Source organism: Myodes glareolus, chromosome 5 (assembly GCF_982192425.1).
Source record: "Myodes glareolus chromosome 5, mMyoGla1.1, whole genome shotgun sequence".
Lineage (NCBI taxonomy): Eukaryota > Metazoa > Chordata > Mammalia > Rodentia > Cricetidae > Myodes > Myodes glareolus.
The window spans coordinates 106601477-106673565 of NC_142030.1; the positions used below are offsets into that span (position 1 = coordinate 106601477).

The window sequence follows — 72089 nt, forward strand, 5'->3', positions numbered from 1 at the left end:
GAACTAGAGTAGAGGACAGTCCACTTTCCCCAGTAATCTTGAGGAGGAGAGTCTCATGAATATTGCAAATTTCAGGAACTTCCTGAGACTTGTGAGATGTTTATTTCCTGAGTCTTAAGTAGCCTTCTTTGGGAGTGAAAGGTTTACATTCAGAGGCAACTGGTGTACCATGGTGGGATGGTGGTCAGACTCTAGAAGGCTCCTATATACTAACTAGTCTTTCTTCCTTTTGGGGCACTGTGACATTACGCTTCTTCACATATTGCAGTTAGATTGTGCTCACTTCTAGGCAAAGAAACAAGGTTGGGCACAATATGTATGCCATTCTGGCTGAGGCAGTGACAAGCTCACATGTGGTTTTCATAGTCTCCCTTGCTATAGTGAGTTTGGAAGACTCACTTAAGTCCCTGGAGGTTGCCCAGACCCACAGAGGATCTACATGAAAGGGACTTCTGCTTGTGAAACCACTGAGGTTTGTTGATTACTTGTTATTATGCATGTGCTAATCATACCCTGTGATAAAAGGTCGCAGAAGGTGGGTATGACAGGTAGGGATCTGCCAGAGTCAGTCTCCAGAGAACATTCCAAGGTCAGTAAAAGATGGTGACCCACAAAAGAAAGGGGTTCAGTTTTCAATGGGATACAAAGAAGAAAGGGCCTGGGTTGTCAGATGATAAAGTGTTTGCAAGCATGAGGATCTGTTCAATCCCTAGAATCTGTGTAAAACTTCTAGACATGGTGGCATGCCTGCACTTGTGATCCCAGCAATGAGGAAGTGGAGACAGGCTGCAGATCCCTGGAACTTGCTAGCCAGACAGCTAGCCTACTTGGCTAGCTCCAGGCCAGTGATATACATGCATAGTTTCTTCTCAGGTGTTGGTATGGTATCACAAACAGAAAATTTTCAGGGGCTTCAGACCAAAACTATAACTTTGTCTATAAATCAGGGACTATCACTTCCCCTGGCAGTCTTACAGGCAGGAGGTCCTCTGGGAACAGAGTCCCAGGCATCCTGGAGCTGTGTGTGAACTTGTCAGCAGCCCTTGTGCTTACCAGTTTCCACTGTCACCTTGTCAGGATCTAGAGTTACCAGGGAGAAGGCTCTGGGCATGACTGGGAAGGACTTTCTAGGTTTGGTTTACTGAGGTGGGAAGAGCCACCCCGAGGGAGCGGCACTGTTCCGCTGAACAGGAGAGAGAAAGCTGAGCAGCGGCAACCCTCTCTGCATCCTGACTGAAGAACCTGCTGCCTCACCCTCTTGCTGTGGGGAGGTCCCTCAACAATGAACTGTGTTTTTAAATGGTGAGCCAAGTAAACTCTTCCTTCCTTAACTTGCTCTTTTCAGGCATTTTGTCAAAGCAATGAAAAAACTAACGCATCTCCTTGAAAGGGAAGGAAACCCAGTTGACTGAAGGCTATGGTGGTGAAGGCAGGGAGATATCCTGTAGATGCTAAGTCTCCAGTGAGGACCATGGCACCCTCTGCCTTTTCTTCAGCCAGGTTTTCCTTTAGGCACCTTGGTTGCTGGCCTGCTGTAGTCCTGACTGTTCTCAGCGTGTTTCAGCCCCTTTCCACTAGTGAGCCAAGGTGAGCTGATTCGAGGCTCTTGAGCTGCCACAAGAAGTTAGAAACTGGAGAAACTGCTCGTGGGGCTCTCTAGGCGAAGCCCGAGGCTGGCAGCTTAATGGGGCCAAAGTAAGGGCTGGGCAGCAAGGTTGTGTGGCCTTAGCTGCAAGGGCCTGTGAAATATTTGCTGATGGGTGGAGCTGCAGCTGGAGCCTTGCTTAAAATAGCACACTGGACATGAGCAATTACAGCAGGACTTCTCCAGAGTCTGCACATTTTGAGGGAGGGGACAACAGTAGACATTTTGCAAAGGGGGAATTGGGCACATAGGGCTTGAAACACTTGGGCTTGGAAGCCAGAAAAGGGACAGAAAGGGGACACTGGATAAGAGAGGAGTGACTGTCCACCATAGACTGGGAACAATATCAAGAGGAGTGGCCAGACAAGGGCTCTGCAGACGTAATGCTTTTCGGATAAGACGGCTATCCCAGGGGTCACAGAGGGGGCAATGCACAGTCAGGCTGTCCCCCTTGGGGACGGCTACCCCAGGACGGGCCATCTGCTTTTCAAAGAGAACTGATGCTTAGGGAGTCAGAGCAGTCTCACGGAAGCTCAAACATGCAAGGAGAGAGAGATGCTCTCCCTGTTTTATTTGTTACCCTAGAGTTTGGGAAGTCCATGTTGAACATCTAGAAGATTCCATGTCTGCTGAGAGCTCACTTCCCGATTCTGCTTGGAATCCTGTCTCTGTTTGGTGGGCATGGGCACTCCACTAGCAGAATGTCATGCTAGATTTCCGCTGTTGCTCAGGGTCAATACTCTGCAGCAGCCCTTTCTGCCTCACAGGCACACGGGCGTGAGGCACTGAATGTCTCATAACAGACTCCCAAGTGCCAGGAGTCCTCAGCCTAGAGGTGCGTTTGTGTCAAAGCAGGTGTTGGTGGCCAACTCCTGCACCCACTCCTCTGCCTCCTGCCTGGGAATGTGAGGGTCTGACTGGGCTTATGCTGGGAAGCCATTCTCATCCTCAAAAAGTTATAAGAAGAAACCCCAACTTTTGCTACAGGCCTGCCTGATTCTTCCCAGAGCCCCTTCTGTGTGTCTGCTTCTGGTGCTGGGGTTTGAACTCTCTTCAACACCTGCGATGCTGGTGTCTGACTGTCTGCCCATGGGATTAAAAACTCTTCTAGTAGGCTCCATACTTAACCCAAAATGTGTCTTAGTGTCCTTGAACCTGCATTAGATAGAGACTTTTTCACCATGTCATGAACTAATCAACCCTCGTGTGTGTTGTGTGTGTGTGTTGTGTGTGTGTGTGTGTGTGTGTTGTGTGCGCGTGCGCCTGAGGACAACCTCAGCTGTTGCCCCTCACACATATCCAGGTTGTTGAGACAAGATCTCTCACTGACCTGGAGCAGTTCAACTGGGCTGGTGACTAGCCAGCCCCAGGAATCTTCTTGTCTCTGTTTCCCCAGCACTGGGATTTCAAGTTCATGGCATAGTACCTGGTTCTTACCATGTGGGCTTTGAGGCATCAAACTCAGGCCTGCATGCTCACACTCAGGCCTGCATGCTCACTCTCAGGCCTGCATGCTCACACTCAGGCCTGTATGCTTGCATCACAAGCCCTTTATCAGTGGAGCCCTCACCACAGCCTGACATTCATTGTCCCAAGCTTGCATTCATTCAGTGTCCTGAGCTTGCATTCATTCATTGTTCAGTGCGATCCTGATGCCTTCATGAGTAGAAGAGGGTGAGGCTCCGGTGTGTGAGGAGGTTTGGCTGAGTGCAGGCCCCTGGGGGGTGGCACCTTCCATGTTCACGTGTGTTTCCATGTTATTAACGCTGTCATTCATGATACGGCCCTCCTGCGGTCAGGCTGGGTGTGGGCACTGTGGTAGATCCTAGTTCTCTTGACCCAAAGCAGACCCCTCGGGTGGTCCATTTGTCGTTTTCTGCCAGTGGAGACAGAAGTCAAGTGCAGAGCGTCCGAGTGTAAGGCTGCTCGGATGAGTGGCACCAAATATTTCCCATCCTAGTCACGTGACCCGAATCACAAAACAGAATGAAAGCAGGCAAAGACCCTCTGAGTACAAAGCCGGGACCTCTCTTCTCAGATATCCAGGTTTTTGTCAGTTCCCAAGTGACTGGAGGATGGAAAAATGCCCCCAAGGCACTGCATTTTAATTCTAATTTTTAATGTGTGGGTGGAAAGCCCAACTGGTATTACTTTCCATCCTGATGAGGTGCCAGAGGGGCTGAGTATTTTTTTTTTCCTTTTTAAGCGGTAAAATTGTAGATTTATTTTTCTTCCTTTAGGGGACCCCTGCATCCCTGAGCCCGTTCCCACACATGACACAGCGGTACACAGATGCTTGCACACACTTCAGCGTGTTTGCTGAAAGCTGTTTAAGAAAATAAATTGACGATCATCATCTTTTTCATAAAAAGGTTGTTGAAATGGCTTAGCAGGTAAAGGTGCTTGTTGCAAGCCCAAAGATCAGACTTTAATTCTTGGGATCCACATGGTGTGGGGAGAGAACTGACCCTGGCAAGTCTGCAGGTTGTATGCCCGCACACAGGTGTATTAATGCTGTGGCTTGCCAGACCTACCCTCCAAACTGGAAAACACACCTTTGTCCATCCGCTGTGTTACACTGTTAGGACCCAGGACAATGAGGCGTGATGCAAGTCCTTGAGAGGCTGATATTTGATAATTATAAAGCATGTAATTAGCCCCTCCAAACCTTTCGCCTTTGGTATGAAATTGGGTAACTCCCTTGCTCCTCTTTCATAAGTCCAAGGAGAGGGTATTCTTCCAAGGACAGTGAAGGAAACACACAGTGAGCAAAAAGGGAGATACGATTTATATAAGTCTTTAAGCAGGTGATGAAATCACAGGCTCAAGGACAGGCAAGAGGGATTGGCAAAGAATTGAAGGAATTGTCTCCAGAAAGGGAAAAATACAGGGTGGTTTCTCTAGCATTTGGTGGAGAAAATAGCCTGTTGCATGCTGAATGGGTGGTAAACACACTTCCCTTGCCAGAGTAGAAGTCTCATTGGGTCTGCTTCTCAGTTAAGGAAGTATAACTGGGCCCTGTTAAGGAGACAGAAACAGAATCTTTAATTTGCTGCATTTAGAGAGCCTGAATGCTGAGAAGCAGAGGGTTAACACACTAAAAACCATTTACTTCCCATGACTGAAGAGGTCATAGACCTTAAGAGTCATGATTCTCAACCTTCCTGATGCTGCAACCCTTTAATACAGCTCCTCATACTGTGGTGACCCCACCAGAAAATTATTTTTGTTGCTACTTCATAAATTTAATTTTGTTACTGTTATGAATAATAATGTAAACATCTGATAAGCAGGATACCTGATATGTGACCCCCGTGAGAGGGTCATTTTTAATCCCCTAAAGGGTCCGGACATGCAGGTTGAGAACCATTGCCAAGGGGCTAACCTGTTACTAGTATTCTGCTGAATTGATACAGTATCCAACCAACTGCCTTCTACCTATCTATCTTTATAGCCATAGGTTAGTGTGACTCCTACTTTCTCCCTCTTGTCAAAGAAGCTTCTTTTTTCAGAGGGTGGAGGTTGATACAGAACCTTCCACTGGTCAAAGGGATGGGTGAGTGCTAAGCTCTGAATGGATGTTCCTGTCACACTCCTTCCCCAGGAGCTCAGGGAAAATGGCTGAAGAGTGGCTGAAGCATGTAAGAGCAGAGAGCCAGAAGGACCACTGAAGTTAACATCTACTAGACATGACGGGGATCTCCACCCTTAGCTGAGAGCTAGCGGCAGTTGATGGCAGCTGGGAAGACATCGTTTTCATTAGGAGTGTGGTCCCTTGCGGGTTGCCTGCTTTCCAACAGACAGGCCTCCATCCATGTACAAATGGCATCACTGGCTGCTCTCAATGCCTTATAAACAGAAGAGGGGGTGCAATTGGGAGGGGGAGGTGGCGGCATCTTGGAGAAATTGGAAGTGGGGGCATGAGGGTGTGGATATAAGCAAAATACATGTATTTTGTATGAAATTCTCCAGAAAGAAATGAAATAAGATATAAGTGCTTTCATAGTGTGCAGTATGGACATCCCTTGCCCATTCCTTCAGCTTTTATGAGAAGCACCGCTCCAGGCTTAGCCAGCACTCTCAGGAGGGCTGTGGCTGTGAAGACAGTAGGCAAGAGTTAGGAAGTATTTATTATGAAGTTACTGACGACTGGAAAAACAGATGGCTGGAGCAACAAGGAAACAGAGTCCACATCAGTTTTGGCCCATTAGACCTAGAGGCTGAAATTGTGGCTCAGTTCTTGTCCTCTGGAGGGACAGTCTTTTTTTGAGCCTCATTTTTTTTTTTTTTTTTAAAATATGGACGACACAGGAGAAACCGTAGTTTCTTGGCAGAGTTGAAGATGAGAAAGAACACAGCCTGGTGTGGCTTTCAGCACAGCTCGTGGACTGAAAGGCAGAGGCAATTGTGGTGACGGCCGAGCTGTGCCTGTCAGCGTTGATCCGCTGCAGGGGATGAGTGGTACCCAGACTGAGCTGACAGTGGTGACTTCAAAGGGGGATTCATTTCCTTCTCAGGAGCAAGGAGATGAGATCAGATCAGGTCCATTTCCCGTGGAAAAGCTTCCTGTGAGCGGCTGGGCTCGGGAAGCTTTCTTTTCATTGCAGAATATAAATACGCTCCCTGAAGGAAAGAGAGTAGGCGGATGAAATAAAATAGCTTAAAGGTGCATAAAAGAAAGATAAAATACAAAACCAGATTAAAGAGGGACACCGTTTCACATCGAGTGAACCTGTGCACATCTCAGTCACCGTTTTCCTGGTCACCTTTTGACGTTTATTGGGTCTAGGATCTCCGAGAGCCAGAGGCCAGTTTTAAGGGAGGTGGAGCCTTGAGCTCCTTCCTGCTGGCTTGCCGTGGTGCCACAGGGCACAGGCTTTTCAGAAGTGAGTAAAATGGCAGAGACTAGAGCCCCTTAGCCTCCTCCACAGCTGTTCTGTCCCTTGGACCTCCCTTTCTCCATTTGCTTTGAGTAGCCATTGCAAAAAGTTAACTCCAGGAGAGACCAACCAACCAATCTACCCCACCCCTCCAGCAGTAATGAAGACCAAACGCTGATGGCAGTTAATTCCAGCTGTTAATAAAGGTGATGGTGGGACTTGCTCTAGCTGGACCTACTCAGCGTAAAAATAAAAAGGATTTGGAGATAATTCATGGTAGTCAAATAGATAGGGCAGGAGGATTTACAGGTGATGGTGGTACACTCTAGCTGGGTCAGCACCAGAGACTTCTGGGATAGGGGATCAAGCTCAGAATTTTATTTTCTTTTTTCCCAATGCTAACTTAATTGCTTTTAAGGATACTTTAGACTCCTTTACATGTCCTTGTGTGTGCTTCTATGTGTGTATGTACATGTGTGTACCTGCTTGTGTGTGCGCACATGTGTATGTGTGTGTGTGTGTCTGCCAGTGTGAAGGTTAGAGGAAGACTTTGGCCATCAGGACCCTGTCACTCTCAGCCTTTTGCTCTCGAGAAGGAGGTCTCTCACTGAAGCTGGAACTGGCTAGTTTTCGGCCAGATGAGACGGCCAGCAAGCCCCAGGGATCCTCCTCTCTCTGCCCCAGCAGTTCTGATGTCACGGGTGGGCGGACTCACATGGTGTGCCCAGACTTCTGTGGGTTCTGGGTGTTTGATCTCAGGCCTTCATGCTTATCCAAAAGCTGTCTCCTCACAGCGCCGCCATCCCATCCTGACCCCATATAAACTCCTGCATCTTGTAATCTACTTACAGCAGACCGATTTCTGGTAAAATGGACTTCTGAGCAAAACAAGCCCCTTTTCTGGAAGTCCCCACCCTCGGGGAAGACAAAAGAGTGGGGATAGCAGGGAGAGGAGAAACACAAGCCCCATAATTGGCAGGATGGAGCTGCTGCTGCTCAGGGAGGTCGGTTCTTTTCTACAGAGTGGATTTTTGTCTTTTTGTCTTATAATTTAGACGGTGACTGCTTTCTTTAATTACTGTGTCCCCTCTGGGTTCTTTTCACTCAGGAGCGTAGGCACTGAGCCGGCTGCTGTGGGAAGGACCAGAGGAAACTGGATACCTCTCCCTCACACTCGCACCGACTTCCCAGTGTTTCTGGCAATTTAGGGAGTCTCTTCAAGGTTGCTAGATAGTAATAGGGGTGCTGGTGGTCATCTAGGGGATCACTGAGCTTATTCCCTGGCATGAACAGAGAACTGAATGTCTGGGAAAGACAGAAGACCGAGACTCAGAGAAAAGGAAAGTGACAGCTTTCCCCTTCCAGATGAGAAGGCCTAAGGCTGGCTGTCTGCAAACGGAACCCTAGACTGGGTATTTTGGGGGCCCCGTGTCCTCCCTTTACCCCATTTGTCTTGCTTACATACCCGCCTTGTGCTTACCTGCCGTTTCTCTTCCCTGCAGTGTCTCCTAAGAACAGGAAGCGGCCATCCCAGGGAGCTCGGGTTTGCTTTTCTTGTTTATCTACGTCCCTCTAACTCCCCTTCCTCCTAGGAATCTCGGTTTCAATGGTAAAATAATTTAAGAAATGACTCACATGGGAGCTCGAGGATAATTTTATTAGGATCTAAAAGAGAAAGGTCCCAGGGAACGTGAACAGGAAATCTTAACAGCTTTCCAGAGGAGAGAAGGACAAAAGAGCCTGTGGTTTGAGCCAGTGTGGAGGTCAGACAGTGGAGCAGTCAGTGGTGGGAGGGGCTTCAGGGGACCAGAAAAGCAGAGCGTGCTTAGAAAGGGCGAGGCAGAAGAGGAGAAAAGGAAGTTCCTGAGTTATTTGAGAAAAGTAGGCAGAATCACAAAGCTGCATGGCTGTGACCCTATGAGCTCCCGTGCTGGGACCGAAATTCTGGGAAGGAAACATAGCCTCTCATTAGAAGGCTAATCATTCCATCTCTCTCTTGTTCAAGGTAAGCCTGCCTTCAAGGCCTGGTCTGTTGGTCAGGTGACCTGCACAACCACACTGGGATGTCAGGTCTCCACCCAGACCAGAGCACTGTTCTCTGGACCAGGAAAGATGGTAACCGGCCTTTACTGCTACTCTGGCCTCAGGGCATTATTAACTGTTAACACTCCTCAACTTTCCTGTTTGTTTTCTGCCTCCTACTCTGTGACACGTGGGTTTCCATGGATCACTGCTGAACCAAACTAATCTAATCTTCCAGGAGAGATGTAAACGCTACTTCCTGTGAAGGCTTTGGATTCAGGGAGCAGTTGTAGAAAGCACCCTGTATCCTGGGCAAATGAGTTTTATTTTCAGAGAGGAGACTGATGAAAATTAGGACCAGAGGCTAGGGGGATGGCTCAATCCACAAGTGCTTACCATTGAGCCGGAGGTCCCGAGTTCCACCCCCAGCCCTCATGTAAATAAATTGTGTGTGCTAAAATTATTTTGTATCCAATGCTGGTGAGGCTGAGGTAGAAGGGTCCGGAGGGGGCTTTGGCGTGCTATTTTGGCCAAATTGGTTAAGTTCCAGGTTCAGTGAGAGAACTCATGTCAAAAATCAAGGTGGATGGTAACTGAAAAACACCTGATCACTGACCTCTACGTAACCACACACACATGCAACCACACACACACACACACACACACACACACACACACACTACACATACACACATACTACACACACACACACTACACATACACACACACTACACACACACACACACACACACACACTACACATGTACACACAAACACATCCACATCCACTCACATACACATTCGCACATTCTCACACAGGCAAGATTAATAATACTGAGATTGTGCTATTTTCCAAATTCTGTACTCTTTGCAAACGCCTGTATTTTATCATATTGAAGCGTTTTCGCACTCTTTCCTCAGTTAGCTTTGAAAAAAGCTCAGTGTGATTTAAATAAGTAGGCTACAATTTTCGTACAGAAGGATTTTGAGCCAGGACTGGTGGCACAAGCTTGTAATCCTAGGTACCTCAGAGGCTGAGGCAGAAGAATCACAGACTCGAGACCGGGTTGGGTTACCAGAGTGAGTTTAGACACAACTTGAGAAAATGGTGGTACCATATCTCAAGATAAAAAATAATAAGAATGGGGTACCACAGAGATGAAACCCAACCTCACAGCAGCTACAGACACCTGCTGGCCTTAAATGGACCAGGGCGCACTGTGCTTATCTTGGGCTAACCCTCCTGGTGATATAAAGGCCGTCCAAGCTCTGCCACCACCCTTGTGAGGGCAGGGTGTGGGAAGAGACACGGCAAAATGTGTCTTTTGATCTTACCATGGTTGTCGTGAGCGAAGAAAAGGCTACTATTCTCTATCTTTGTCAAGAGGAGATTGAGACCCAGAGAGGGAAAGGCTCGTTCACACAGTGTCTGCAGTTCCTCCTCCTCTTCCTTCCACATCAGAAAGCCCTGCTTGTGATGGCCTTGCCCACCTGGAAGCCTCCGCAGTCTGTGGCATCAAACACGAAGGTTAGTGGTTGGATGGAGAAGCACATCACCTTGCTCTTGTGCCCTCATGGTGGGATCCTGAGCTGGCGTGGTGCTGAGGCCAGGCCTGCTTTCTGCCTGGAAACAACTGACGGCAATGATGTTCTGGAAGAGGTGGGGCTTTCAGTTATGATTGAAAGACAGGAGGTAACTAACTAGCCACCTTTCTCTCTGCCTTTTGGGTTATAATGCATCACGGCAGAAGAGGTGAGGTGACATAACATCCAGTTAGGAGACAGAGATGAATGCTGTGCTCAGCTGATTTTTCCCTTTTTATTCAGCCCAAGACCTCTGTGTACGGGATGGTGCTGCACACAGGGAGAACAGGTTTCTCATCTTCATTATCCTAATCTAGAAACTCCCGCACAGACATTCCCAGAATCTTGTCTCCATGGTAATTTAGACCTTTCCGAGTTGGCAGTTGTGTTAATCACTATCGCTTTCCTCCCTGATGCTCCTGACTGAATCTCCATGGCGGCACCTGCTCCCCCCCTTCCACTTTCTTTAGACCCCATTTCTCCTTCCTTCAATCTCCCAGGGCCCCTTCATGTCCAGGAGGGTTAATTCCATTCACAGTGACACAGACCGCACACTGACGTTTCCCTGAGCGCCCAGGTTCCCCAATCGGTGGGGAACACATTTCCCTGGGACGCAGGGAGAATGGGGCTTGTTTTGGTCTTTTCCACCGGAAAATTGCCAGATAATTATTTTGTTGCAAAGATTTAATTTAAGTAGAAGCAAAGACCTTGAAACAAATTGCAAATTAGAACTAAGAGAGCAGAATTAGGAATAGGAACCAGACTTTCTGGTCTTTTACATCTTACTGAGCAGTAAGAGGGAGACCAGAGCCAAGTCAGGCAGATTCATGGGACCTGTATCACTTCTCTGCAGCTCTGATAAGACACCACGACCAAGGCAACACATAGGTGAAATAGTTTATTTTGGCTTATGGTTCCAGAGGGTTTGGGTCCATACTGACGGGGACAGCATGTCAGCAGGGAGTCAGGCACAGTGGCTCTAGCTGGGAGCTGATAGCTGAGAACTCGCAATCCAATCACATAACAAGAAGCAGAGAGACCGAAACGGAAACGGCACACATTTTTCAATCCCCAAAGCCTGCCTCTAATGACATACGTCTCTAGTAAACCACACCTCCTAATCTACCCAAACAGTGCCACCAACCTGAGACCAGTGTTCAGCTGTGGGAGCCATTCGAACCTGAATGGAGCAGCATCCCTTTCGCTCTCTAGTGGTTGATATTTTCTAATACAACATTTCAGGTGTGGTTCATTGGAAAGCCATTGCACTTATGGTCAACAGTGTAGAGTTTACTTCTCCAGTTGCTATGATAAAACACATGCTAAGAAGCAACTTAAGGGGGAATATTTCAACTCCAAGTTTGGGGGTACATTATGACGTCATGGCAGAAGCAGCAGAGGACAGCTGGTCACATTGTGCCTGTAGTTGTAACGAAGACAGCAGTCATGCTTAACTGGCTTTCTCCATTTATGTAATCTGGACCCCAGCCATGAGGGTGGGGCTGGCTGAGATGCAGATAATTTCTCATGGACATACTGATGACTTTGTCTCTTAGGAGACTTTGTATCCTCTCAAGTTGACAATCAATATTAATCGATACAATACATGTCCTGGGATGGATTGTACTGGGTATATGGGTAGTTTTAGAGAGGGTGAACGTAAGATCTCCAGTTGTATTTTCTCATCCTTTCCAGCTGATGGAGGGGCTACTTCTTGAGTGTGGAAGGAAATCTGAATATGTAGCAGTTTGATTTAAAGCTCATGCTGACACCCGCTTATCCTCAGAGCCCTCCTCCCACAAGGCATTTGAAGGGGACACTGGGAAGTCCTTGGACATAGCAAGCTCGTTCTCAAGGCCCTTTGATCACACTTTTGCTGCTATGTGAAGCAACTCTACCTACATAGAGCTGATACTCACATGGAGGAACCTGCAAGGTTATACTCTGCCTGTGTTTCTCTGTCTCTGTCTCCTGTCGGTGTTGTATGCCCACATGGTGTTTGTGCCCATGCATGCCCAGGCAGAAGCCACAGGAGATGGAGTTGTTCACTGAACTTGAGGCATGACACTTCAGCTAAGCTGGCTCTCAGGAGCCGCCTCTCTTCGTCCTCTAATTCTGGTGTAATATACACAAGATCATGCCTGGCTTTTACCCAAAGGCTGGGGTTTTGAATTCAGGTCCTCCTGCTTGGCAGCAGTGTTGTCACACAATGAGCCATCTCCCCAGCCCCCACCTTTCTTTTGTGGGTTTGTGAGATCTGTAAGAACAGGGAGAGTGCATGAGTTGCTTCCCTCATTGCTGCAACAGCAACCTATAAAAGGCAACCTCGGGAGGAAGCGTTTGTTTTGACCCACAGTTTGAGGATATGGTTCATCAGGGTTCATCAGGGTGGGGATGTCCGGGGAGCCACAGTCAGGAAGCAGGGAGTGATGCTGAGTGCTGGGGCTCAGCTCTCTTGCTCCTTTTTATTTAGTTCAAGACCCCAGGCCATAGCATGATGCTTTCAAGAGTTCAGGCGAACAACCCCACCTTGATTAAGTTAGTCTACAAAGTCCCTTACAGATGCATCCAGAGGTCTGCATCCTGGTAATTCTGGATCCTGTCGTGTTGCCAGTCAATATTAACTGTCACTGAGGGTATCTATCTAGTCACTTCTGACTCTCTGGGCCCTGGCAACGTGTCTGGCCTACAACGTTGCTGTTATGAAGACCGGCCAAGGCTCCTCTTTGTGCACCAGAAACTGGAGGCCGCGCTGGGTGACTGCGTCCTGAGCCTGTTGGAAGAGGTGCATCCTCCGTCTGTACTCCTTCCTCCAGATTGTCCTCATTTAATATTTGCGTCTAGACATGGTTCCTGCTGAAGGGCTTTAATAACCCTCTTGACATTTTCCACTTTTTGGATGATTGTTCCTATTAAATTGTTGTAATGAAACAAATGAACATTACTTTTATTTTCCTTCCTCAAACTCTGTCCTAAATGGACTGTGTACCAAGCCTGCCATTGCTGTAGATATTCGCTGGATGACTGAGCTGGTTCCTGGAGAGGAATGGCTTCCTGTCGGCCATTAGTGCCAGCAGGGAGAAGCTCTAGCCTGTTGGTTCTTAGAGCCTGGGTGGTAAGACTGCTAGCCCCAGAGATACCATTAGTCTAACAACACTTATCATAGATCATCCTCCACTTTCCTCTGGTGATCCAGTGAGTTTCATTAAGGCTGTTTACAGGGGTGAGGATTTATTTATAGGAGTTGTGGGAGCCTTGCCAGTGGCTACACCACTGAAGAAAATGTCTCTCCGTTCTCCAGCAAGAATTATCTTCCTTTATAGAAACTGATAATTTTACTTACTTTTTCAGTTACCAGAGAAATTGTACCTAAAGATCTTCTGCATTGCTGAAGTAGAAAAACGAGGCATCTTACTGCATAGTAGGGTGATTGCAGTTAATAAGAGTGCATATTTCAAAGGAGCCATATGAGAAGACTTGATTGTTCTTACTACAAGGAGCCAACTACTGTTCAGGCTGAGAGAGGTCTTAATTATCCCATTTGATCATTGCATGTAAGCAGATTCAGAGAAAATCACACTGCACTCCTTAGATATGCAGAGTTTTGAGTCAGTTAAGATAAAATAAGAGTTACAAATATCAATCCATAATTATAGCACTTGAAGCAATATCATAATTTAGTATTTTTATAAGTCATCTTAGCTGTATATTTAACATCTATCTTAAGAAACATAAAAACTTAGAATAAAATGTGTGTGATATTAAGAAGTTAATGAACAGTTACCTGTAACAAGCCCCCAAGAGTTAAGAACTATTAGCAATTTTGCATGCAATTTTTCAAATGCTTTTTTCTCTTTCAGTAAATAAAAAGATGGAATCATGCTAGGTATCTTGCCTGCCAATTTGCCTTTTGACACTTGCTAATATATCATGAACATACTTTAGAGCCAAGAAGCCCCCGAAACCTCATTTCAGATTTTTGGCTAGAGCCCATCATATCACGTGTCACAATTTATTTATCAAAATTGCTATTATTAGGCGTGGGAGTTGTCCTCTGCATTTTATCATTAGATACAGGACTTTGATAAATATCTCTAACTGTCAGAGAATATGCTTCTGTGCCCATTCATTATTTTGCTAGGATAAATTTGCATAGGGGCAGATTCCAGGTCACAGTGATGGCAGTGTGCAGATATTTGATTTGAGCTTCCAAATTGCTTTCAGGAAAGTGACACCAGGTTTTAGCCACAGAGACAAGCGGGGAAGCTCATTTCCACACAGCCTTAGAGAAGCAAGCTGAACGCCCATTTCTATGCATCTTAGCTTCTGTGTCTCCAAACTTAGCCCATCAGCTCGAGTGGGTTGATGTCTGAAGAATCAACCATACTGCTGGTATTTTCTTTATTAATTTTTAAAATTACACTTGGTTATGTGTGTGTGTGTATGTGTGTGTGGTGTGTGACAAAGGATGACTCGTAGGCATCAATTCTCTCTTTTTATCATGTGGTCCCACAGGCATCTTGTGGGTCCCTTTGTATATTTTCTTCAGAGGATAGTATGAAGCTCAAAGATACTGCCTAATGCACAGCTCTGAGCAGGTAAGTAAAGGATGAAGGAATCCTGGAGTTAGGGCACCTATTCATGTTTTACTGTATTTAAATTTATTTGACCATTTCCTTGGCATTAAAAGATTTTTGGGCTGATGCATTGGCTCAATAAGTAAAATTACCTGCCATTGTTAAGTCAAACCACCTGGGTTTGATTCTTTAGATCTGCACGATCAGAGGAGGAAAATCGCCCCTGAAAGCTGTCCTCTGACCCTCACATGTGTCCCGTGGCACTCGTTCCCCTCCTGGCCCTGACACAAGATAAATTAGCAAAAATCTAATTAAAATGTTTAATTTTTAAAAAAGTTTATATTTTGATATCTATTTATATTAAAATAAATATTTAATATGGTTATCACATTTTAAATAAATTTTATATAATATCATTATGGATTTAACTCTACTCACTAGCTATGTCCCAGTTTACACGACTATCAGCAATTGATGCAATTTGAGATATTGTCAATTATTTTTGCTCTTTAAGAAAGTTACATAAATATTTACGTACATGGAGTTTTTGAAGTATCGTGGGTAATTTCCTCACAATATAATCAAAGTAGGGTGACATTTTGCTGGTCAAAGGGCTGATTAACGACTTGTTCTATTTTGACAAGTAGTTTTAAGAAAAGATGGTACAATGCTCAACCTCCTTAGCGATCAGGGAAATGCAAATCAAAACCACTTTGAGATACCATCTTACACCTGTCAGAATAGCTAAAGTCAAAAACACCAATGATATCCTATGCTGGAGAGGATGTGGGGTGAGGGGAACACTCATCCATTGTTGGTGGGAATGCAAACTCGTGCAGCCACTGTGGAAATCAGTGTGGCGGTTTCTCAGGAAACTGGGAGTCAACCTCCCTCAGGACCCAGCAATTCCACTCTTGGGAATATACCCTAAAGATTCCCTAACATACTACAAAAGCATTTGTTCTACTATGTTCATAGCAGCACTATTTGTAATAGCCAGAACCTGGAAACAGCCTAGGTGCCCCTCAATAGAAGAATGGTTAAAAAAGGTGTGGAACATATACACATTAGAGTTTTACTCAGCGGTAAAAAACAATGACATCTTGAATTTTGCATGCAAATGGATGGAAATAGAAAACGCTTTACTGAGTGAGGTAAGCCAGACCCAAAAAGAGGAACACGGTATGTATTCACTCATAAGTGGATTCTAACCATAATTAAAGGTCTTTGAGCCTATTATTCGTGATCCTAGAGAAGCTAAATAAGAAGATGAACCTGATGAAGATTATTTAGCTATCCACCAGGAGGTAGGAAATAGACAAGAGTCCCAGGTAACCTCGGGTGCATGGGGGGGGAGGGAGGGTCGATGGAAGGGGAGAAGGTTAGAGAGAAGGGAGTAGGGGAAGAAAGGGGAAAGCTTGGTGGCCTGGGATGGGGGGGGAGGGAGGAAGGATGAACAAGGGATCAGGGAAGATTATATTTCAACTAAGGGACCCATTTTAGGGTTTACAGGAGACTTGAGTATATATGGGATCCCAGGTCCAAGGAGAGATCCCCCAGATTGCTCTCTGGACAGAGGAGTGGGTGCCTGAATCGGCCGTGGCCCATGTCCATACTGATGTATATTTTGCTTATCACCATAGATCCTGCATCTGACGAAGGACGGCGATACAGTCGGAAACCCACATTGCAGCACGGGACTGAGCCCCCCGAGGTCCAAATGAGGAGCAGAAGGAGGAAGAACATGAAAAACGAAATCAGTACTGCGAGGGATGCCATCACCCACTGATACAAGGGAACGGATCTGATGAGAGTTTACCAAGGCCAGTTGGACTGGGACTGAAAGAGGACGTGATCTAACCAGACTCTCCGAATTTGGCCGGAGTCTCTGACTGTGGCTGACCCGAAGTCTTTCTGAAAAGCCATTGACTATGACACTGGGACCTGTTTCCTCTACATATAATGGATTTTGGGGATCCAGTCTGTTTGGACACTCACCTTCCTGGACCTGGAGGGAGGGGGAAGGAACTGGAACTTCCCACAGGGCAGGAAACCCTGACTGCCCTGGGGGACGAAGAGGGAGGAGGAGGGGGAGTAGGGGGAGTGGGAGGGTGTTGGGAGGGGGGGGTGGAAATGGAAACTTTTATAATTTAATAAAATTTACTAAAAAAAAAAAAAAAAAAAAAGAAAAGATGGTACAGAAGCCAGCAGCCGCCTGTCTCCCTGCAGCTTTCTACCTGGGATGCCACCCACTGCTGTTTCCTTGTCTCTTGTCCAGAGCTCCGGGTCCCTCACTCAGGCCATCTGTCTCTCTAGAGCTCCTGTGTCTTAGGACATCTTTGAAACTGTTTCACATTCCTTGAATGGGAAAGAGATGAGAAGGAGAAAGAGAAAGATGAAGGATGAAGATGCACTTTATTACAGACTTGGCTTATTTTATTTTTAATGAAGTTAATACAGATTGAGCCCCTTTAAAAATCCCAGAAGATCCAGGGTAAAATATGCCCCACATGGACTCTTTGTTACTGAGTGTGTCTCACAGGTTGGAGAAGCTGAGCCGTGTGCAGTGGAGAGCAATGGAAGGGGAGATGCTCACTTCCTACTCTCTGTTCCCTGGAGGTCACAAAGTCAAACATGCCTTCAGTCCTCACCACAACAAAACCGTGTACACTCATCACACATTTATTATATTTCCTGAGTGTGAGATATTTTATGTCAGCTTTTCCTCCATCTTATGGGAAAGAGTAGATAGATGCCGTGTGTGTGTGTGTGTGTGTGTGTGTGTGTGAGAAAGAGAGAGAGAGAGAGAGAGAGAGAGAGAGAGAGAGAGAGAGAGAGAGAGAGAGATATGCTGAGAGTGTCTACAAGAAACAAGAAGCCTGGTCTCCCTCTATGGAAAGTTAGGGAGGTCCCAGGGAGTGGAATCAGAAAAGCAGGACAGTCCCATCCAAGTTGCTGTCTTCTGTTTTTGTTTATGAGACAGTGTTTTCTACATACCCCAGGCTAGTCTTGAACTCACTATGTAGCTCAGCTGGCATAGAACTCACTCCTTCCAGCAGGAGTTCTGGACTCTGGGGATTATCAATTAAGTGCCAACACTAATAAGGTGAATACTGTTATCCTCTTTCAAAGTCAGTGAAATGGTTACCTTTTGATTATAACAGCAAAGAGAGGGCTTAAAATATCTGTTTAGTCTGACACATGGGTACTTGGGCAGGTGACCCTTTTTGAGAATGAACTCAGTCGGCTCATGACCTACCTACTGTATGTTAGATGTTTGGAGTGTGGGATGAGAGGGAGAGAGAAGGTCAAGCACGTGTAAGAGTTTCACTCTGAGCTACTGGTTGGCGAGGATGAAAGTGAGACAGCCAGAGATCAGATGGGATCCTGGGCGACTGGGGGGCGGGGGCTGGAGATGTGCCTCTGGAGACCCTCCTTATGAACGGCACTTGAAGCCGCAGAGCGGGCAGAGGTTGTGTTCCACTCTGCCTCTTTTGAAAAATGTTTTTTTCTAACATATATTAATTGTATCCAACGAAGAGTTTCACTGTGACATTTCATACATGTTTATAAAGTATTTTGATCATATTTATCCCCTTCCCCCACACCCCCCCCCACTGATCCTTCCTCCTTTCCCAACTCCTTTAAATGTTCATTGGGAGGAGGAGAGAGAGAACCAGTGGGTTTAATTAACGTCTCTTAGGGGATCATGGGTGCATGATTCTGCACAGGAGCACAGGTGACTTAACAGTGACCATGTCAATAAAGAAACTGGGTCTTCTCTCCAGCAACCATCAGCTACCTACAGACACCCTCCCCAAAACGGGTGGAGCCTTGAGTTCCTTCTCCCATTCATTACATTCTTTCATAATTAGGGCTAACTTGTCCCGTGACAAAACCCTTTTCTCATCCAAGAGGGTGAGGTGCGCTGTTATCGTCACGGAACAGACGGCATTCACAGGGCTATGTGTGAGTCACATGTTTGCCTTTGTGTCTTTTCTCCCTGCTTTGCCCGGCTAACCTGCCGGCAGAGAATACAGGAAGGCCAGAATCAAAGCAATCACAAGGACGCTTGTCCCACACATCTGCACTGGGAAGAGGATAGAGAAGAAAATGTCGATATGCTTCTGGGCTTAGACTGCAACAGACTCCTTTATCTCAGTCACACCAGAGGAATGGCAGCCCATCCACCCCGAGAAATACCTGTCCTTCAGGAAGGTGACTGTGATTTGTCTGTTTCCCCAATAACAGATGTGTAAGTGTTATAGTTTGGATGTTGAATGCTCCCTAAAGACCATGTGTTAATATTAAAATTTTGGCTCCCAGGGTGATGCTATATGAAAGTGAAGTGGTGCAGACTTTAGAAAGAAGAGGCTCATACTTAATACATGGGGGATGTTCTTGAAGGGGATTGCAGAAGACTGTTCTCTCTCTCTCTCTCTCTCTCTCTCTCTCTCTCTCTCTCTTCCTCTCCATGTGTGTGTGTGTGTGTGTGTATCTCTGTGTGTATTGCATACTGGTTGTATTAGCTACTTTTCTCATTGTTATGACAAAAAGCAACTTAAAAGAAAAAGACTTTATTTAGGTTTGCCATTCAAGGGTAGTGTCCATCAATGTCAGGAAGGCACAGTGGTAGGAGCAAGAGACAGTTGCTCGTATGACACCCACAATTGAGAAGCAGAGAGAAACAGGAGCTAGGACTCTGTTTTAAAACCTCAAGCCCTCCTCCAGTAACCCACTTTAGGAGGCTCCACCTCCTAATGGTTCCACAGCCTTCTCAAACAGTGCCACCAGCCATAGACTAAGTGTTCAAACCCATGTGCTCAAGGGGGCATTTCACGTTTACCCCACAATTCTGGTCATGATAGGAGCAGTTGGAGCTCCGACATGTTCTCTACCACTGTACTCACCGGAAGCACCGAGCTACACACCTGCCTAGTCATGGACTGGACCTCCAAAACTGAGCTGAAATAAACCATTGTAAGTTGATTAAGTTGGGTTTTTCATTTTAATGATAAGTTGTGTAGTAAGAATCTCAGGAGTCGCTCACTTAGAGCTTATTGTGCATCCAGGGGAGATGGGTCAAGAGAAATGTCCTCAGCTGGTGACAGTAGAGGGCAAAGGCGCAGAGAAGATATGGTCAGCTGGCTTCTTGCCCCTGCTGTCTGTCACTCACCTTTCCTGTCATGATGTGCTCTATCCCCCTGGACCCATAAACCCCAAACTCCCTTTCTTCCTTAAACTGATTTTAATCATAGGGCTGATTACAGCAACAGGAAATAGTCAACTATTACTCACTGAGGTGTTTCTGACCACCCAAAAAAGAGAACATGAATTTATGTTGTGCCCCTATGTGTACTGCACAATTCCCAGAGACTGGGGCAGACTTCTGACTGATTCTTTGGCAGAAAATCTCCTTCTACTCTGGGAACCCAAAGCACTAGGAGATTCTCTGGGTCTGCCATGGTCACAAGAAGCTGGACCCATGGTGTCTTCTTGGTGCATGTTCCAGCTGGATGGGGCACCCAACAAACACTCTTGAGGACCCTTCAGTATTATGTCTGCCAACTTTCATTTCCCAGACTTTGGGATTCTTAAAGTCACCAGGGAATGGAAATTATTTTGACTAAAAATTAAGGTTACAGTTAAAAAATTAATCAAATAAAGATTCTTCGATTTGCAAGAGGGCGGAGATAAACTCTCTTCTCTTCTGTCGCAGTTTCTTTACATGAATGAGTGGGTGTGTGCTTGTGTGCATAGCGGTTTGCACATACATGTGCGCATGTATGACTAGATCCCAAAGGCCATCCTCTGGTGTTGTTTCCCAGTAACTATCCATCTTTTTGAGACGAGGTCTCCCATTGTTCTGGATCTTGCCAGGTAGGCTGGGTAGGTGGAGAGGAACCCAAGGAGCTTACTTCTTCCCCAAACTGAGATTACAAGAAAGTGCTGCCAAACTAGCTTTTATTTTGAAACATGGGTCCTGGGGAATTGAACTCAGGTCTTATGCTGGCTCTTGCAAGACAAATACTTCACAAGGTGAGCTACCTCCCTAACTCCATCATAAATGAGTTCTGAAGGTCTGTGACCCTCCCCTGCCCATGCAATGGAGACTGTTGTGGTTGGAAGGTGAATATCCCCATGGACATGTGCTCAAACACTTGGCCTTGGCTGGTGTATCACTTTGGAGAGTTGTGCAACTTCAGTAGGAGGAGCTTCATTGCAGAAGGTAGGTCACCATTTCCTCTTTGCTCTCTACTTCCTGAGTGTGATGCAATGTGACCAGCAGCCCAGCACTCCTGCTGCCCAGCTTTCTGTACCATGATGGGCCGTCCCTTCTTCCTGGAGTTGTTTCCTGTCCCATGTTTGGTCACAGTGGCAAGAAAACTAATTCACACTTTCTTTAAAAATGTTCAAATCCAGGCCACCAGAAGGCAATATTCTTTGCTTTCTATCTGTGCTACCCAATCTGGCTGCCATCTGCTGCCACACAGAATGTTGCTTGTCAGGACTAAGATTTATTTTATTCTATTTTTTGAGGCAAGGTCTTGTTACATAACCCAGGCTTGCCTTGAACTTGTTCTTCCTCAGCCTTAGCCTCCTGAGTGCTAGGATTGGAGGTGTGTACAATCTCATCTGATTTTAGATGTTCTATTATTGTGAAATATACACTACATTTCAAATGCTTAGTATGGGAAAATACGTAAAATATCTCAGGAACTTTTTATATTTACAAATGTTAAAATGATTGCATTGGGAAGACATTAGGCTAAAATATATATTAAATTTCATTTTGCCAATTTCCTTTTAGTTTTTATAATGTGGCTACTAGGAAATTTAAAATTATACATAGTAGTGATTTTAATATAATGTATGATTTTCATTATATTGGAGCTGTGCGTTTCTAATATCTGGAAGAGCAGAGGAAGGAGGCAGGGTTTTTGGGCCCTTTCCGTTTACAGGACACTAATTCTTTTGATCCATCTTTCGGTATTGCCTCAGGACAGACAGGGAACAAAGACCTTGTGGAAATCCTTGACGTGATCAAAGGCTCTGGGAAGTAGCCATGTGTGCTTGGGGCTCCTCCATCCCTTGCTAACCGATGAGTCTCTTTTCCTTGTGTGTGCTGTCCACTGTCAACTCGTGCTGTTGGCGTCATGGGTAATAATGTCAACTTCTTTTTCACTTACCCTGTGCTCTTCTGTCTTGCTCTATGTGGTGAGACAGTCCACTTTGTTTATCTTCTATTCCATGGTGAAGTGGGGCTCTTTCTCTGTCCTGGCATCTCTGGGTCTAAAAATGAGCCCAAGAGACTCATCTGGATGTCTGGATGTACTCACCAGGTAACAGGTCCACTTTAGTGGTTGCTGTTCAGGCTCCACCACTCACCCTGGCTTTTCCTCTCATGTGCCAACCATGGTCATGACTCTGTCTACCATCCGTCTGCCTTCTGCCTGTGGCGCCAACAACTGCTTTTGGCAGTCATTCTGCTTCCGTGTTATGTGCACTCTGTCCTCTGGATTACACTGTGACTCTGGTTGTGGGGTGCACTTCATCCCCAGGTCTCCTAGGTCTCCAGGGATGAGTGGGGCAGTAGAGAATTACAAACTAGAGTCTACATTATACTCGTTCAGAGCACAGATCATTATTTAATTTTTTAAAGATTTAAAAAATTAATTTTAATTACGTATATATCTGAGTATAGGTTATGCACATGGGAGTGCAGTGCTCCTGGAGACCAGAAGAGAGCACTGCACACCTTCAAGCTGGAGTGGTTTTGAGTCATCAGATGTGGGTATCGGGAAGACAACTTGGGTCTTCTGCAAGAGCAATGCTCCTGTTAACCACTGGGCTGTTTCTTCAGCCCCAGAGATGACTACGCTCTGTTGCTTCCTAAGTGTGACTGGATTCTAGAGACCTAATGTTTCCTGAAGTTTGAGGCACTATAGCTGCATAGTTATCCCTTCTCTAGTCCTTAGTGAATGATTTCAGTCACTCACAGGCAGGTAAGGTCTGAAATATCACACGGAGAATCCCAGAAATAAAGAGCTATGTTTTAAATAGGGTGTAATTCTGAATGGTGTGGCAAGCTCATGTGGTCGTCTTCTGCCTTGAAGGACACGAACCACCCCTGCGTCCGTTGTCTTCACACTGTGTACTGCATAGGCACAGGCAGCAGGCCAAGCACTCGGGGCTGAAACCGTGAGCAAACATAAAGCTTTCCTCCTTGTAAGTCTGTCTCGGTTTGGTTGTCACAGAAACAGAAGCTTGGCTAACACAGTCACTTAGTTGTTTTTGTGTGACACAGCATCATAGTGTTTATGCCAAGTAATATAGAGGGTTTGGTACCAACTGCCTCTTGGTTCAAGTGTTTAAGTCTTTAAGTGTGTCCTCCATGTGGGAGAGGGGAACTAATGTATTTGACTAGTTTTTTGAGGACCGTTTCCTTATCTTGGGATGGTAATTTCAGATATTGTGTACTACAACCTTTCTCTTGAAGAAGTCATTGGACTGTACTTGCTTGTCAATCACTGAGGTCATGAAATGTGACATCCTGACAAGGGAAAACTATGGCACATGCACATTTTGCTGAACAGTAGAAATATGCATGCAATTTCAAAGGCAAGTGTACTTTCGGTTATATTTGTGCAAATGATGTAATTGTGCATACATTGCACATGCATATGTGTGTTATGTATGCCTATGTATAAAAGTGTGTGTGACAGTCACATGTGCAGAAGCCAGAGGAGGACACTGGGTACATTGTTCCATTCCTCTTTTCTTTATTTCTTTGAGTCAGGGTCTTTACTAAACCTAGAACTAGGCTGGTATCCAGTAAGTCCTGGGATCATTCTGGCTCCTTCTACTTTGACGGTGCTAGGTTACAGTCATAGGCAGCCACACTGTGCTTTTTTTATGAGTGCTGGGGATTTGAACTTAGGTCTTTAGACTTCTTCAGTAAATACTCTTATCCAGGGAGATGTCTCCTCAGTCTCATAAGATGCAACTTTGATGTTATTATTTTTCATGTGTTTTTACTTATTGAGCATTTCATACATATATTCAATGCATTTTGCTCATCTCCATTCTTCCCTTCCTTCTCCCCAATTCCTCCCAGAGTCCCTCATCGCACACTTTTCCAGCTTCATAACTTCTTTTATATTTTTCATAATCCACTAAATCCACTAATTAGTGCTGCCCATCTGTGCATGTGTGTTGACCCTAATACTGGACCACTGGAGCAATTATTAGAGGCCACATTCTTTAAGGAACCCCCTGTCTTTCTCTTTCTTTCCTAGAAGCCATCAACCGGCAATAGCTCCCTGGCTAGAGGTGAAGACATGAGCTCCTCCCATAGCCGTCCTGGAATTTGGTTTGGCTTGATCTCCTGCAGAAAACCATGGCAGTGGTTGGTTTATGACTGCAGCAGTCCTGCAATGTCCAGAAGACACTTTTGAAGTTGTCTTTTCCAACCTCTGGCTCTTCCATGCTTTCCAACCACTTCTTTGTGATGGTCCCCGAGTCTTAGGAACTCAGTGTGTGATATAGGTGTCTCATTTAGGGCTGAGCCCTCCATGGCCTCTTATTCTGTCTACTTTAACTAGTTGAGAGTCTAAAGATCCCAAAGTACAGTTATTAGATGCCCTAGTTGGTAGTATGAAGTTTGAGAAAGACAGATTCTGAAGAGATGCTACAGCCTGTGCCCTGACTATTGGCAGTTTGGTTCCTCACTGAAGTGGGTCAGGGGAGAGAGCCTGGAAGACTGACAACAGCCACATTGCTCTGGAGTCTGGAGGGAAGGCTTCCTTAGCATTTTGGGGAGAAACCTCATCTCTAAAACAATCACTGGCTCCACTACTTGCTTCCTGAGCCCATACCCTACTGCAAATGCACGATACCAGTGAACTATGGCACCTCGGTGTTGGGGGGAGAGAATTCCCAGTATCCCTTGCTTCATGGGTGGTGTCTTATTTTCCTACTTTAAGTCTTTCGCCTCTTCTTATGGTTTCTGCCTGAGGCTTGCCCACAGAGTATAATGGAAGCTTGCTGCCTTTGTTGAATTATTCGTGTGTCATGGTCCTCCCCGAAAGTAGGAAAGAGCTCCTGGGACCCTGGCAACAGAGGAGAGGGAACAGAGGCTCTATGCGGCCGGTGAAAGAGAGGCAGAGTGTTAGAAGCGATCTTTGCTTTCTTGTCCATTATACATTTCTTGTATAAGCACAGGGATGCATTCAGCGTGCTCCCTTTGTCGTGGGAATAAGGATAAATGGATTTAATTTCTATTTTGGGAATTTGCCTTGCCTCTGTTCCTTTTGTCTGAATCCCTTGATCATTTAGAACAGCTTGGCAGTGCTATGTTTCAGAGTAAAGTGAGAAAAAGAACGATAATTTATAAATAGTAGAATTCTAGTTTGAAGAAAACAGATACCTGCTTTTCAGTTTGTGTGTGTGTGTGTGTGCGCGCGCGTTCACATTCCATGTTTCTTGTGCAGAAGTCACAAAATAAGTTTGGGTGTCAGGCCTCACCTTTTACCTATCTGAGTCGGGTTTTTCTTTTCTTCTTTGGTCTGCACACACTAAGTAGTTGTTCTGAGAATTCCAAGATTCCCCTAGTTCCACCTTGTGGAAATAGATCCCAATACACTACTGGATCTTATATGGGTTCTGTGCTATATGGGTTCTCATGTTTCTATAACAAACAGTTTTACCCTCTGAGCCATCTCCCCTCAGCCTGAGTTTTCTGTTCCAAGTATGGGCATGGATAGGGGCTCCAGACACTTGCATTATTAGATATGAGTATAAGGAGCTGTGTACACTCCAGGTTTCCTCTGTGGATCTTTGCCAAGAAGGGACCAAGGACTACTGATCTGCCCAACTCTGACCTGTGAACTTCTCTTGAGTTGTCACAAAGGCAAGCATTTTGCATGTGGAATCATTTTATTTTTCACTTGTCCTCCACCAGAAAGAAAAAAGTAAAGGGTGGCAGGGAGTCAAAGTCTCCTCCCAATGGGAGCTGGCTCTTCCCAGTGCCTCATTTCTCTTCTGTGTCTGGTCTTGTGAGTTAAATAGCAACGATGCACATCCTAGACATGATCTGTGAGTGCAATTTATTTCTGTATTTATGTCTTCCATCTTCGGAGTATCTGCTGGAGTGGATACACCAGAATAATAGCAGATACTGAATACAAGAGGCATCTCAGAGAGAACACACACACCAGCAGAGACTGCCCTGGAGAAACCTCTTTTCCTTGTCCCCCTCAGCCCAGAGTTAGCAGACATTTGCTAAGAGATTTAAAATTCTGGAGGTAAAAGGAACTGATGATTGATTAAAAGTAGCCACTAAGCACTACATGCACAGGATGCTGTTCTAGGCACATCATAATCATTTAGCACACTCACTTTGACACCCCCTGCACAGACGGAGGAGAGCTTGGTTCCTAAGTAAGCCCTGAACTTTCCTCGTTCATGAACACTCGTGTCAATAACTTTCTTTTCTATGGTAGTTGATGCTATGTCTCTCTTAAAATTTTAACCTGTATTTATTCCTTGTAATTTTATATATAAATAGAGTGTATTTAAATCATACCTATCCACCCTTTCTTCTAGACACGTTCTATACTATCTCCCAACTTCATGTCTCCTTTTGTAAACAGCCCACTATATCTAATTAGTGCTGCTCCTATGTGAATGGGCATAAGGCACAGTTAACTGGAGAATGGGCAGCCTACCAGGGCTCTCCATGCACAAGACCAAAGCAGTCATCACATCAGCATGGAGAGAGAAGGGGTCACCGGGCCCCATGCCTGACTGATATGCTGCTCCTCTCGTTCCAGTGATGTCTCCATGACAACTGGTCAATCAACAGTGACTTCCTTTTTCTCAGTGTGAAGCTCCCTGTCCTGTGTAAGTACCTGGAAGGCAGCTCATACATAAGTACATAGTGTTCCAGAGCAGTGGGCAAGAGTGGGAAGGATGGCTGGTAGTGTTCAGGTGCACAGGAGTTGCAGAAATACACAGCTTCTTAGACAAATGATCAGAGCGTTCCTGGGCTCCCACTCACCACTCGCCGTGTGCCTTGGGCATGTCTGCACGAGGCGCCATCCCTAGACTTATCGTCCTTTCATCCCGAGTCCATGCTCTTTTTTTTTTTATATACATTTCTTGGGATGCTTTATCTCTTGGGAACAGGACGGCAATTTCTCTCTTTTTAAGCTTTCGTCTGGGTTCTCCTTTTGTAATTTCACAGAAAATTTAGAGGAAGATACAGAGGTTTCCCATATGGCCTTTGTCTCTCCACATGCACAGCCTCCCAGCTGGTTATCTGCTTCTTCACCAAGCTGTGATTGTGGTTTCGTGTCTGTTGCTGTGGTAAAATACTCTTGAGAAAAAGCAACTAGAAAAAGGAGGTCCATCACTAAAGAGAAGCCCGGACAGGAACTCAAAACAGCTAGTCACATCACATATACAGTTAGAGAGAGAGAGAGAGAGAGAGAGAGAGAGAGACAGAGACAGAGACAGAGACAGAGACAGAGACAGAGAGAGGGGGAGGAGAGATTGCTGTCCATGCTGGCATGTTCTCTAGCTTTCTTCATTCTTACATAGTTCACCATTACACACCACCCTAGAAATGGCACTGCCCACGGTGTTCTGGGTCTTCTTACAATAATTAACAACCAAAAAATACCCCACAGTAGTGCATATAGACCAACTAGATTGAAAGAGTGATTCTAGGTTGTGTCAAATTGAAAATTTCAAACTAAGCAGCACACATGGGGTACAGGGTTAGTCCCTGAAAGCTGCTCAATTCATACAGACTCCTACTGCAGGTTTGGAATTTTACTGGGAAGTATGTACATTTCAAAATAATTTTCATCCTCATACTCTGCAGCCAGGTGTACACCTTTACACCCGAAGAATAAAAATCCAGAGACATGAACACACTGGGTAAGATGATGTGGATGGAAAGACTCAAGTCCAAATGTTCTTAAGGCTTGCTCTTTCCATTCTGCCAAACCTTCTATAGGGTCCCAGGCATTTTACTGGACATTGGGGAAAAGCAACGTTGAATAAGATGTGGAACTTTTCTTCACAAAGCTCATGGATCATGGGGTGTTGGTGGGGACCCACAGATGTTTATAGGTTGTTAAGAAACTGTGGAAGTTCAAAGACAGGTGTGCTGAGGATGGGAGTCAACTAAAGAGATGTGACTCAGAGAGGATGGACCGTCTGTGACTCTCTGATCTCCATGGAACCAACACCTATGGCCTGGGGTTAGAAGCTAAGCTAATGAAATTCAGTGGAACCTCAGGGCAGCTCCATGGAAATTCTTTAGTGGTAGAAGCATGTCTCTGGGGTTACAGGTGAAGTTATCAGAAGTCACGTTGGAAGATTGGTACCTCATTGAAAAAGACATGTCTCTGTGTGGTTTCCATCCATTTGCTGCATCTGTGAGACAAGTTGTCTTTTTAATGGGGGAGCGGAGCCATTTCTGTGCCACCTGTCAGTGTTTAGCATGCCACTGAGGCTTATTACTGCTGCCATCTGCTGCCAAGGAGAAGTGCTCATGTTCTGGGTGGCTCTTAAAAGTGGGGAGGAGGCAGGGCTGAGGATCCGAGTGGGAACACACACTACTAGCACAATAAAAGTTTTCATTCTTTTTCTCTGTGTTCTGGAGGGTTCATCCTCCGTACCCCAGCTGCCTTTTGCTAGCCTCACTGGTGTGTGTGTGTGTGTGTGTGTGTGCGTGTGTGTGTGTGTGTGTGTGTGTACACCAGAGATCAATCTCATGTGTAATTCTTTAGTAGTCATACACTTTGTGTTTTTGAGTGTCTTTTGTTGGATCCTAGAACTCTCCAATTAGGCTTGGCTGCTTGACCACTAAGATCTAGGGACTCATCTGTCTCCACCTCCCCTTGTCTGGGTTTATAGGCACATCTGCTCATAGCTGTTTTATGTGGGTGCTGGAGACTGAACTCAGATCATCTTGTTTGCACATCATTGGCTTCCCAGACTCCCTAAGCCCTCGTCATCCTCTCCTTTATGTCAGTTTTTTTTTTTTCCACCATGGATTCTGTGTCTACAGCATCACAGGGCATAGTTAGCCACAGTTAGCAGTTTGGCCACATGATACGGGAGAATTGTCTGTATTCTGTCAATCATTTTAATAAAACGCTGATTGGCCAGGCAGGCAGTATAGGCGGGAAAGCCAGACAGGAAGTAGGGGTGGAGCAAAGAGACTGGGAGTATTCTGGAAGAAGAGCTCCCTCAGCACTCCTGCGCAGACCACTGAAGAGGCAGCATGTAACTTGCCCAGCTGAGAAAGGTACGGAGCCATTATGGCTAACATAGATGAGAATAATGGGTTAATATAAATTATAAGAGTTAACAAGAAGCCTGACCTAATGGGCCAATCAGTTTACCACATATCAACTTTTATTTCCTGCACTAAGTAGTGGGCATATACTGTCATTTAAGGTGACATCAAAAGCTCCAAATATTGGACTGTTGAAATGAATGGCTTTAGATTGGTAAGATACCTCAGTAAATAAAAGTGCTTTGCTGCATAAGTTTGACACCTTCGGTTTGATCCCTGGAATTCATGCTAAAACCAACCAATCATCCAGCTAACCAGCCAACCAGACAACCAACCTGTCAACAAATCAACCAACCAATCCACCAACAAACCAATCACCAATCAGCTAGCCAACCAACCAACCAAGCAACTAACCCACCCACCCACCAACAAATCAATAAACAAACCAACCCGACAACAAACCAATCAACCAACCAGCCCACCAACAAACCAATCAACCAACCAGCTCACCAACAAATCAATCAACTAACCATCCCACCAACAAACCAATCAACCAACTGCTAACCAACCAACCAACCAACTAACCCACCCACCAACAAATCAACCAACCTAATAACAAACCAATCAACCAACCAACCCACCAACAAACCAACCCGCCAACCAGATGTGGTGGTGCTTCTCTGAAATCCTAGTGCTCTCATAGTGAGGTGGGATGGAGAAAGGAGAACCTGAGACCTTGGTGGCTGGCTAGCATAGGTGTATTCATGTAGCAGAAACAATAGCAAAAGAGCCCCTGTCTCAACAAGGTGGAAAAAGACAACTGACTCCAAAAGTTGTCCTCGGATTTTCATAGCGTACCATAAAATATGTGTGCCTGTATATGCTTACACACATGTATGGTGCACATATATCCATTCATTATGAAATAATCATAAATAAAAAGATGTCTTAAGTCTAATTTAGTTAAACTTATTTATTTACACCAATCTTTCCTAAGTGCCATTGAGGTCAACAGCAATGAACAAGGCATGGCTGCTGCTTTGAGGGCCTCATGAGTTGTTCTGTACGTGTTCATTGCATGTGATTACATGAGGTATTGATTACAAGTGAAGTAAGCCATGTCTTATGTAGTAGCTCACAGAGAGGAAATGAATGCTTTCTCTAAGTTTGGAGCAAAGCAGGCAAGAGAGGTGAGCGTACATGAAGGTTCGTCTCAATTCCCAGCTTGATAAGCTTTAAAATCACTGTGGAAGCAAAGCTCTGGCTTGCCTGTGAAGAAGTTTCTAGATTAGGCTAATTAAAGTGGTAAAGCCCACTAAGTGTGGACACCACTATTCCATAGGCTGGTGTCCTAGACTGAATCAAAGAGAGAAATCTAGGATTCATCTTTCTGTTTCCTAACTAAGGATATAATACATTAAGATGTCTTTGGCTCCTGACAGCATGCCTTTCCTACCTTGGACTGTAAGCCAAGTAAACCCTTACTTTCATAAGTGGGTTTTGTCAGGTATTTTCCTGAATTGAGCATGTGATTAGATTTGCATTTAGGAAAAAAAATCAGAATTGTCTTATCCTGAAAACCAAAGGAAGGAAGAAAGGCCAGAATCCAGTCTATGGAGAGATCCACTATGGTGAAAGTAACCATGCATTATCATCAAAGAAACCAGCAAAGACTGCTTAAGTGGAATGATGGGTGTCAGACTCGGATCCCAGGGCTGAGAACTGGCAGAAGGTAAAGAAATGACTCTCCTTCTTGACTGAAAAGTGTATGGATGAGGTTCCTTTAGTGTGGCTAGGCAGGCTCAGCTGAAAGTGGGTAGGTGCTTCGAGCCAGAGCTGGGTCATGAACAGCAAAAGAAAAGGAGAAGTGAGAGCAAGAGCTTGTGTGGGTGAGACCCCAAGAGCAGATGCAGGGAGAGGAGTGTGATCCCCCATCCCATGTGGGAGGAAAGGAGGACGAGATGGATGCGCTCCATTGCAGCAGGCTGTGTGGGTTTGCTTGTGGGTATTTCTTGTCTAGGAGCATCTGCTTTCTCTCGGATGTAGGAGGCAGGATCGTCTGATGAGTGATGAGTGTGGTCATGGCAGAGACAGAGCGAGAGAAAAGTATCACTTTGGGATAAAACTAACCCAGAATGATTGTAGAAGGAGTGGTGGGCTGCTTCCCGCCGCCCACCTCCCAGCTAGCTTTACCCCTGAAATAATTACACGGAAACTGTATTCTTTAAAACACTGCTTGGCCCATTATCTGTAGCCTCTTATTAGCTAACTCTTACATATTGATCTAACCCATTCTAATCATCTGTGTAGCACCACGAGGTGGTGGCTTACCAGGAGGATTCTAACCTGCAGCTGTCTCGGAGAGGAGAGTCATGGCGACTGCCTCATTGCCTTCTTCCTCCTAGCATTCTGTTCTGTCTACTCCACCTATCTAAGCTGCTGTCCTATCAAAAGCCAAGGCAATTTCTTTATTAACCAATGAAAGTAACACATAGACAGTTAACCCTCCTCCATCAAATGATGGACTGGGATTACTCGGCGGAGGTGGACTCCCTTGAAGGTGTGCATCAGAACACATCAGGTGCCCGAGTTGTCCTTTTCTTCTTGGACAGAGGAATGAAAAGGCACCAGGGTTGAACTTTCCTAGACTTGAGTTTCATCTGAATGGTGCGAAGAGAAAGCAAAAGATGGCTCAGAGAGCTCAAGGTACGGACAAAGATATTGTTAAAAGTCCTGAACCCTGAAGTCTAAGTTGACTTAATTAATGAAGAAAGGATAGGGATGGTGGCCTCAAACAGAGCGCAGTCTAGAACTCTCAGAGGGAAAGAAGTTGAATGAACAAAAGGAAGAAGAAATAGACCTTGGCTGGACTTTCTTACAATGCTGCTTCCAGATTCAATGTTAACAGGAATGGGTTTTCTGAGGTTGGAGGGAGAGAAAAAGATCAACTTTCCCCCCAGCAGCCTTCTGTTGCCAATAGATTTTTGGCAATTGTATATGTATTTGATATGATGTATCTGTGCATGATGTATATGCACGTGCATATACACATGTATATGATGCATATCATGTGTATGATATATATGCATATGATATATATGTATGTGTATGTAAGCTGTGTGTTCAAAGCTGAGAGGTTTACAGTTGCCTGCTGTAGGATTTTCCTTTTAAATTCTAGTAAGTGTTCCATGAACTTAAAAACAAAAATAAACAAACAATAAAAAAAAACCCCAAGGAAAAGTGGAGAGTAATTGAGGAAGATCCCTGACATTGGCCTCTGACCTCCACAAGCATACTCTCAGATATACACACATGAACATGCATACAAATCACATGCAAGAGAATCCCATATACTTACATGCAGTAAAGGCTACTGATACACTTTTTCCCTTTGATAACAAATAGACTCTCTGGCCTGGGTCCCACTCTATATTAATTAATAAAATTAATTAATTTTATGCATGTGAATGTTTTGACTGTATGTAATATGTGAACCAGGTGCATGCCTAATATCCATATAAGTCAGAAGAGAGCATCAGATCCCATGGATCAGGAGGTATGGATGACTGCGAGCCTCATGAAGGTGCTGGGAACTGATGCTGGATCTTCTGCAAGAGCAGCCAGTGCCGTCTCTCCAGCCCCCATAGTACTCTCCTTTCTCTGCATGGTTTTGTTTTGTTTTGGTTACCATTTCTTTACGAACCTCTATCCTGGCCTACTTCACTCTGTGTTGTGTGTGTCAGTGCCACCTCTCTCCTTTCTGTACTGTGTGTGTGTGTGTGTGTGTGTGTGTGTGTGTGAGAGAGAGAGAGAGAGAGAGAGAGAGAGAGAGAGACAGAGAGAGACAGAGAGAGACAGAGAGAGACAGAGCAAGAGACACAGAGAGAGCTCACGCGTGAGGAGGCTAGAGGATGATGTAGGCTACTGTCCTCAAAGACAGGTTAAAGTCAAAGAGTAGCTGTAACTAAGCTGGGCTTTATTCAGAAGAAAGATCCGTTAGACCATATTGGGACTCCCGAGTTGATGGGCTTGAGACATTAAGATTGCTGGGGCTGGGGACAGGTGCCCTCAGACCCATCTTTGTTTTTCTTTTTGGCTTAGACCAAGTCTCACTATAAAGCCCAGGCTAGCCTGAAACTTTTTATGTAGTCCAGCTAAGCCTTGAACTTGTGATTCTGAGTGTGTGCCACAATGTCTGGTTTTCACCTATTTTAGTAGTGAGCACTGTGAGAATGCTGGGCCACACAGAGAAATACGTGAGGATGTTGGGCCACACAGAGAAATACGTGAGGATGCTGGGCCAAACAGAGAAATACGAGAGAATGTTGGGCCACACAGAGAAATACGTGAGGATGTTGGGCCACACAGAGAAATACGTGACTAGTTTGCTGCCATCTCCGTTTATGTCCACAGCAGACAGCGTTAATTGACGGCTGCGCTTTTCTCTACAGAGTTAAAATTTTCAATAGAGTGTTCTTGAGAATCGCTGCTAATTGAGCCAGCTGGCCTTCGAGGTAGAATCAGTCACTGCCTCTACTAGTTTTCCAGGTTGTCGTAATATATGACCATGTGACAGGTGACTTCAAAACAACAGAAGTTTATTCTCCTGTGGTTGTGAAGAAATCGCAGATCAAGGTATCTGCAGTGCTGGTTTGTTCTGGAGGCACTGAAGGAAGGCTCGTCCCCTTTCTCCTGGCTTCAGGAGCCTGCGGCAGCCCTTGGTTGTCTGTACTTTGTAGCTGTGTGACACTGGTCTCCATACCCATCCTTATGTGGACTGTTTCCTCCTGTGCTCTGCGTGTCATCCCTTCCCCTCCCCCCCCCGTGTGTGTGTGCTTGTATGTGCAGGTGCACATGTGTGCTCGTGTGTGTGTGAAGAAGGCTGGAGGATAATGTTGACTGTCACATGACTTCACATGCTTATTTTTTGACACTGGGTTCTCATTGACCTGGAAACCAGATAGAGCTGGCTGGCCAGTGGGCTGTGGGGATCTACCTGTCTCTGCCTCCTCAGTACTGGGACTGTAAGATGGGGCCCCACGGCCAAGCTGTTTTTAAATGTGGATTTTGAGGCCCCAAATCAGGTATTCATGCTTGCAAGGTGAAAACATCCACTCAGCCATTTCCTCACCGCCCTCTCCTTTCTTTCGTAAGGACACCAGCCATCGAATTCTGGGGTCACCTTAAATCTAGTTTGACCTTTTCTAGACATCTTTAATTAATTAATCTACAAAGACCTGTTTCCAATAAGGTCATATGTACTGATACTGAAATTAGGATTTGAACACGTCTTTTCAGGAGCCACTGTTAAAGCCAGGGCCACCACTCCATCCACTATACACCACTATTAGGGAGCAGTTTGAACCCAGTCTCTGGCTCCTGGCTGACTTTCCTGCTCATCAGAAGGTTTAGCTGAGATCATGAGGGCAGGACATGTTAGTGATAGTAGAATAGTAGACATGGGTGGGTTTGCTGTCTCTCTTTCTCTACGTGCATGCTTGGAGAGGCCGTGTGAGGACATGTGGAGGAAGGGAGGAGGAGTCTCATCCTTCACTTACCTTTCTGGTAGCATTTCTAAGTACATGCTTTTTAACTTATGCGGTTGACAGCATTTTGTAATGACACTGTGAGCTGGTGGAGCAGACATCCACCCCCAGCCTCAACTAATTACTGGATAAATGGCAGCCATCTGCGGCAAACTGTGCTGAAACTCAAGCTTTTCTTAGGAGTTTGGAATTGGACCAAGAGAGAGTCGGCATCTCCCCAGGCATCTTGAGGTTAAACAGTAGACTTTGAGGCTCTTGGTGTCCATGTGGTGGGCAGCAGAAAAGGCAGGTGTTGGAGGAAGCACAAGGGTACAGATGCCCTAATAAAAAGGCAGCTAAGAGGCTGCTATGATCAGGGTCCAGAAGAAAACCTCCCTGCCACCTCTAAGCCTTCTGGGACTATTTTTCTTTGCTCTTGAACGCCACAGATTAAAATCTTAAGTATTTTTCGTTGTAAATCTTTATTCTCTTGTCCTTATTAAGGTAGTGTGAGTTCATTTCTGGTGTTTGCAAACACACAACAAATCTCAAGTATGCTGTCTTGACTGTTTCCAGTATTTATGCTTAGGTACTTAGGCTTGTGCAAAGGCCCAGAATCCCCTGACTGTTCAGATGATGATGAGAAGCCAACAAATCATAGATACTTCCTTCTGAAGCTTCTCCTGCTGTTGAAGTAGGTCACACAGCCAGTGTGATGCCACAGATAACACCACGAGCAGGCCAGGAGAAATCACACCACAGAGATACTAGAGGTTGACTTGGAGGTCCTTCAGTGATATGAATTCATCTCCTGTCACAGAAGAAAATTAAATTGTCTTTCCTGACTTGTTTCTATAGGATATTATTAACTTTTTCTTAGTTTGCTCTTGTTTTTGCCTGGAGCAGAAGGCTGGTGTGTTATTTGAGCTCCCCCTCAACTCAGAACACACTATGATAGTTTCAGTCATTGCTCCCAACAATCACGATTGCTGTTAGTGAGGATTTATAGATGTCCTTACATTTCTAAATATCCTTTTATGCCTTTCCATTTCTATGGTAACCTAGATAGCCTGCTCAGCACACACAGATACCTCTTTGGGAGAAACCTGATAGAGGAAAAATCTGAATTACAGACGAGATAAGTAGGAGTGTGGCTATTCACATGGTTTTGTAGAGGATTCAGATACCAGCATCCCCTGGTACCTCTGGTGTATTCCCTATTCTCTTTACAGACCATCAACACTGTCTTACACATAATAGGCTCTGAATGGAAATTCTGATGATTGATTGATGAGCCTCTCGGGATGGATAGAGCTGTGAAGCTAGGGTTATAGTTTGCTGCTGCCAATTGGAGATAAATCACGGAGGAAGGGAAAGCGACTGTGAGCAGAGAGCCACAGTCAGTAGGGAAATGGGGCTTAATTCTAAAAAAATGTGATTCAAAAAAATGTGATTCACACAAAGTTTTTAGGAAGCTGCTTGCTGCATAAACTAAACTATACATGAATTTTTCATGTAAATGTCCCCAAAGACACGAGAAAATTCTTCCTAGAACAAAGCATTGGATAACCAAAGGAGGAAGTGTATACCCATTCCACAGTCATGCTGGGAATCAGTATTTTTGCAAAGAGGAATTAATTTTCTTTCTCTGTCTCTATCTCTGTCTGTTTTTTTTTCTCTGTGGGAGTGTGTGCTCATATGCATGCAGGTGTACATGCGTGTTCAAATATATTCATGCCTGCTTGGAGGACAGAGGATGACAGCTGTCATTTCTCAGGGTCATTGTTATTCTCCTGGCCTTCCCTGACCCTGTAAGAGACAAGCTCCGCCCACCCCAATCTCCCCTCCCCGCCTCCTGCCCAGGCAAACTGATCTTGCATCTTCTCTCCATTCTCTCTCTCTCTCTCTCCCCATCCTTTCTCCCTCCTTCCCCTTCCCTCCTCTCTCTCTTTCTCTCTCTCTTTACCTCTTCTCTCCATAATCCTCTTACCCTTATACCCTTCCTAATACCCACTAAATAAACTCTTTACACAAGCTCTTTCCGCATGGCACATCTGTCAGTCTTCCATCCGCCAGGGGACCAGCCAGGGTCGTGCTGCCATGAATCTTTCAGTCACTCACATTTTTTTTTTTAAGACAAAGTCTATGTCTAGGCCTGGAACTCACCAGGTAAACTATAGTGGCTGTTCACTCAGTCCTGGGACCCTCCTGTAGCTCCTCCCCTTGCCGGGGTTAGAAGTGCGCAGTATATATCTGGTCTTTTAAATGTAGAGTTTGGAAGACGGAACTCAGGTCCTCATGATTGCAAGGCAAGCACTCTGCTGACTGAACCCAGCTCTCCGCTATTAATTTCCTGATTCTAGGATCATGCTGTGAAGAGGTCCAGTTTGCAAACCGGAGCCTTCATTGAAATGAACACAGAGGAGGCTACCAACACCATGGTCAACTACCACATGACCGTGGCACCTATGCTGCGTGGACAGCCCCACAAGGAGCTCAAAACTCACAGCTCGCCCAACCAGTCATTCACCCAGGCAGCCCTGTAGGCCGTGAACTCTGTGTAACGTGGAAACTGGCTGCTGTGGGTGCTGGAATGGCAATGGCAGGAAAAGCCTGTTGCGCAGGCTCATTGTGGAAAACCTCTTCTGCCCAGTGACCCTGGACATGCTGCACAGATCCGCTCTAAGTTCGGCACAGTCTCGAAGATCTTCACATTCATCAAGAACAACCAGTTCTGGGTGAGGCTGCAGCAAGCAGACCGGGAGTGCCCATCATGCCAAGCTGTCCCTGGACGGTCAGAACCTCTACAACACTGCTGTGCTCTGCACATCGACTTCTCCAAGCTCACCAGTCTCAACGTCAAGTACAACAAGAGCAGAGATCACACTCGGCTTCACCTGCCCTCTGGGGACAGCCAGGCTTCGCTGGACCAGACCATGGTTGCAGCATTTGGTATGCTCTGCGCAATGTCAGCCTCTCTGCATGCAGGAGCCAGATTCCCTCCCACCTTTGCCTTCCCTCAGGTCTCTCTGTTCCTAATGACCACAGAGCGCTACCCATCTCTCCCCTGTGCTGTACCTTCTGCTGTGGCGGCTGCCATGGCTGGACATATTGCTATCCCAGACTCGGTAGGTGCCAGGAATTCCATCCTCCTGGTTAGCAACCTGAACCTTGAGAGAGTCACACCTCAAGGCCCCTCTATTCTTTCTGGTGTCTATGGTGATGCGGAGCGAGTGAAGATTCTGCTGGATAAGGAGAATGCACCTGTACAGCTGGTGGAGGGCAGCCAGGCTCAGCTGACCATGAGCCCCTGAATGGGCAGGCACAGCTGCAGGGAATCAGTGCGCATCACACCGTAAAAGCATCAGAGTGCGCAGCTGCCTCGTGAGGGACAGGAGGACCACGACCTGACCAAGGACTATGGCAACTCACCGCTATCCGCTTCAAGAAGCCCAGGCTCCAAGAACTTCCAGAACTTCTCCCACCCTCAGTCACAAGATGGCGCTGACCAGATGGGCTCTGGGGAGGTGGCAGTCAGGCGCTGATTGAACTGCACAACCATGATCTGGGCGAGACCACCACCTGCGTGTGTCTTTTTCTAAGTCCACCATCTAGGTGCCCCTGGGCCTGTCGCAGTTTCCACCATTCCAGAAAAGGCACTTTAAAAAGCAGCTGAGCCAGGCAGTGGTGGCACATGCCTTTAATCCCAGCACGCGGGAGGCAGAGGCAGGCGAATCTCTGTGAACTTGAGGCCAGCCTGACCTACAAGAGCTGGTTTAGAACAGGCCCCAAAGCTACACAGAGAAACCCTGTCTTGAAAAACAAAACAAAACGAACAAGCAGATAAATAAATAGTAGCTGAAGTGATTTTACAAACCAGAGATTTTATTTATTTATTTTAAATATTTATTTATTATGTACACAATATTCTGCTTGTATGCCTGAAAGCCAGAAGAGAGCACCAGACCTCATTACAGATGGTTGTGAGCCACCATGTGGTTGCTGGGAATTGAACTCAGGCTCTTTGGAACAGCAGGCAATGCTCTTAACCTCTGAGCCATGTCTATTTTTTTTTAATTTTTTTTTTATTAAATTATAAAAGTTTCCATTTCAGCCCCTCCTCCCAACACCCTCCCACTCCCCCCACTCCCTCTCCTCCTCCCTCTCCATCCCCTAGAGCAGTCAGGGTTTCCTGCCCTGTGGGAAGTTCAAGTTCCTCCCCCCTCCCTCCAGGTCCAGGAAAGGTGAGAGTCCAAACAGACTGGAGCGCCAAAATCCAGTATGTGCAGAGGAAGCAAGTCCCAGAGTCATTGTCAATGGCTTTTCAAAAAGGCTCCGGGCCAGCCACATTCAGAGAATCTGGTTGGATCACGACCTCGTTCAGTCCCAGTCCAACAGGCCTTGGTAAACTCTCATTATATCAGTTCCCTTGTATCAGTGGGTGCTCGCATCCCTCGCAGTCCTGATTACTTTTTTTATTTTCTTCATCTTTCTGTTCCTCATTTGGACCGTGGAGTGCTCAGTTCGGTGTTCCAATATGGGTCTCCATCTGTATCGCCATCCAACGTCGGATGAAGGTTTCCTCTGCCCTTGCCTTCTTTGCTCACGTTCTCTTTCCTTCTGCCTCTTATTTGGACCTAGGGAGCTAGGTCCCGTGTTCCAACGTGGTTCTCCGCCTCCATCTCCATCCATCGCCAGATGAGGGTTCCCTCCTCCAATGGAAGTCTGCTAGAAGTTCACTCTCTCTTGCTGGCCAGGAATGTGATTGAGCTGAGACAGGGCTTGCCTGTCCTCAGACAGGCTCTCAAAGCACCGGAGCTGCCCCTGCCGGACTGAGCCCACAGTCCAGGCCCAGCCTGTCTATTTTTTTTAAAGAGAGATCATTTGCATTTTTTAAAAAAAATTATTTCTAGCCCGTGTTGCCATGGCTGAAAATGGCTTGGGCCACAGAGGCCCAGTCAGGCCCGGACCCATGCCTTGAGGGGCTCAGGTATGAGGCCACAGTGGTGCCCTGAACACAGTCACTTTCTTGTGCCTTACAAAACCAGCCTGTCTCACAGACACATATCCACCCTCTCATGACACCAGTCTGTCTCCAGACCTGCAGGGGAGCCAGGTGGCCTGCACCATAGGCTTCCTGTGCTGTGTAGGAGCTGGGGCCACCTCCCCAACCCTTACAATCAATTGACATGATACTCCCTGGCCAGCCCAGGGACCTCATTCTATATACAAAAGTGACCTTTGTATTCAATCCTGTGGAGTCGCAGACACCTGTGCCTAGCAACATTTCCACTTGACCAAATGCCCAAATCTTTTTTTTTTTCATGTATATGCAAGAGATGCAGTTTAAGTAATTTTTATAGCAATGATACAATGGTCTGTGCGTAATCAACGCTTTTGTGTCCCTGCACAGTTTTCTTCCTTCCTGGTGACCAGCTTGCAGGAGGGGTCCAGGCCAGTGCTGTTTCTGCTTGGGGAAAACAGCTCTGGGACTAATGGGTTCCTACGTTTAAAGTTTGGATTAAAGTTTTGTTTTCTACCTCTGACTAGGCCCACGTAAGGGGCTAACCTCTAGGACTTAACACTCCTCCAAAATGCTCACCTCCATGCCTCTCTTGCCTCTGTATTTCTGATCATACAGTCATTCAGAGAAGGGTGGGAACTGAACTGAGCAGTCATAATCTCGTTTAGATGCATTTGAGGATGTCTTTGTAGTTAGCATCAATGCAGATGCAGCCCACTGTGGGTACTGTGGGTACTGCTGCCCAGATGAGATGAAGATGCAAAGACAAACAGGACCTGGAGGAAATGCTGAATGGGCACCAAGGTGAAGATGAATATAGCATGTTGGTCAGATTTGGTCTTCTCTGAACATATCTGAATCCTACGTGTGTGTGTGTGTGTGTGTGTGTGTGTGTGTGTGTGTGTGATGTGTGTGATGTGTACGTATGCATGCAGGTTTCTGGGTGTCAATGAATGCAAGTGTAGTATAGATGTGTACAGACATTAGAAATCTTTCCTTAGGAACTAGCAAACTTGCTTTGAGATGGGTTCCCTCATTAGGGGTTCACTGAGTAGACTGTGTTGACTGGCTAGAGAACTTCAAGGATTTGTATGTCTCTGCCTCCTTAGCACTGGGATTCCAAGTGCACACCACCAAACCTAGCTTTTTAATGTGTGGTGCAGGGAGGGCATCAAACTTAGCCAGTCCTGCTTGTGCAGTGAGCAAACCATGTCTGCAGCTGCCTGAGCCTCGCCCCTGACACTGTGTCCACAGGCTGTGTGCTGTTCCATCTTCTTGTCTTTATTACTATTTTTTTTATTGAGTTATCAATGTGGGAGGGCTTGCTCTATGGCAGGCATTCCTTGTAAAGTGTTTACACATGAAAGGAACACAGTCCCTACTGTTATAAAGCATACGGTGGAACTAGGAGAAGACAAAGGTTAGACAAACACACTATTAAATAAATATATCATTTGGAATTGGAACTGCCATAGAAAGAAAATCCTGGAAGAAGTCACCATATAGCCACACTTTTGTCTGTGGTTAGCTGTGGTTGGTTCTCCCAGCAGATTCAGAGGCTGTGTCTTGGAAATCACTGAGTTTCCCACAGTGACTTGTGTGGAGTCTGTATATGTGAGATCTCTGGGGCCGAGAACTAGTAAGTGGCTTTGCCTAATTATCACCTTCCCCAAATGGGCACTTACCAGAAGGACATGCTGCACAGAGGGGTTCTCACCAGCTCGGCAAGTCCTTGGGTCAGGTACCTATGCTCCTGACCTTTCTCCCTTAAATGGTAAGAAAGGAAGGTTCCCCCTGGGGATCACACAAGACGTAGCCAGCAAGCCAGTACTAGAACCCTGGATGTCACATAAACAAGGTACTCCATGTATGCAAATTCCGTTATTATCAGCTCCATAGGAACAGGGTGTAACTTAGCAATTTCCAAGAAGGAAGCCTTCCTCGGAAGTCCTCCAGGGCCACAGGCTCTAGAAGCTGGGAGGGACGGGACAGTCTTCTTCTAGACTCTCCAGAACAAACCAACCCAGCAAAAATCCACAGTCACCTATGTTTTGTCAGATGTTACGGCAGCACTAGGAAGCTGATAGAGATGGCAACAGACCTCTTCTCGTGGGACATCCATGACTTCCTTAGACCACAAACCTTTCATGCGCTCTCTGCCTCGAAGAAGCAAGGGCTTCTGTCTTGGCCAATGGGATCCCTAATTTTAGTGACAGCGGTCTCCTGCATGTCCTACTCTTGTGAGCATTCCTGTGGCATCATGCCCCGTGTGTGTGTGTGTGTGTGCGTGTGTGTGTGTGTGCGTGCATGTTCACCTGCTTACCTTCCACACCTCATGTCTTGTTCTATGGAGCTCTACTGTTCACCCTGTCCAACCCTCTCACACCATGCGTGGTTATTCTACTTCTCTGTGCTCAGCACATTTCTCATTCTTTCTCCATATCGTGTACATATCTGGCACATTGCTGGGTTTATGTGTGTGCTTGTGTGTGTGTGTGTGTGTTTATGTGTGTATGTGTAGGGATGAAAGAGAACAATCCTGTGTGTTTGTGTGTGTATGTGTAGGGATGACAGAGAACAACCCTGTGTGTTTATGTATGTATTATGTAGGGATGACAGAGTACAACCCTGTGTGTGTATGTACATGTGTGTATACATGCATGTGGATGGCAGAGAACAACCCTGGGGGTGAGTGTACATGAGTGTATGCATGCATATGGATGGCAGAGAACAACTCTCTGTGTGTATGTTCATGTGTGTATGCATGCATAAGGATGGCAGAGAACAACTTTGTCTGTGTTCATGTGTGTATGTATGTATGTGGATGACAGAGAACAACCCTGTGTGTGTTCATGTGTGTATGTATGCATACAGATGACAGAGAACAACCCTGTCTGAGAGTGTTCAAGTGTGTATGCATGCATATAGACAGCAGAGGACAACCCTGTGTCTGTGTGTTCATGTGTGTATGCATGTGTATGGATGGCAGAGGACCACTGTAGTATTTTTGGTCAGGTATCTTCTAGCTTGTTTTTTAGACAAAGTTTTCTTTGGTTGCCAGCTCCCAAATAATGACATGGAGACTTCTTATTAGTTATGAAAGCTCAGCCTGTAGCTTAGGCTTGTTCTTAACTAGCTTATAACTATGAACCCATTTATATTAATCTATGTTCTGTCACATGGCAGTGCCTCTCTTCCATCTTATATTTCCTATTTTCTCTGTGTCTGTCTAGTGACTCTGATGTCAAGAAAAACCTTAAATGGCCATGCCAGCCACTGCTGCTGGGCTCTGTCGGCTGGCTCTGTCCCCCTTGGTTCCCTGAGAGCCAATCCTCATGTCTGCATATTTAGGGCCCTTGCTCTGGCTACTTGCCATGTCCATGATGCTGAAGGCCTGTTTGCCTAGCTGCTCAAGCACTCTGCTGCACAATGGGGCCTCTTAAAAGAGCTTTGTATGCTGAGCCTGCCCGAGACGGCTGTCTCAGGCTCTGTGTCTGGATACACATGCCCCGTATTGGGTGGCATAAGCCGTGTGAGAAAGCTGACTCTTGTGCAGGCTCCCTGCTGAAGCATGGCTCTTTTAAGTGGCCCCGCTGGGCAGCAGAACACGAGAGCAGCAGTGGGTGTGCCAGGTGAAAATGCCTGCAGCATTGTGGACACAGCAGCTTCTCAGAGCTGGGGCAGTGAACTTGTCTGCATGCCTAGGCTCTCCGGGAACACAGGGGACAGAGCCAGCCTCCAGAACCATGTGCTGACTGACTTGGTCATTTAAGGTTGGTCTTGAAGTCAAAGTTGTCAGATGTGGAATGAATGAGACACATGGAATGAGATAAAAGTGAAAATCACATGGTAGAACGTAGATTGACAAAAATAAGGCTTAATTTCAGTTATAAGAGCTAGTTATACTGCTGGGAGATGGTGGTGCACACCTTTAAGCCCAGAACTCAGGAGGCAGAGGCAGGTGGATCTCTATGAGTTTGAGGCCAGTTTGGTCTACAAGAGCTAGTTCCAGGACAGGTTCCAAAGCTACATAGAGAAAACCTGTCTTGGAAAACCCAGTAAATAAATAAATAAATAAAATAAACAAAATCAAAAGAGTTAGTTAGGAACAAGCCTAAGTTATAAGCCTAGCTTTCATAATTATGTGGGCAGGGTATGGTGGCTTGTGACTCTAATCTCAGCACTCTAGAGGTGGAGATGGGAGGGTCAGGAGGTGAAAGTTGTCCCAAGTCACACAGAGTTTGAAGTCATCCTGGGTTCCTTCAAAAAGTAGAAGAAAGCAGGCCACTTCTTTCCCAAGCGTTCACACAGATGCCTGGGACAGCCTTGCTTAGACAGCGTAGGAGGGTGGCTATGGGCAGTACCAGTTATTAGGGTGGTGGGGGAGGATGAATTGCAGACATGGGGCTATTGAATACACACCAGGATAGTACTTTTTATGAGAAAAATTGACAGTATTTCTTATTCCTTTAATCTAGCTCATCAGTTTCCCCACCTATAGAGTTTGCATTGAGTTACCAGCTGTTTTAAACCAAACACTGAACTGACTGTGGCTTGCGGGGAAATACAATTTTCTCATGGCACACTTCTTTTGAGTAATTGGTGAGGATAAGAATTCATATTTGAAATCGATATTTTGGAGGACTTAATGGTAGCATGACAATTGCACATTTGTGGACCTCAAAGGGGCAGCTCTGTGCAAATTGGCGCAGATAGAGCAGAAATCAGCAGCTTCACATCCTGCTTGAGAACAAGCATCCACCGGGAATTTTAACAAGGAAAGAAGCTGTGGGGAAGATTGCTCTCCCTGCTGCCTTCTTCTGAGACTCTTGGTGGCAGATTTGGGGTGCAGCTGTTGTAAAGAGGGTTCATTAGTTACAAATTTGCAATGATTTCCTTGGTCTGTGGGAATCAGTTTTTAGTTTCATTAGCTATGCAAATCCAAATTTGCACCCTTTTGTCCATTAAGCAACAAATATACATTGCCCTTTGGACTTCATTGGTTTTCTGATATTTACACATTCTAGAAGGATTAACGGGCATATGTACCAGACCTCATATTAGGCAAAGAGGAGACATTGGTGACTAAAACAGGACCCCTTTATCTGTTTTTTGCTTTCATAAAGCCATGGAGGATCCAGGCAGGGTAGCAGGAACTGGATTTAGGCTCAGAAACTTGTGCTGGAAACTAGGTACAGTCATATACCAGATGCCTGCCAAGAAAATGCTTCTCTCTGCCAAGCCTGCTTATCTTCTAGGAAACAGAGTATGACCACATTCTACTCTGCCTTCTTCTTCCATTTATTGCCCCTCCAATGCGTGTGCACACATGCATGGCATGGTGTGCATGTGGGTGACAGAGGGTAGCTACAAGAGCCAATTCTCTTCTCCTGCTGTGTAGTCCTCAGGGATCAAACTCAAGACATCAGACTTGGCTGCAAGTACCTTTACTTGCTGAGTCACCTTACTGGCTAAAGAGCACCTTCTCTGAGGCTGGGTGCCAGGAGTAATGTCTGTTATTACCTATGTGCTCCCGACACAGATCCTTCTCCCTACAGCTGGACGTTTTGTCTCTGTACATTTTGGTATGTGCAGCAACACATTAGTCTGAACTGCCAGGCACTGGAGTCAGAGTTTCCTGCAGCTGAACACTTCTGACTGGGTCTCCTTGTGGTCTACTGTGAACCAGGCCAGTTCAGGTACCCTTGTGGATTCCTGGGAATTTTTTTAGTGCCAGGTTTCTTGCTAGCCCCATAATGGCTCCCTCATTCAAGATACCTCTTTCCTTACTATCCCTGTCTGTCCTTCCCCTATCTCTACCATCTCCTTCCCTCAAGTTCTCCTACCCCCTTTAGCCCCTCTCCTCCCCTTCCACCCTTCCTTTTCCCCATCTCCATGCTCACAATTTTCTCAGGAGTTCTTGTCTACTTCCCCTTCCCAGGGAAAGTATGTTTCTCTTAGGGTTTTCCTTGTTACCTAGCTTCTCTGGGGTTGTGGACATTAGGCTCATTATCCTTTGCTTTATACCTAATATCCACTTATGAATGAGTACATACTATGGTCATCTTTCTGGGTCTGAATTGCTTCACTGAGGATGTTATTTTTTTCAGTTCCATCCATTTGCATGCAAATTTCAAAAAATCATTGTTTTTAACCACTGAGTAGTACTCCATTGTGTAAATGTACCACATTTTCTTTATCCATTGTTTGGTTGAGGGGCATCTAGGTTATTTCCAGGTTCTGACTATTATGAATAATGTTGCTCTGAACACAGTTAAGCAAATGTCTTTATAATATATTGAACTTCCTTTGGGTATATGCCCAAGAGTGGTATTGCTGGGTCTTGAAGTAGGTTGATTCCCAATTTTCTGAGAAACCACCATGATGATTTCCAAATTGTCTGTATAAGCTTTAACTTCCACCAGCAATGGAGGAGTGTTTCCCTTACTCCACATCCTCTCCAGCATAAGTTATCATCAATGTTTTTGAGCTTAATCATCCTTATTGGTGTAAGATGGTTTCTCAGAATCATTTTGATTTGCATTTCCCTGATGGCTAAGAATGTTGATTATTTCCCTAAATGTCTCTTGGCCATTTAAGATTCTTCTGTTGAGAATTCTGTTGAGATCTGTACCCCATTTTAAATTGGATTATTTGGTATTTTGATGTCTGGTTTCTTGAGTTCTTTATATATTTTGGAGATCAGTCCTCTGTCTCATGTGGGTTTGGCAAAGATCTTTTCCCATTCAGTAGGCTGACTTTTTGTCTTACTGACTGTGTCCCTTGCTTTACAGAAGCTTCTCAGTTTCAGGAGGTCTCATTTATTTATTGATGCTCTCAGTGTCTGTGCTACTGGAGTTACATTTAGAAAATGGTCTCCTGTGCCCGTGTGTTGAAGGTTACTTCCCACTTTCTCTTCTATGAGGTTCAGTGTGACTGCATTTATATTGAGGGCTTTGATCCATTTGGATTTGAGTTTTGTGCATGAGGATAGATATGGATCTATTTTCATTCTTCTATATGCTGACATACGGTTATGCCAGCACTATTTGTTGAAGATATTTTCTTTTTTCCCATTGTATAATTTTAGCTTCTTTTTCAAAAATCAGGTGTTCATAGGTGTGTGGATTAATATCTGGGTCTTCAGTTAAATTCCATTGGTCCACCTGTCTGTTTTTAATGGTAATACCAAGCTGTTTTCATTATTATAATGGAGCTTGAAGTCAGGGATGGTGATGCCTCTGGAAGTTCCTTTATTGTACAGGATTATTTGGGCTATCCTGCATTTTTTTGTTTTTCCATGTGAAGCTGAGTATTATTCTTGAGGTCTGTGAAGAATTGTGTTGGGATTTTGATGGAGTGCATTGAATCTGTAGATTATTTTCGGTAGAATGGCCACTTTTACTATGTTGATCCTACCTATCCAAGAGCATGGGAGAGCTTTCCATGTTTTGATATCTTTTTCAGTTTCTTTCTTCAAAGACTTAAAGTTCTTGTCGAACAGATCTTTCACTTCTTTGGTTAGCATTAACCCAAGATATTTTATGTTATTTGTAGGTATTATGAAGGGTAATGTTTCTCTGGTTTCTTTCTCAGCCCCTTTATCATTTATATATAGGAGGAATACTGATTTTTTTGAGTTGATCTTGTATTCTGTTAAGTTACGGAAACACTTGTAACAAAGGTGGCTACCTCATGTTATTAGTAGAATGATGGGATTGACTAGGTAGGAAAATAGGTACACACTTCTGGAAGTCATAATTTTCACAAGGAACCCAGGATGTGAGGGATGAGAGCCATGTTGCAGTCTATAGCCACAGACACCATGTGCTGTCACTGCAGTCCCTTCTTCTGCTCCAGGGGCCCTGACAATGGTCACCCAGCACAGGAGATGCCTTCCTTCCCTACTACTCACAACCCCCTTCTGAAAAGCCTCAAAGCCACTTGTGGGCTGCCAGCATGGATTCTTTCTGAGGAGAGGGCCCCTGGCCTGAAACCGTGAACCCACTTATGGACTGCCAGCTTGGATTCTTTCTGAGGAGAGAGCCTCTGGCCTGAAACCATGAACGGCATCACTCTTTTATGTACATGTGTAAGGAGATGTAACGTTTCGCATGTAGTGCAGGAGAACATGGCTGTGGGGTGGTATCAAGATTAACATACAAAAGGAAGCCTGGAAACCACTGATCAGGAGCTGCCAAGGACGGAGTATTCATAGGACAAGCCCACAGGCTCCAAACACCAGCAAAGGCGGGCAGGAGAGAAATGACCCATAAAGGATGATTACTCTCTTGGCTGAGCATCGTTGAGCTTCTAACCTTTCCTAGATTTCTGGCCCACTTCCGTTCTCAGGAGTGCATTTCTCTCCTCTGTTATAAACTGTCTGTTCCTATCACTGTCCATGAGTCCTTGGTCCAACTCTGCTCCAGGACACTATAATCAGAAACGTTTGGCAGGTGCCCTCTGGATTCAGGTCTATGCCTATAAATGTAGACATAACTCGGGCCTTGTCTTAGTTTGGTTTTTATTGCTGTGAAGAGACACCATAATCATGGCAACTCTTACAAATGAAAACATTTAATTGGTATGCCTCACTTACAGTTTCTGAGATTCAGTCTGTTATCATCAAGGTGGGGAACAGGGCAGCATGCAGGCAGACATCTTGCTGGGGAAGGAGCTGAGACTCCTACATCTTGAAGGCAACAGGAAGTTGATTGAGACTCTGAACTGTATCCCGAGCATAGGAAACCCCAAATCATACCTCCACAGTGACACACTTCCTCCAAAAAGGTCACACCTACTCCAACAAAGCCATACCTCCTAATAGTGCCACTCCTTAAGAGATTTGGGGGCCAACTACATTCAAACTACCATAGGCCTCACTCATGCAAGACAATTCTAAAGTTGGATAACCTCAGCCATTTTGAACATATAATGCTTTCCATATATCTCTGTACCTATGATGAAGTTCAGTTATAAAATTAGTGCAGTAAGAGATTTATAACTGCTAGTGGTGAACAGAACGTTTTAAGAGCCTACTGTGACAGCGGTCTGTGAACGTGATTCTTTGTGGGTTATGGGGGCAGTACTGTATGTGAAAATCAATTAAGACTTTTTTCCCAATCGATCCTGACCATTTGCTTTGTCTAAGTGTAGGAAGACAGTTCTGAGAAGACCGAGGACCTGTGTTCACGGGCTAGTTGTAGGCTCTCCGCTGTGACTATAGGGCCACCACACTCTTTTCTAGCAGTCGTATTATAAAAAGGAAAACAAACCAATGCAAATAAATCTAGTATTATTTTATTTAAACAACTACATCTAGGATGCACTTTCAATGTGGAAGAGACAATGAGAAAGCGATTTCCTTTTTTTTAATGGCTACTGCCTCTGAAGCATGTTTTTCCCAGGGAATGAACTCACCAGCACTCTGGCCCTGATGTCACTAGAGACAAGGATGGGAGTTTGGTCCCTCACAGCTCTAAAAAGGAAGACTGAGTCACCCATCCTCAACAGGTCAATTAAATAAACAAGTAATGTTGAAAAGGAGAGAAAATAGATTTATTCAATGTGGTCACTTTGCAAAGAGAAACAAGCAAGAAGGGCTGGCAATCCCCACACCCATCCTCAGGGTCCTGCCAGGTTTCTTAGATTTAAATAGAAGGTAAGAGATACGCCTTACTAAGTAGGAAGTGTGATCCCACTCGGCACTGACCTATCACTGTCTGTGCTCCAGTGTGTCCTGCAAGGGGGTTAAACAGTGATCAAAACACTGAAAAATCTTCCTGGGCAATAATCTGCCCCCTGGCTGCTGCTGGGCTTCATCCATTCCTTCTCCCAGCATGAGGTTCCTGGGGAAATTCTATTCTTGGGGGATCATTGTCTCAAGCATTCTGGTAGTCAAGGAGAGGGCTTGTGTCTCTTTAGAATATCTTCCATTTGAAAGGGGGTACATTTAATATGCATATATAACGTATGAAAATTGAAACACATGGACTCCCGCTGCACTAGTAGTGTGCCGTGTGGTACTCTGGCTTTTTATTTCTTCCCTGGGTCTGTCCTATTTCATCCATCAAGAGGTCTGGTACACAGAGCCCTTGGAAGCATCCAAGAAAATCTTCCTAGTAGGCATTCATAACTTGAGCTGTGGACAAGTAATTCATAACATTCATGTGGACAGCTCCAAGCTTGTGGTGCTTGGACATCCTGCAATAGGGCAAAGCTTAGCCTGGATTTGCCTGACTGTGCCTGGTGCTTTTTGTACCCCACCACCCCCAAATCTTCTCCTATTTGGCCAGAGAACATTTCATTGTTTAAGGGGCAGAAAACTCAGGAAGTTCAGACAGGTTTTTCCCTTGGGTCTTCTGGACAAAATCTGAAGAAAACAGGAGGAAGAGGGAGAGGTGGGGTGGGCAGGTATGAGAGCAAAATCTCTCTTTCCCCCAAAGTTCTACCTTAGAATGCAAACACATTCTTTCCTCCCCCAAAGAAGAAAGCAACCCTCCATAGCATACATTTCTGGGATAGTCTCATGCATTCTTAGCTAGTCTTGAACTCACTATGTAGATGAAACTAACCCTGAACTCCTGATGGTCCTGCCTCTACTTCCCTCACACTGGGATTAAAAGCATGCACCATGATGCCAGTTTTATGTGGTGCTGAGGACAGAATCCAGAACTTCACGTGTGCCAAGTGAACATGTTAGCAACTGAGCTGTAGTTCCGGTCAGTCTGCTTGTTATTAACAGTGAAGGGTTCTGCTTACTGTCAGCAAGACTATGTTCACCTCTTTCATGCTACTGGGTGCTGGAAAGGATACATTGCTTTCCGCGGAGGGAGGCCCTGATACTTCAGCCTGGTGTGGGACCTCTCTGCTGTGTCGAGCCTAACCAAAGACATTCAAAGGCAAAATTAGCTTGAGTTTGCTGACTCAAATCATTTCTTCTTAGCAGAATGACTGGAACATAGTAATTTAGCAGCTGACAACTATTTCCAGTAATGACTGGAATAATAATTCATAATTAAAAGAGATTATAATGAAATACTGCATTCAAACCAGACAAAACATTTATCCCTACCTCTGCCTCTCCTTTTATTTCCACTGCTTCACTTAAAATATTTCTGATTTCTTTTCTTTCTCCCATAAAAGGATGAAAGGACCATTTCACCTCTCAGTAAAAATAAGTACAATTTTCTTCTTGCCAGCCGTCTCACCATTGATTTAGCACAAAGGTCAATTAGAAGCCAATCGCCCTCATTTCCTAATCTCAAGTGGCTGATCCAAGGGAGGCTACTGCTGGCCTGAGTTGTTCTTTCTCCTTTGCTAGAAGCTAAACAGCCACCCAGGGGCAGGTTCTAGAGAGGCAGGGGCAGGGGCCTTGTTAGCCTGCTTGCCACTTCTCTGCCCACATAGATTTGCTGAAGTCTCTGAAGAGCGGCAGCTCCAGCTTTGAAGGTGCCTCTCCCTAAGCTCCTTAGGTGCTCTCAGCCTCCCAGGGTGAGCCTGGCTTGAGCTCAAGCAGCCTCTTGTAGACAGCATGGCTGTGGGTGGCGCGAGAACTTTCTGCAGCAGTTAACACTAATGTAATTTCTACGGCAACACAGAGACATTAAAAGGCACCGTGTCCTGGGAATTTATTCTCAATTTTAATGGAAATAAAATGCGAAAAGCATTTTCAGCTGTCCCTGCTCATGGCCCTTTCTGGTTTGCCCTGCTAACACCCATTTCACTAATCATTTTTTTTTTAAATAGCAGGAACAGCTTAACCTGAAAAGAGAACAAAGCCATGCGCTGAAGTGTGAGGGAGGCAAGTGCTCGGCTGTCCCTGTCGCCCTAGAATCTGAGAGGCGAGGACCCCCGGCCCCCTCTTGTCCTCACACACTCACCTCCTTCAGAGTATTATACTGTTGGGAATAAAGAGTGACTTTTTTCCTCCCTTTGGCTATCATAATGAAACAATGGTACCCAAGAAATTGTAATTTCTCCAGGAATCTGAGAAGGAAGAATCTGGAAGCTTGGTGCCAACCAGAGGGCAATGTGTCTTCAAGGAAGGCATTTCAGAGAGCCCTGACACCTCCCAGAAGTCTAGGCAAGGAGGGGTGAGTGAGACCTTTCTTGCTTCTATTTAAACCTTCATGTCAGTGAATAAAAAAATGAAGATGTGATTACTCTTTGGTATGGTGGAGGAGAAGGTTTTACTGTAGACATGTTGGAGAAAACAACCAGAGGCATCTGGAAGGGTCCAGACTTAGCCAGGTCATGAGAGGAGAGAGAGAGAACAAGAGCAGAAGAGAATGGGGGGCAGGGTGGTTAAGAGAGGAGCTGCAGACCAAGTGGCCAAGAGCAAGTCAGTGACCAAGAAGGAGCCTTGCCAAAGTGGCTGAGTTATGTAAGGATCAGAAGCTGGGGGAAGGGAGGCAGAAGCACAGGCCCAGGCTTGGAGAGGTTTAGGGCAGGTGAGAAGTGCTGAGAGGAGCCTCAGGCATTGAGAGAGACTTGTCTGGGTTTCCTCAAGATGGACTTGGAGTGAGTGAACCACTTTGTTCCTCTTTGGGAGTCATCTTTGTTTCTCTTCCTAATGTAGCCACACTGAATAGCCATTCTTTTTCTGATTTTCATAACTTGTTTAATTGACCAATTGAGGATAAGTGCTGAGACCTTCATGTTAGGGTTGCCATACCCAAACTCTGACCTTAATAACTCTTCACAGCAAGGGGCCTGAGAGAGGGCCTGAGCTGCATCTCCGAAGACAGACCCCTGGGCTTGGGGATGAATGGCAAAGAGAAGATGGCACAGAGGTGAGGTTCCCCGTCTGTTGTTCTAGTGTGTGCTGTATTAGTGTCTACTGGGAGCCACCAAAGGAAAGGACATGAGAGGAAAATAAATGGTTCCTTCTGGTTTGCCATAACAGCAGCCCCCTTTCAAGTCAGGTTTCTCAATTAGAAACTCTCAGGCTCACAAGCCTTTTGGTGTCCTAGTCCCCATGGTGGCCGTCAGTGGCGACCTGGAAGCAAGTGACTTCATATTCAAGTTCACTTCTTCAGCCGAAGTTCCATATAGAGGGAGATCCAAGAAGAATGCAACTGAAGGGATTGATCAATAGCTCCCCAAAGATAGGACATGAAGAACAAAGGATGAACTAGGTCAAAGTCCTGAAACAGGGTGTAGAGATAATAGTGTTAGTTAGCCAAGTTATAAGATAATAGCAGTGGTGCACGCTGGATGAGATCTGTGCACTGTAACCTCACAGCGGGGCTGTTGGTTTTCTCTAGGGATAGAATGTAGAGATGGATGTGGCTTGATTTCTCCCGGGCTGTTCTATCTGGTTTCTTAATGCTCAGGAACCCCAAAGCATGATGAAAAGGAAACTAGTGGGAGTGGTCCATGCTAGTCAGGTCAGAGTAAAGCAACTTCAAGACTTCTGCCCCAGGACGAGCATGAACAGACTGTTGTCACCCTATTCCCTAGTAAACTTTTCAACTTTTGGGTGCTTAAACCTCTGTGCATATCCCAGCATCATATACATCTACTTAGACTGAATTCTGGGTAAAATGCGCTTCCTCTAAAGCATACTGCTAACCTAGAAGTGTTCACCCTGGAGAAGACTCAAAGGAGGGGTTAACAGGAGGAGAGAAACATAATCCCTTTGCATGCCAGGGTAAAAGCCAATGCTGCTCAGCTTGGCCTGCTCTCCTAAGGAACACATTCTTATTCTTTTCTTGCTTTCATTAAACCATTGACTGCTTCATTTGCTAATGTTTTCCATCGAATTTTATTTCAGGAGCACAAGAACCAAGACTACTGTTGGGGTCATTATCAGAGAAACCTCTCTGAGACTGGTATGGCCACAGCATGGGTCACAGGGCCGGCATGAGGAAGGGGTGAAGGTCTGGATAAGGGGCTCCATAGCATCTACCTTCCATACAGTAATACGTTAGAAAAAAAGAGTAAGGCATGGGGAATACATTACTGTGAACTGCGCAAGTAGAGAAGGTAATTTTTGAAAGGCTATTGAGAGACACGGAGGGGGTATGGTGTAGTTGAGAATGAAGGAGCAACAAATGCAACACCTACCAGGCAAGAGCATATTTGCCCCCTTTGCAGAATATCAAGGTCAATGGGAATTCTGTTGCAAGTTTCACTGGCACTCAAGAGTGTTGGGTCACAAATAAAAGACATTTTTATTAAAAACTTGAGGGCTGTAGAGATGGATAAATGGTTAGGAGTGCTTACTGCTCTTGTAGAGGACCCAGCTACACCTTCATGGTGACTCACAATCATCTGTTACTCCAGTTCCAGGTATCCAACTCCTCTTCTGACCTCTGTAAGCTCCAGCACATAGGTGGTACACATGCCTGCATTCAATGCATTCCTATGTATACATACAATTACAAAAGCTGGGGACTTTCATTAAATACTGATCAAGGGCTAGAGATAATGTGGTATGGGTTTTAGGATATGGTTTAGCTTTGGGGACAAAAGAAATGGGATAAAGCTGAGAGATAAGCTTGGCACTGAGGGGGCAGAGGGACTCAGGTTGTATGAGGAGACATGATAAGATAGGTGCTGGTAGGCTTTAATCGTATGGTAGTGATGGTGCTGTGGATGCTGTTATAGCTGTTATATCAGATAATGCATGTTAGATGTGGCAGGTTGGGGGAAAGGAGTTAATACAAAATTACCCTTCAGAGTGAGCCTCGTTTGGAGAGAGCCTCATAATCATGAAGAGGGGTCATGAAGAGGGGAACTGAGTGCTAGTGGCAGCATTAAGAGGCTTTGGGAAGAGGGAGAGAGAGAGAGAGAGAGAGAGAGAGAGAGAGAGAGAGAGAGAGAGACAGAGACAGAGACAGAGAGACAGAGAGGAGTGGGGAGGGGGAGGGGAGAGGGGGAGAGGAGACACACACACATACACAGGGAGAGAGAGGCTGAGCCTTCCTTTAAAAAACATGGAGAGTGTCACCCTCCCACAAAGTTCAAGGACTATCACAGAAGAAGGGATGAGAAGATGGCAAGAGCCAGAATTAAGGAGAACTTGACAAAACTATGATGGCCTCCCCAAAATCTCTTTCATGTTATGACTTCTTTTTCAGGAAGAATCTTCCACCAATTTCATTGCTTAGTGGGAAGATCTGAATTACCTCCTTACATGCCTCTCGACTTTGCATTGAGTCAACCATCACTTTGGAAGCCTTTATGGAAGCCTTCCCATGTATCTGAATTGAATCATGTGTCTCCCATGATGTGCACTCTGCTGTGTCCTCGAAACTTTCATTATTAGGAATGACCACAGCATTTGCTTTGTTGTTTGTTCCCTTCTCCTCTTGATCTTCTGAAAACCTTCCTTCACTCAGTTGCCATGGGGATCTTCCTTAGCACACTCTAAACCATTGGCTGCCCATTGATCTGAAGACCAAGTACTAGTTATTTAACATGTCTTTCAGGGCTCTCCTCTCCTCTCCTCTCCTCTCCTCTCCTCTCCTCTCCTCTCCTCTCCTCTCCTCTCCTCTCCTCTCCTCTCCTCTCCTCTCCTCTCCTCTCTTCTCTTCTCCTCTTCTCTCCTCTCCTCTCTTCTCACCAGATATGAAGTTGACCACAACCCCCGACCCTCCAAAAAAAGAAAAGAAAAGAAAAAGAAAAAAAGAAAGAAAAAAAAACTTCATCAAAGTCCAACTTGACCAGCTGACGAGTTTCCTGGGGTTATTTACAGAACTACAATGTAGTGGCATTTCATTTATATTTTAATAAGTAAAGCTTACCTGAAGGTTAGAGAGCAAAACAGCCAGTCACTGACTCTTACCTCTACCTCAGTCCCGGTTTGCTCAGTCAGTAGAGCATAAAACTCTTAATCCCAGAGTCATGGGTTCGTGTCTCACATTGGGTGCCAAATGTAGCACAATTAATAAAAACTCAGAGACAAAAATCGGGGTTCAACCTGAAGATCAGAAAGTAAAACAGCCCCACTGGTCAGCCTTACAGACCAGACAGTGGTAACACACACCTTTAACCCCACACTAGTTACCATAGAAACCTGGCAGTACATGCCTTTAATTCCAGTGATGAATTCCTTTAACCCCAATCCTAGAGAGGATTATTAAATGGGAGGACAGCTCTCAGGCACAGTCTCATTTTGAGATTACTGGAGCCAGGATGCCATTTCAGACTGAGGCAGAGGTAAGAGTCAGTGGCTGGCTGTTTGCTTTTCTGAACTTCAGGTTGAATCCCAATTTCTGTCTCTGGGTTTTTATTAATAATGCTACACTATGACTCAAAGCTGCAACACCACAAAGGCCACACCAGTTTAAATGACAGTTCAAAAACACTACATCCCTAAAGCTCTCTGAATGACTTACAGGAAACCCAGCAGGTCAGTATTTCTTCTCCCCAGCAGCCCTCATTTCCTATATAGCACTGGGAACTTCTTGAGCTTTATGAGGTATTTTGATGAGCCTCTCTCTCAGATGGAATGCTTTAGTTGGGAGGAAATTGCTACACAGCACCTTCCCTTTCCTTCCCATTTCCTTTTCTTTCTCCTTCCCTTTCCTTCTACCTTTTTACGTCTTGTCCCCCTTTCTTTCTCTCCCTTTTGTTCTCTTCCCCTTTCTCTTCATGTTGTATTTTCCCCCTGAGCATTAGTATATTTCTTTAGTACCTCTTAGGGATTCTGAAGTAAGAAAGAGCTGTAGATTCCTTATGCCCTCCATATTCTTCTCTATGATATTTAGTTTTCTTCTCAGGGTATTTATTATCACTGGCCATGGTATGTTTACTCATTAATTTGTCTCCACACCTGAGTAAGATAGCCCATTTAATACCTAGAGTATCCGCTTTGATTCTGCTGTGATCCCCAGAACTTAGAACAACATTCAGTGTAGGAAGAGGACTCAATCAATAGGTTACATGTGCTGATTTCCAACAGTAGGCACATTGAGCTCAAATCAGACAATTTATTGGCTCCTGTGATGGCTAATATTCACTGTGAGGTGATTTTTGAATCTATTTGAAAACATATATCTTGGTATGTCTCATTTTTCAGAATGATTTGACTGAGGATGGAAGACTCACCCTAAATATAATTGGCGCTATTCAATCGGCAGGGTCTCAGACAGAATAAAAAGGAGAAAGTGTGCTGAGCACCAGAATTCATTTTTTTTTTAGTTTCCTGACTACAGATGCAACAAACCCAGATGCTTCAAGCTCCTTGACTGTGTCTTCTCTGCAATGATGGTCTGCACTCTGAAGTTGGACCCAACATGAAACCTCTTTTCTTAAGTTATTTTTGTCAGAGCAATGAGAAAAGTAATTAATACAGCTCCTATAGCCAGATGTCTAAAAAACGAAGAATCTCTCTTTAGTTAAGGCAAACCCTTTATGAGAGATGAGTAAGACATTTTCCCATAGCCATATCTTAACTTGATTCCCCTAGCCATATCTTAACTTGTGAGTAACTGCTTCACATGCCTTTCTGATGGTTGAAGGGGAGATTTCCAAGAAGAATTTGTCATCTGTGGCTGAGAAAGGTCTGGTGTGTTGTCATCTGTGCCCCTGATAAGAAACTTCCCCTGGAATGCTGGTCTCTTCCTCTCAGAGAGTGTGTCTGGAGAAGGGAGTTAGTAGATGCCACAGACCTCTCTGTAAGTTCTGTTTTACTCTGACTGTTGGATTCACAAAAGGAAACCCACATCCTTATGGGGGAAGCAAGGGAACATTTGTCAGAGGGTATTTGAAAAATGTGTAGGGACATGAGTAGGAGGCTGTGATAGTTTGACTGATAGCATCATTTGCTTATCAGTGTCAAAAATGTATCTCAAAGACAAAAAATACCAACATCCTCTACTAACAAAAATAAATTAGGTTCAATTAAAATAGCTGCTGTTGTTTCTCAAATGTAGGGCCAAATTCCATAAACCAAAGGTTCTTATTATTCCCAGAAGAAAAGAAATGAACAAATGTGTTAGAAAAACAATTTGCAAAACACTCATTAGTCCAGAAGTATCCCTGAGAATTCTCCCTCCAGACCTCTAATGGGCCATGAAACCTGAATTCAATATAAAATGATTTAACTGTCAAGTGGGTGAACTGCATAGAATTCTGTTGTTTTGCTTTTTCATTATGGCATTTGCTTTTTGTAGAGGCTGCTTGTGCAAATACTATTTGTTTTACTGAAGTTCAAAGAAGCTTCTTGTTGGAAATAGAGTTTTGTCTTCTTGGAGGAGCTGGTGTGGGTTGACCAGTTGTCTGTTATTTCCCTGCTTCTCTTCTGTTCTCACCTTGCTCCTATTGGAGTCCTCCTGGCTGCCTCATACCCCTCATACCCATCACTGACATACCCAATGAGATCTGTGAATCTGTCATCCTGCAGAATTTTGAGAGCTCGTACATTAGATTCTTGCTTTCCAATCCATTAATTTTGTTGTTCTAGGCCGTTGGGAGTCCTGTTGCCGCTTATAAGGAAAACAGATTGCTGCAAATGCTCTCAGCATCTGGTATTTAGTATGTATGTTTTGCAGGTGCTCTATCTCTCTACTATACAGCACTGCTGGACTTCTGTATGCGTGTACACACTGGCGCCCTATTATAATAATCTCAGCAGAAGCAGATATGCTTCCATTTACAATTGGGTGTGTTCTTTTCCTGTATGGTGTTCCCAGACACTTGGGTGTTCGTTTAAATCTTCTCATGGAAAGTTAACCCTCTGAGGATAGAACAGCATATCAGAAATACTTCTTCGGGCTTGGGATGTAGCTCAGTTGAGAAGCTGCTTCATTAGCATACACAAAGTCTTGGATTTGGTAAACAGGAATAAACCTGGCATGGCAGATCATACCTGCAATCACAGTATTAAGGAGGTAGAAACAGGAAGGATCAGAGAAGCTCAAGGTCACACTCAGCCATATAGTGATTGTGATACAAGGCTGGGATTCAGGTGACCCTGTCTTACAAAGAAAACCCTGATCAACATTTTACAGAGAATATGAAACATCTTTTGAGGATATGACATTATGATTCTTTTGTTTGGTTTATGTTCTGGCTAGTTTTTATTTTTAAGTTGACACAACCTGGAATCTCCAAGAAAAGGGCGTCCTGACTGAGGAATTTCCTTGATCAAGCTGACCTGTGTTCATGTCTATGAGATGTTGTCTTGATTGATGAATCATGTGACAAGGCCTGGCACATTGTTGGAAGCACCATCTCCAGAGATGTGGGCTCTGGCTCTATATATAATAAAACAAGCTAAGCATGAGTCCGTGAGTGGTCAGTACACATTCCTCCATTCCTTCATAGTTTTTGTTTCAACTTCCTACCTTGAATTTCTACTTTGGTATCCTACAATGATGGATTAACCTTTATTATGAAATAAACCATTTCCTTTCATAAATTGATTTTGGTTAGATTGTTTTTTACCAAAGCCACAGAAAAGTCTCTACATGAATTTGTGTGTCTTAGCTTTCATTGAAAGCAAGCAGAGGTGGTGGGCAAACCTTGCTTTCTTCACTGAAGGGACTGGAGTGGCTGGTGGTGGTCACAGGCAGTGCAGCCATGCATATAGGAGCTGGGCACCAGCAGGTTAGTTACAGTGGAGAGATGGGTACTGATAGGAAGGGCTGAGAAGAGCTGACAGGTCAAGTTTTCTTTTTCTGGTTCTGTCGGATCCAGGACCTGATCAGAACTTTAAGGCCTTGTTGTCATTTTCTTTAGCTAGGGTGACCCTTCTCCACTTCTGTACTGTTGTAGTTTTTCCATCCAGAGCTCTCTCAGGAGGTTGGACTGCGCAATCAGAATTTGGCATCTGTCATACACCAGAAAAACAAAGGACACTGGAACTCAGTCCTGATAACTCTTAACAGGGTGGCATTTGTAAGTTTCATTAACATCTCTGAGTCCCTGTTTCCCTCTGAGGGAATGAGTGTACCTAATCCATTGATATGTTATAAAGGTTTCCTTAAGTGGGAACTAGAGAGGGAGAGCTCAGTTGATAAGATGCTTGCTCTGCAAGTCTGATGTGGTTGTTTGAATGTAATTGGCCCCATAAGCTCATAGGGAGTGGCACTATTACCTCGTTGAAGTGGGTGTGGCCTTGTTTGAGGAACTGTGTTACTGTGGGGGCTGACTTTGAGGTCTCATATATTTCAAGCCACGTCGTGTTCAGATCACTTCCTAATGCCTGTGGGATCCAAACACAGCTCCTTCTCTACTCTCAGTTTCTTCTCCAGAATCATGTCTGCTTGCATGCTGCCATATTCCACCACGATAATGGACTAACCTTTGAAACTGTAAGCCACCCAGTTAAACGGTTTCCTTTATAAGGGTTGCCATGGTCATGGTGTCTCTTCATTGCAATAGAACCCTAACTAGGGCACTTGAGGCATGAGTTCCTTCTTTAATACTCATGTAAAAATTTGGGTTTTTGCACTTTTGCAATCTCAGCCCCGGGGAAACAAAGACAGGCAGGCCGGGGAAACAGAGACAGGCAGGCCTTTGGAGATCACGACATAGTCAGCCTAGCCTACTCGTTGAGCTCTAGGCCAGTGAGAGATCCTGACTCAAAGGTAATGGCACCTGATGAATGACATCTGATGCTGTCCTTTGGCCTACATACACAGACCCCCATGTGCACCTCCACACACATGGAAAAACATACACATATGCACTCACAGAAACAGAGAGAGAGAGAGAGAGAGAGAGAGAGAGAGAGAGAGAGAGAGAGAGATTTTGTTAACTTTAATAAACTCAATAGTTCTTGGCAGCAGGCCCAGAACATTGTAAGCTAGCCAAATATTAAGCTCTTCTCCCTGGGCTCCGAGTGTACTCTTTTTGGCTCTGGTACATTCAGCTGGATCTCTGCAGACCATACCTCTGCTCTGCCAGCTTCTCCCTCCTAGGATTGACACTAGCAGGTGCTGTAAAGAGATGAGGAATAGCCAAGCCTTACTTCCTGTCCCTTTCCGTTCCTGTGTCCCTCCCTGCAGCGGCTCACCCTTTATCTTCACTCACTACTTCATTGGCTCCTTGTCATTTGTTAGTGGCAGCTCAACAACTCTTACTTTCAGAGGACTGGGTCAACTTCGTGAGAATATCCTTTACCTTTCTAGCTTCTGATGCCTCCACCTCCTCCTATGTTTCTTCAGCTTCAGGGGACACAAAACAGACATGCTATGCTGCTGGTTTGGAGGATGGAGGAGAGGCCCCAAGCCAGGGATCCTGGTAGCTTTTAGAAGCTTGGAATTATAGGAAATGAGACTTTATTGCAGAGTCTCTAAGAAGGAATGGAGCCTCGCTGATATTCTGCCTCCAGCCCAGAGAGCCTTGTGAGAAGCTCCTGAATTATGTTTACCAGGGTAACTGCATATAGGTGATGTAAAAGGACATACTCACACCTCAGGGATTACACAATGCTGGCTCTTTGTGGACGCTCAAACCTGTGTCTGACAAGTCAGAAGCATCGTGAACTTATGCGGTGGTCATTGACCCAGTTTCTAAATTTTAACAGACATAAAAATCCACACTGGCTCATGGAGGGTGGACTCTTACGTTATTCTTGTGATGTTCCTTTCTTACTAGGTGTCATCTCAAACCAATCCTTTCATCTAGAAAAGTCACCATTGTCATAGAACATCCATCAGAAGAGCGATGTAACCATCTAAAATCTATGTAAGGAGAAACATGGATTATGTTATAATGTAAATACTGAGATTCTGATCACAGGCTCGACTGCTGAATTTCTGATCCTTAGCTGGTGGCTCCATTTGGTGAGGTTGTGGAAAATTTAGGAGCTAGGGTCTAGCTGGAGGAAGGTTGTGGTGGGGTGGGGCGTGAAGAATATTCCTGATTCCAGCTTCCCATCTCTTTCTTTGTTTCCTGATTGTCCTGATGTGACACATGGCCCCAAATGGTCTCCCCTCCATGATGGACTGAAACCTCTAAAACCAAGAATTTGAATCAATCCTTCCTTCTTTACCTTGCCCTTCTGTCAGGCATTTTCTCTGAGCAAGGAGAGAAGTTATGAATACATAAGCATTTCTCCTGGGCTGGAGCTGATTCTCAAGGGAAATTGTAACTGGTTATGAAGAGGGTGAGGATGGAATGCACAGTGCTATGCTTGAATTAGCTCTACTGCTTAGGACGCTGAGCTACGAAAGACAGAAGAACCTCAGGGTTTTGTTCATGTGTGTGCTTATGTGTGTACTGATGCATATGTGCTCATGTGTGTAGAAGCCAAAGTTTAACCTTGGGTATTGTTCCTCAGGCATTGTTCATCACGTTTTTTGAGACCAAGTCTTTCACTACCTGGAGCTTGCTGAACTGGCTAAGCTGGCTGGCCAGTGAGCCCCAGGAATTCCCTATCTCCACCTTTGCAGTGCTGGAATTACAGGTATATGTTACCATGGCTGATTTTTAAAATGTAGGTTTGGGGCTTGAATTCAGGTCTCTATGCTTGTGTGGAAAGCACTGAGCTGTCTATCTCCCCAGTCCCTGAAACTTCAGACAGTTTTTCTTACCAAAATCAACAAACAAACAAAACAACAATAACAAAACAACAAAATAAAAGACCCAGAAAGCTTGATAGGTGAGAAACTGTCAAAGAGAGACTATCTAGATTTCAATCTGGGCTCCTTTCCTTAACTTGGTATCTGTGTTCAGCTGGGCAAGTCACTCAGCTCCTCTGTGTCTCAGTTTCTCTCCTTACAAAGAAGTAGCATGAATTTACTTACTAGCTTCCCGTGTAGGTGAAATGATACAATGAGTATAGTGTGATTCAAAACAAGCAAGCAGAAGGACCATGTTAATACTGTTGTCTTAATTCTTTAGCAGCAAAGGGTGTTAGGGTGAAAGCAGGTGGTTTTAGATGAGAGATGATGCATTTGTGTAAGACCTGAATACAAATGCTTTATCCACTGAACAGACTGTCCGTGAACAAGTGGATGGCTGACTGGATTGCCCTCCACCTGAGAATGATTACACTGCTCCAGTCCTGCTTGCCCAGGACAAAGTTTCAGGCATAGCTGGGAGACAGTGAGAATCAGAGGGAGAACGATCTCCTCCTGGGCCTTGGAGAGAGCACTGGTGGGGAGCAGAGTGGAGAGGGAGGTAAGTCCCATGATATCAGGGACTCCTGTGGTGTTAGAGGGCATCCTGTCAGTCTCAGTGTTTCCTTCAGACAGAGGCCTGCCTTGTGCTGACATCTTGTCTGTAGAAAGCACTACTTTGCTTTCTGTTGGTGTGATAAACATCATAACCAAAAGAAACCTGCGTGGTAAAGGGTTGTCTCAGATTATGGGTTTTAGTCCATTATTGAGGGTATGAGTTCAAGGCAGGAGCTAAAGCAGAGACCTTGGAAGGATGTCGCTTGCTGTCTGACTCCCAAGGTAGGAGATCACATGCCTTTCTTATATGGCTCAGGCCCACCTGCTCAGAGCTGGCACTATCCACAGTGGGCTGGGCCCTTCCATATCAACGAAAAAAAAAAGAAAGTGCCTCACAGTCATGACCACAGGCCAATCAGACTGAGGCAATCTCCCAGCTGAGACTCCCTCAGATAGCTGGCCTGTGTCAAGTTGGCAGCTGAACCTAACTATGATAATGCATATATTAAATGACATTTTCCACTAAGTGTTAACATGAACACCACACACACACACACACACACACACACACACACACACACACACACACAAAGAGAGAGAGAGAGAGAGAGAGAGAGAGAGAGAGAGAGAGAGAGAAAGAGGAAGGGATGGAGAGACATTAGTGTGGAGAAAGGCAGCATCTCCCCAGTGCCTACTAGGGATTTATGGGATGCTGGTATCCCAGGGCAACCATGTGAGGATGTACTATTTACTTTACAGTGACAAAGAGAAAGTGAGCAGAAGTTACTGTAGAAGCCTGAGCACATGCAAGAACCTTGATGGCCATGCCAACTCAGAGGTGGCATGTGCCACATACTGTACTGAACATCTCACAGGTTTTAGGCTATTCAGCCCTCCATGAGCCTGTAGGATTACCATACCCACTTGGTTCTGAGAAACCTGAGATTAGGGAGGATCTGTAGTTGGTGCCAAGCAAGGTGGGTAACACAACTAGGCTTAAATCCTTGGTCCTTAAAGCCCTTATTTTTCCATGTTCATTTAATTTTACCCAAGAAATGGCATCCAATGAACTGTGTGCACATGGAGAAGGATAGAATATGGAAGGAAACAAGGAACTGGAGAGAAATGTTTGAGTAGGGCAGCCTACTGCCTCATCAAGAGGGGAAGAAGGATTTTTTTCCTTTCTTTTCATTTTATTGAAAATAGACTCTTTTCTAATACAATTCACAAGCACATTCTTCCCTCCCTCCACTCCTCCCAATCTCCCTTTTCTCCCAGATTCACAGTTCCCCTCCCTCCACTCCTCCTAGTTTCTCCCCCCTCCCATCCATACCCACCCTACCTTTGTTTCCTCTTCAGAAGGGAGCAGACTTCCAAGGCCACAAACAAGATACAGCAAAAAAAGTCCTCATGTGAATACTGGACAAGGCAACCCAGCAGGAGGAAAAGGATCTCAAGAGCAGGCAAAATAGAGATTCTTTTCAAGACAACTTATTTGAAATAAATGAAAGACATTCTGTGTGTTCTTTGTGTTGCTATAACTGGCCATGTAGGAAGGAGGCTATCTAAAGAAACATTTATGACTCCCCTTGGGCCATCATACTATTGAAACAATAGTATGTTTTGATTCTGAAAGGCAGAATTTCCCAAAGAGTCCCATGGAGAGAGAGACAGAGAGAGAGAGAGGGAGAGAGAGAGAGACAGAGAGAGAGAGAGGGAGAGAGAGAGAGAGAGAGAGAGAGAGAGAGAGAGAGAGAGAGAGAGAGAAGGAACTTGTCTCCCAGAGAGAAAATTTACAATTTGTCAGACCATCTTGTGGGGGACCCTGGGCTTAGACAATGATGATCTGCGTATTGGTGGTGGGATGGCATCTTGACAGACGGGCACTGCTTAGTTATGCACACATCTTGTCCTCCATTTAAGCCTAAGCCTCATGTCAGGGCCTTGTGGGTGGACTTGGAGACCACTGGCCCTCTTGGTTCCTCTTCCACACCAATTTCCTTTTCATGTTTTTTTCCCTATTGTTTCCTTAACTGACCTTTTGAGGATAGGCCAAGCCTGTATTGTTGGAGCTGAGGCCCAGGCTCTGACCCTAACAACTGCAGAAATATTCCCCTTGACTGACCTCTGGGATAGAGGTTGAGAGGCATGACTTTTAATTCACCAGGCAGCCTGTCATGGCTGTTTAGGATAGTATCTCCCAGAGTCCCTTTGCCTCTTAGCTCATAACAGTGCCAGACATTTGAAACATGCCAAATGAGAGCTAAGCAGGGACACATAGTAACTTCCCGAAGTCTTCCCCACTGATACCCATGCTGAGACCCCTGCCTGTCATGAGGCTGTTACAATGCCAGAAAACTAAGATCTTTTGGCAAATGGGTTAATTCATAATTACAGCCTTTAACCTCTGAATCATGGTCTCTTTCTGGTTGCTGTGCTATTTTTCCTGGTCAGACATGGACAAATGTCGTTAATCTAATCTAATATCTAACATTAATGGCAGACCTAAGAGATGAAATATCAATCTATCTTAGTGAGCTAGTGTATTTATTAGAGTTACTTACAGAACCAGGGATGATTCAAAGGCGGCTGGATCACTGAAAAGCCAACCTCAATATGGGTCATGACTTGTGACAGCTAAATTCCCCAAAATCCCTGAATGACTTGAAGAACAGATACTCCACGGGTCAAGATTCTTCTTCTCAGCAGTTGTTACTGCAACTGTGACCCTATAAGCTGGAGGAACTTCCAGATCCTTGTAAATTTTGTTTACTTTTTTGGACTTTCTAAGTTTCATTTACTTCCAGAGTCTTAAAGAACCTTCCTTCAGGTAGGAATAATTCAACACGTCAGTCTAAGGGGCTGGTTCCTGTCTGGGGTCATTTGAGTGGATGCTCCCCAAATTGTCTCCTCTCTGATTGCTTTCAAGGCTCTTCTGTTAGAACTCATAAGAGCCTGCTGAGCTAGTACAGTGGGGATGCTTCCCGACATCCAGTATCTTAATCAAGGAGTCACAGAGAAATCTATCAACAAATGTGTTGCTGGTGAGTTAACATTTCACCACCCAGAGAAGAGTCAAGGCACCCAGAGAAGAGTCAAGGCACCCAGAAAAGAGTCAAGGCACCCAGAGAAGAGTCAAGGCACCTGGGAAAGAGTCAAGGCACCGAGAGAAGAGTCAAGGCACCCAGAAAAGAGTCAAGGCACCCAAAAAAGAGTCAAGGCACCCAGAGAAGAGTCAAGGCACCCAGAGAAGAGTCAAGGCATGAGTACACTTCTAGTACCAGTGGACTCACGAGGGCAGGACAGGAGGCTTGGTTTTTACAGGGAGAAGGAGGACAGAGGAAGATGTGACCAAGGACAACCAAACATTGTCGTTAATTATGAAGCAATTCCACTGTGGTTCTACAATGACGCTAAATGCAGAAACCCAGACCCTGGGCCCAGGGACCCCATTTTTCATCCAGAAAATCTTCCCTTTTTCTTGTCTTTTTGTATAGCCTCTGTCTTGAGTTGCCAGCTTATTGAGGACACCACCTCTGAGGACGCCCTGACCCCCCCACGCCTCACTCATTCCATTACCATTTCAATTATAGAGCTCATTTTCCCCCGTTGGTCTGAAATAGTCAAATAAATTCTCTGTCTGAGTGCATTTTTTAAGTGGCCATGGTGTTAGCTTATTTATTCTCTTCCTTAACACACAAATGGCTTCTAAAAAGAGGAGTTTAATTTTGCAGCTCACTGGCCCATCCTGTGCATCAGGCACTCTGGTGGCCGCAGCGTGCTGTCTCCTGTCACTGCTGTCAGGACCAGGGCTGCCATTTGGCTTCCAGGAGTGGGATAGATGTGGGTAACAGACCATGGTCTCCATAGGAAGAACTATATTTAGAAACAGTGGTTTACAGGAAGATCCGTGATTATCAACCCCAAATTTTGTTCTTAAAGGAGTGATGCTTAACCCTAGTTGCATGTTTGAACTACTTGTAAGATAACCAGTGTCTCAGACACCTATTTCTACGATTGGAACACTGAACTGTTTCAAAGGATTAGGTAAGATCCCCTAGCAGAAGGCATAGCTAGGTGGGGAAGATTCTGCTGAAAACTCTAGTGTGGTTGAGAGATGTAACTTCTGGCAATCTAGCTTGGCACAAAGGCCACATTCACAACGCTTTGGGACTGAGGAAGAATTCGTAACCTTATGGCTCCTTTCTCTCACACAACTTATCTTACATTAATGTAAAATAAGATACATGTCATGTAAATTATGTGTCTGTGGTGTGTGCTTGTGAATGCAGGTGCCCACAGAAGGCAGAAGATCTCATCCTGGAGCTGGATTGGCCATTGTGAACTGCCTGTTGTGGGTGCTGGAATCTGAACCTGGGTCCTCTGCAAGAACAGTATGTTCCTTTATGCAACCACCTCTCAGTTCCTCTTATGTTTCCTTTTGACAAGACCGAGACAGTAAAAATTTCTCCATGGTAGTTGCTAGAGGAACTTTGGTGTGTGGAGTGCCTATAGGAGCCATTGAGGAGTCAAAGGTGCAGTTGGTCATTGCTTCTCCTTTCAGGGGCTTCCGTAATCTCTGTCATTAGTAGGCAGCCCCAGAAATTATAACCATTATCAGAGGTAGCACCATTGGAAACAGAGAGTTAGTGATGACAGCTGAGAGATCAGGAACTACTGTCCCATTTTAACTCATAGTTTCTAAGTATCTTAAACTGTTCAAATTCTTTCATTTTGGTGGGCCTTATTTAGTTCTGAGAACGTCTTCTTCAGCTTGCTGCAGAAGGCTGCATGTGACAGGACAGACACTGGCTACATTTCTGGTCATTTTTGCTTCCTGTCCCAAGGATCTCAGAGCAGTTGGTGTCATCAGCAGTCTCCCGTGTACACCAGGGTCATTCATATGTTGTGTTGGTTAATCTTATTTGTCAAATTGACTAGCTCTGGAATCAACTAAGAGATACATCTGTTAGATAGGGCATTTCTAGGAAGGATTAACTGAAGGCAAACATATCCTTCCCCACCTCCGTAGTGGTTGGAACCTTCTGGAAGGTCCCAGATACAAAATTCCCAGGTGAAAGCAGTGCTGCTTGCTTGCCTGCCTTCATTTCTGACTGGTGAAGGCATCTACCCTGTTGCTGCGATGCTGCTCCGTCCTTTGTGGCCATTAAAACTCACCTGATATGAATAACAGCTCCCCAGGAACCCTGCATGACTTCAGTGCTGGAGTGGGATTGCTGCGGTGCGCCGACCTCTGTACTGAGTTTCTCTGGCACTTCAGCATGCTGTTGGAGTACCCAGCCTGCATTGTGCAAAGCAAGCTAATCAACCCCCTCCCCTTTGTAATGTGCATCTGTGCTCTCTGCTCTCTTCCTCAGAATCAGAGGAGTGATTCTCAACCTGTGGCTTGTGACCCCTTTGGGGCTCACATTTCAGATATCCTGCATAATACATTGCAATTCATAACAAGATGACAGTTATGAAGTAGAGATGTTGAAATGATTTTAGGGCTGGGGTCAGCACAGCATGAGGAGCTGCACTAAGCGTCACAGCATTGAGAAGGTTGAGAGCCGCTGCTCTAGAGAATCCTGACTATCACATGAAAGGCCAGGGAAAGGAAAAGCAGACAAGAGAGTGGGAGACTTCACCAGCACTGCGGGTTTCACCTAAGAAACCTGCAGAAGCGAGGTCTCTAGGGTGGGAAACCAGAGCAAGTTGTTGACTTTAAGAGGAGGGTAAAAGGGAGGGAGGGTAAAAGGGAGGGAGGGAAGGAGGGAGGGAATCAAAACCTCCTTTTCTGGGTCCATGGTGGCTGTATCTAGGTGTGAGCAGGAGTGGTGGGTAAAGGAATTTCAGGTGATCTAGAAACAAGTCCCTTGACCAGGGGTCACCAGCAGTCAGCAGGGTGGGGGTGGGGCAGCAGTAACTAGGAAAGCAATTGTTTTGGTCCTAATGACTGTGGATTTGCAACATTAACACCATTTAACCAAAATGGAGGTGCTTTACAAAATAGTGAGTGTTATGATATTTTTAAAAATGCTGCAAGATCCCCCTAGGCAGTAGGCAGCAGAAATGCTGTAGGTCCCCAAATGGTGGTAGCAGACCCTGGGAGCAGCCAGTCCCAGGCAGAGATGGCCATGCAGCGGCGGGCTGGTCCCAGGGAAAGTGAGGTTCCCTGACCTGGAGAGCCGCCAGCCCCAGGCAGGGCCCAACCATGCAGTGGTGGGCTGGTCCCAAGTTCCCAGCAACTAGCCGCGTGTGGACAGGTGAGCGGGTGGGAGGCACATGGACAGACACATTGTACAGAATAGAATTGGATATTTATTAGTTGAATTATAAAATGGGAAGGAAAGAGGGAAGAAGGGGGAAAGAGAGGAGAGAGAGAGAGAGAAAGGGAAGAGAAAGAAGAGGACAGAGAGAGAGGGAAGAGAGAAGGACAGCGCTGGGGCCAAAGGGAACAGAAAGAGAATCAAGATGGTGAGAGGAGGGGAGGGGCTGCAGGAAGTGGGTGTGGCTTGTCTCTTAAAGTGCCGAACAATCATAACAGTGAGGCCCTGGCTAGCAGTGAGCCCCTCTCTGGAATTCCTCCCTTCCCTTTCCCAGTTTCCTGCCTTGCTGCAGAATGCAGGCTGTCTTTCCTCCGCCAGAGATCTTCTGCAGTCCCCCTCCCAACCCCTTGTCTGGTCAGAATCATCCCTGCTGACCTGGCCACCAGACTGTGAGACCTTCAGCGCCAAGAATCTTGTCCTATTCCGCATTGCTTCTGTGCTGGGCACAGCATCTGGAAAACAGATGTGATTCATTGACACTTGAGTTGCAGAAACTTCATGAGAGAGGCTTGGGAAGAGCAGGAGAAGAGTTAACAATTGACTAAGTCATGAGTCAATGGCTGTGATGTCTTGAAACGGGTCTGTGTTTTTCCACATAGTGCAAAGTGTTGCCGTGAGTGGCAGACCCTAGTGCCGGGGTGGGGGTGGGGTGGGGGGGTAATGTGAAAGCCTGAGGGGAGACGGTGCTTATGAGTCAGACATATCCAAGTCTTCCGATAGTTGAATTTTATACCATGGTCCATTCATGCTACATCTAGAGTCAACCCCCCCCACGCATTCATGCATGCACGCATGCAGGCATGCACATGTGCACACACACGCACATATACGCACATAGAATGTAAAAGTCATTACACAGACAAGAGTTCAGTTTGGTTGTTAATGGCATTTGCCTTTGTTTCCTGTCATTTTATAACTTAGAATTTTGTAATTTTCTTAGCCTAACTTTGACTTTTTCATCTTAGTGTAAATATAATTATATTTTAGCCAGGATTTTCTAGAGAAACAGAATTAATAGAATGACTATAATACTACAAAAGGGGATTATTAGAATGACTTTTATGGTGTGGCCTAGGAAGTCCGACAATGACTGTCTGCATGGGAGAGGCTGAGAATCTGGTAGTGGCTCTGTCTACGGGGCGGATGTCCCAGCAGTCCCGATCTGGTTTTTAAGGTCTACAGGGTTACTGAAGAGCTTCTGGGCTTCAAGCTCTTAGATTAAAGCAGCTGGTTTTGATGTCAATGAAGGGTAGCAGCAGCAGCAGCAACTACGGAGTAGATGCACTCACCAGCAATAAGTTAAGGCAAACAAGCAGCAGTGCTCTTTCCTAGGACCTTGTTCTATATGGCCTTCTCTGTATTTGTAGTGCTGCCCACTCAGGGTGTAGGGTCTTCCTCTTTACTTAGTTCTCAGAAATACCTTCACAGAGGTACCCAAAGGCATATCTCCTAGATGATTTCATAACCAGTCAAGTTGATAATCAAGATGAGCCATCACAGGTTATAACATCTGTTTAATGAGGTTAAAAAGAAAAGTATTCCCTGTGGGCCATGAGTTGGCTTGGTACTTACAACCAGGCTTAGTGTTTTTATAAGGATTATAAAAATCAGAAAACACCCATACTTTGGAAGCCAACAAGGCAAGAGCAAGCTTATATAATTGACATGTCTACGTATGCACTGAGAGAGGATAGGAGCTAAACCCAGCGATGATGGCACCCTCAGGCTAAAGCCGGTGACACCTACTCATCAGTTACAGTGTGTGCTTCTGTGCGTCCTTGCCTCTTTCTCTGTGGTGGCTGTGCGTAGGTTATTTTCCTTATCTTCTACATTTTTAAGTGTCCTAGACTGACCAAGTATTGCTTTTATGATGGAAAAAAATTAATGATAATGTAATTTTTGCATTTGTCAGGGAAACAAAGTCAGGGATGACCTGCAAGACTGAAGACGATGGTACCCAAGATTCACATGAGAACAGAGGCTCTGGCAGGGGTGGCACTGTGTGTGAGCTGGACCCAGATTATAGGGCTCCCACTCTTCACAAAAGCTGCGGAACGTGTGGCCCAGTGTTGCTGCATCCTGAAGCATTCTGAGAACTGATCTCTGTAATGGCTTTAGGAAAGCACAGGAAGCTTGCTTTAGTTGAAATTCCTGGACCAAAGCTCAGCATTGGTTCATAAACAAACACTACTCCTAGTAGTCGAGTGATGGAAACCAACCCAGGTATTCAACTACAGAGGAGCGGAGAAATAAAATAATGTGGTACATATGTAGACATATATGGATTGTTTTAGATGTACCAAAGAATGAAGTTATATCATCTGCAGGACAGTGGAAGCAACCCGAGATAATTATGCTAAGATAATTAAGTCAGTCTCACAAGAAACAAATGTCATGTTTTTCTTCATTTGTGAGCCTTAGATTATAGATACATAAAATCATACCTATACAGAAGGCATGAGAGTAGAAGCAAAACTGACTAGGTTAGCCAATGGGAGAGGAAGGAGTCAGAGGACAGGGTAGCAGGGTATGGGAGGAAATATGCTCGAAGTGCATTATTTACCACCATGAAAATACTCATGTAGCTGTATCTAGGAAGGAAAGAAAAGTTTCTTTAGCTCCCAGCCCTGGAGGTTTGGGACCAATGGATCTGGCCTCTGCTCAGCTCTGGGGAGGACTTTGTTGCAGATGGCATCATGGTGGCAGGAGTACATGGAAGAGAGAGAGCTCACACTTCAAGCCAGGAAGACGGAGAGACCAGGGGGTTACACACACTGATTGGGGCTGTCCAAGAACAATTATATTAACCCCACAATGACCTAATCACCTCCCTCTAAGTTCTCTCTCTTAATGGGTCCACTACCCCTCATGCTGACACAGTGGGGACCAAACTTCTATCATGTATGTCTTTGGGGTGACAAACCAGACAGGATATGGAACTATGGAGTGTTAATAGTGAGAGGGATGAGCAAAGGGGGCTGGGCAGGAAAACCTGGAGAAGACAAGGCCAGGGACACCATGTTAGGAGGCTGTCTCCACCACTGACATGTGACTTGGGAGCCACATCTTTGAGGCATGACAAGAAACAAGGCAAGGCACATCTTCTTGAAGA

At 45.2% G+C, this 72089-nt stretch overlaps 1 pseudogene; it reads left to right on the plus strand.

Moving 5' to 3' along the window:
* The first annotated feature begins 9883 nt into the window (after positions 1 to 9883).
* Positions 9884 to 38162, plus strand: LOC148122169 (polypyrimidine tract-binding protein 1-like; annotated as a pseudogene).
* Positions 38163 to 72089: the final 33927 nt, after the last annotated feature.